The sequence below is a fragment of the Macaca nemestrina genome, chromosome 6 (genome assembly GCF_043159975.1).
Source record: "Macaca nemestrina isolate mMacNem1 chromosome 6, mMacNem.hap1, whole genome shotgun sequence".
Lineage (NCBI taxonomy): Eukaryota > Metazoa > Chordata > Mammalia > Primates > Cercopithecidae > Macaca > Macaca nemestrina.
In genome coordinates this window covers 134,496,960-134,569,048 of record NC_092130.1, presented here as the reverse complement: position 1 = coordinate 134,569,048, position 72,089 = coordinate 134,496,960, and positions in this window count along the sequence as shown.

Sequence of the window (72,089 nt, the reverse complement as noted above, 5' to 3'; positions counted from 1 at the left end):
GCCTCAAGAAGCCTTTCGATAAGATTGTTTTTGTGGAATTTGCAATGTGATATTTGAAATCCCTTGAAGGGCTACGGTGAAAAAGAAAATATCCTCAGATAAAAACTGGAAAGAACCTTTCTGGGAAACTGCTTTGTTTTCTGTAAATTCATCACAGAGTGTTACATCTTTCCCCTCAAGAAGCCGATCGCTAAGACTCCTCTTGTGGAATTTAAAAACTGATATTTGGTAGCCCATAGAGGGCTATGGTGTAAAAGAAAATATCCTCAGATAAAAACTGGAAAGAAATTTTCTGAGAAATTGCTTTTTGATGTGTGACTTTCACTCACGGAGTTATAGCAGTGTTTCTTGGAGCTGTTTGCTAGTCTTATTTCTATGGAAACTGAGAACTGATATTTCGGATCCTTTTGAAGACTCTAGGGCCAAAGGAAATATCCTCTGAAAAATGAGAAAGAAGCTTTCTGAGAAACTTCTTTGCGATCTGTGAATTGATCTCACAGAGTTACAGCTTTCCCTCAAGAAGACATTCCCTAAGACTGTTCTTGTGGAATTTACAATGTGATATTTAGAAGCCCATGAAGGGCTATGGTGAAAAAGAAAATATCCTCAGATGAAAACTGGAAAGAAGCTTTCTGAGAAACTACTTTGTGATGTGTGACATGCACTCACTAAGTTACAGCAGTATTTCGTGGAGCTGTTGGCTAGTCTTATTTCTGTGGAATCTGAGAACTGATATTCTGGATCCCATTGAAGACTCTAGTGCCAAAGGAAATATCCTTAGGGAAAAATGAGAAAGATATTTTCTGAAAAACTTCTTTGTGATCTGTAAATTCATCTCACAGAGTTACAGCTTTAACCCTCAAGAAGCCTTTCGATAAGACTGTTCTTGTGGAATTTGCAAAGTGATATTTGGAAGCCCATGCAGTTCTATAGAGAAAAAGAAAATATCCTCAGATAAAAACTGGAAAGAAGCTTTCTGAGAAACTGATTTGTGTTCTGTGGATTCATCTCACAGAGTTATAGCTTTCCCCTCAAGACAACATTCGCTAAGACTGTTCTTGTGGAATTTGCAAAGTGATATTTGGAAGCTCATAGAAGACTATGGTGAAAAAGAAAATATCCTCAGATAAAAACTGGAAAGAAGCTTTCTGAGAAACTGCCTTGTGATGTGTGACTTCCACTCACTGAGTTACAGCTGTGTTTCGTGGAGCTGTTTGCTAGCCTTATTTCTGTGGAATCTGAGAACTGATATTTCGGATCCCTTTGAAGACTACAGGGCCAAAGGAAATGTTCTCCAAGAAAAATGAGAAAGAAGCTTTCTGAGAAACTTATTTATGATCTGTGAATCCATCTCACAGAGTTACACCTTTTCCCTCAACAAGGCGATCGCTAAGACTGATATTGTGGAATTTAAAAAGTGATATTTGGAAACCCTTAGGGGGCTCTGGTGAAAAAGAAAATATGCTCAGATAAAAACTGGAAAGAAGTTTTCTGAGAAACTGCTTTGTGTTCTGTGAATTCATCTCAGAGAGTTACAGCTTTCCCCTCAAGAAGCCATTCACTAAGACTATTCTTGTGGAATATGCAAAGAGATATAAGGAAGCCGATAGAGGGCTATGGTCAAAAAGAAAATATCCTCAGATAAAAAAAGGAAAGAAGTTTTCTGAGAACCTTTTTTGTGTTCTGTGAATTCATCTAATAAAGTTACAACTTTCCCCTCAAGAAGTCGTTCGCTAAGACCGTTCTTGTGTAATTTGCAAAGTGATATTTGGAAGCCCGTAGAGGGCTATGAGGATAAAGAAAATACCTCAGATAAAAACAGAAAAGAAGCTTTCTGAGAAACTGCTTTGTGATGTGTGATTTCCACTCACTGAGTTACAGCTATATTTCGTGGAGCTGATTGATAGCCTCATTTCTGTGGAATCTGAGAACTGATATCTCGAATGCCTTTGAAGACTATAGGGCCAAAGGAAATATCCTCTGAGAAAAAGGAGAAAGAAACACTCTGAGAAACTTCTTTGTGATCTGTGAATTCCTCTCACAGAGTAACAGCTTTCCCCTCAAGAAGCCGTTCACTAAGACTGTTGTTGTGGAATATGGAAAGATATATTTGGATGCCACTAGAGGGATATGGTGAAAAAGAAAATATCCTCAGATAAAACTGGAAAGAAGTTTTCTGAGAAAATGCTTTGTGATGGGTGATTTCCACTCACTGAGTTACAGCAGTGTTTCGTGGAGCGGTTTGCTAGCCTTATGTCTTTGGAATCTCAGAAACTAATATTTCGGATCCCTTTGAAGAATCTAGGGCCAAAGAAAGAATCCTCCTAGAAAAATGAGACAGAAGCTTTCTGAGAAACTTCACTGTGATCTGTGAATTCATTTCAGAGAGTTGCAGGTTACCCCTCAAGGAGCCTTTGGCTAAGACTGTTCTTGTGGAATTTGCAAAGTTATATTTGGAAGCCAAAGGAGGGCTAAGCAGAAAAAGAAAATGTCTTAAGATAAAAATTGAAAAGAAGCTTTCTGAGAAACTTCTTTGTGTTCTGTTAATTCATCTCACAGAGTTACAGCTTTCCCCTCAAGAAACCATTCGCTAGGACTGTTCTTCTGGAATTTACAAAGTGATATTTGGAAAACCATAGAGGGCTATGGTGAAAAAGAAAATATCTTCAGATTAAAACTAGAAAGAAGCTTTCTGAGAAACTGCTTTGCGATGTGTGACTTCCACTCACTGAGTTACAGCAGTATTTCGGGGAGCTGTTTGCTAGTCTTAATTCTGTGGATCTGAGAACTGATATTTCGGATCCCTTTGAAGGCTACAGGGCCAAAGGAAATATCCCCCGAGAAAAATGAGAAAGAAGCTTTCTGAGAAACTTCTTTGTGATCTCTGAATTCATCCCACAGAGTTACTGCTTTCCCCTCAAGAAGTCGTTCCCGATGACTGTTCTTGTGGAATTTAAAAAGTGAAATTTGGAAGCCCATGAAGCTCTACGGTGAAAAAGAAAATATCCTCAGAGAAAAACTTGCAAGAAGCTTTCTGAGAAAGTACTTTGTGTTCTGTACAGCTTTCCCCTCAAGAAGCCATTCGCTAAAACTGTTCTTGTGGAGTTTAAAAATTGATATTGGGAAGCTCATAAGGGGCTATGTTGAAAAAGAAAACACCTCAGATAAAAACAGGAAAGAAGCTTTCTCAGAAACTGCTTTGTGATGTGTTACTTCCACTCACTGAGTTTCGTGGAGCTCTTCGCTAGCCTTATTTCTGTGGAATCTGAGAACTGATATTTCGGATCCCTTTGAAGACTATAGGGCCAAAGGAAATATCCTCCGATAAAAAGGAGAAAGAAGCTTTCTAGGCCGGGCGCGGCGGCTCAAGCCTGTAATCCCAGCACTTTGGGAGGCCGAGGTGGGCGGATCACAAGGTCAGGTGATCGAGACCACAGTGAAACCCCGTCTCTACTAAAAATACAAAAAATTAGCCGGGCGCAGTGGCGGGCACCTGTAGTCCCAGCTACTCAGGAGGCTGAGGCAGGAGAATGGCGGGAACCCGGGAGGCGGAGCTTGCAGTGAGCCGAGATCGCGACACTGCACTCCAGCCTGGGCAACAGCGTGACACTCCGACTCAAAAAAAAAAAAAAAAAAAAAGAAGCTTTCTGAGAAACTTCTTTGTGTTCTGTGAAATCATCTCACAGATTCACAGCTTTTCCCTCAAGAAGCCGTTCGCTAAGCCTGTTCTTGTGGAATTGGCAAAGTGATATTTGGAAGCCCATGGAGGGTTATCGTGAAAAAGGAAATATCCTCAGATGAACACTGGAAAGAAACTTTCTGAGAAACTGCTTAGTGTTCTGTTAATTCATCTCACAGCATTACAGCTTTCCCCTCAAGAAGCCGTTCGCTAAGACTGTTCCTGTGGAATCTGCAAAGTGATATTTGAAACCCATAGAGGGCTATGGTGAAGAAGAAAATATCCTCAGAGAAAAACTGGAAAGAAGCTTTCTGAGAAACTGCTTTGTGATGTGTGACTTCCACTCAGAGAGTTACAGCCGTATTTCATGGAGCTCTATGCTAGCCTTATTTCTGTGGTATCTGAGAACTGATATTTCAGATCCCTTGAAGACTATAGTGCCAAAGGAAATATCCTCCGATAACAAAGAGAAAGAAGCTTTCTGAGAAACTTCTTTGTGTTCTGTGAAATCATCTCACAGAGTTACAGCTATTCCCTGCGGAAGCCTTTCAGTAAGCCTGTTCTTGTGGAATTTGCAAAGTGATATTTGGAAGGCCATGGAGGGCTATATTGAAAAAGAAAATATCCTCAGATAAAAACTGGAAAGAAGCTTTCTGAGAAACTGCTTAGTGTTCTGTTAATTCATCTCACTGAGTTACAGCTTTCGCCTCAAGAAGCCCTTCGCTAAGAGTGTTCTTTTGGAATTGGCCAAGTGATATTTGAAAGCCCATAGTGGGGTTTGGTGAACAAGAAAATATCCTCAGAGCAAAACTGGAAAGAAGCTCTCTGAGAAACTGCTTTGTGATGTGTGACTTACCCTCACAGAGTTACAGCTGTATTTCGTGGAACTGTTTGCTAGCCTTATTTCTGTGGAATCTGTGGACTGATATTTCAGATCCCTTTGAAGACTATAGGGTCAAAGGAAATATCCTCCGATAAAAAAAAGAAAGAAACTTTCTGAGAAATTTCTTTGTGTTCTGTGAAATCGTGTCACTGAGTTACAGCTTTCCCCTCAAGAAGCCATTCGAAAGACAGATCTTGGGGAATTTGCAAAGTGATATTTGTAAGCCCCCAGAGGTCTATGATGAAAAAGAAAATATTCTAAGAGAACCACTGGAAAGAAGTTTTCTGAGCAACTGCTTTGTGATGTGTGACTTCCACTCACAGAGTTACAACTGTATTTCGCGGCGCTGTTTGCCAGCCTTATTTATGTGGAATCTGAGAACTGATATTTCGGATCCCTTTGAGGACTCTAGGTTCAAAGCAATTATCCTCTGATAGAAAAGAGAAAGAAGCTTTCTGAGAAACTTCTTCGTGTTCTGTGAAATCATCTCACAGGGTTACAGCTTTCCCCTCAAGAAGCCGTTTGCTAAGACTGTTCTTGTGGAATTTGAAAAGTGATATTTTGAAGCCATTAGAGGGCTATGGTGAAAAAGAGAATATGCTCCGAGAAATACTGTAAAGAAGCTTTCTCAGAAACTTCTTTGTGTTCTGTGAAATCATCTCACAGATTTACAGATTTCCAATCAAGAAGCCTTTCGCTAAGACTGTTCTTGTGGAATTGGCAAAGTGATATTTGGAGGCCCATGGAGGGCTACGGTGAAAAAGAAATTATCCTCAGATAAAAACTGGAAAGAAGCTTCTGAGAAACTGCTCAGTGTTCTGTTGATTCATCTCACAGAGTTACAGCTTTTCCCTCAAGAAGCCGTTTGCTAAGACTGTTCTTGTGGAATTGGCAAAGTGATATTTGGAAGCCCATAGAGACCTATGGTGAAAAAGAAAATATCCTCAGAGAAAAAGTGTAAAGAAGCTTTCTGAGAAACTGTTTTATGATGTTTGACTTCCACTAACTGAGTTACAGCTGTATTTCGTGGAGCTGTTTGCTAGCCTTATTTCTGTGGAAGATGAGAACCGATATTTTGGATAACTTTGAAGAATATAGGGTCAAAGGAAATATCCTCCGATAGAAAAGAGAAAGAAGCATTTTTAGAAACTTCTTTGTGTTCCGTGAAATCATCTCACTGAGTTACAGGTTTCCCCTCAAGAAGCCGTTCCCAAAGACTGTTCTTGTGAAGCTTTCAAAGTGATATTTGGAAGCCCCTAGAGGGCTATGGTGAAAAAGAAAGTATCCTCAGATAAAAACTGGAAAGAAGCTTTCTGAGAAACTGCTTAGTATTCTGTTAATGCATCTCACGGAGTTACAGCTTTCCCCTCAAGAAGCCGTTCTCTAAGACTGTTCCTGTGGAATCTGCAAAGTGATATTTGAAACCCATAGAGGGCTATGGTGAAGAAGAAAATATCCTCAGAGAAAAACTGGAAAGAAGCTTTCTGAGAAACTGCTTTGTGATGTGTGACTTCCACTCAGAGAGTTACAGCCGTATTTCATGGAGCTCTATGCTAGCCTTATTTCTGTGGAAGCTTAGAAGTGATATTTCGGATCCCTTTGAAGACTGTAGGGCCAAAGGAAATATCCTCCGACAAAAAAGAGAAAGAAGCTTTATGAGAAACTTCTTTGTGTTCTGTGAAATAATCACGCAGAGTTACAGCTTTCCCATCAAGAAGGCTTTTGCTAAGACTGTTCTTGTGGCATTTGCAAAGTGATATTTGGAAGGCCATGGAGGGCTTAGATGAAAAACAAGCTATCCTCAGATAAAAACTGGAAAGAAGCTTTCTGAGAAACTGCTTAGTGTTATTTTAATTCATCTCATAGAGTTACAGCTTTCCGCTCCAGAAATGGTTCGCTAAGACAGTTCTTGTGGAATTGGCAAAGTGATATTTGGAAGCCCTTAGAGAGCTATGGTGAAAGGGAAAATATCCTCTGAGAAAAACTGGAAAGAAGCTTTCTGAGAAACTGCTTTTTGATGTGTGACTTCCACTCACAGAGTTACAGCTGTATTACGTGGAGCTGTTTGTTAGCCTTATTTCTGTGAAATCTGAGAACTGATAATTCGGTTCCCTTTGAAGGCTGTAGAGCCTAAGGAAATATCCTCAATGGAAAAGAGAAAAAAGCCTTCTGAGAAACTTCCTTGTGTTCTCTGAAATGATCTCACAGAGTTACAGCTATTCTCTGCGGAAGCCTTTCGCTAAGACTATTCTTGTGGAATTTGCAATGTGATATTTGGAAGCCCACAGAGGGCTATATTGAAAAAGAAAATATCCTCAGAGAAAACCTGGAAAGAAGCTTTCTGAGAAACTGCTTAGTGTTCTGTTAATTCATCTCACTGAGTTACAGCTTTCCCGTTAAGAAGCCATTCGATAAGACTGTTCTTGTGGAATCTGCAAAGTGATATTTGAAAGCCCATAGAGGGGTTTGGTGAAAAAGAAAATATCTTCAGAGAAAAACTGGAAAGAAGTTTCTGAGAAACTGCTCAGTGTTCCCTTAATTCATCTCACAGAGTTACAGCTTTTCCCTCAAGGAGCCGTTCGGTAAAACTATTCTCGTGGAATTGGCAAAGTGATATTTGGAAACACATAGATGGCTATGGTGAAAAACAAAATATCCTCAGAGAAAAACTGGAAAGAAGCTTTCTCAGAAACTGCTTTGTGATGTGTGACTTCCACTCAAAGAGTTAAAGCTGTATTTCGTGGAGCTCTTTGCTAGCCTTATTTCTGTGGAATCTTAGAAGTGATATTTCGGATCCCTTTGAAGTCTATAGGGCCAAAGGAAATAACTTCCGATAGAAAAGAGAAAGAAGATTTCTGAGAAACATCTCTGTGTTCTGTGAAATCATCTCACAGAGTTACGGCTTTCCCCTCAAGAAGACTTTAGCTAAGACTGTTTTTGTGGAATTTGCAAAGTGATATTGGGAAGCCCACGGAGGGCTTTGATGAAAAACAAGCTATCCTCAGATAAAAACTGGAAAGAAGCTTCTGAGAAACTGCTTAGTGTTCTGTTAATTCAACTCACAGAGTTACAGCTTCCCAATCAAGAAGCCGTTTCCTGAGACTGATCTTGTGGAATTTGCAAAGTAATATTTGGACGCCCATAGAGGTCTATGGTGAAAAAGAAAATATCCTCAGAGAAAAACTGGAAAGAAGCTTTCTGAGAAAACGAAATGCTTTGTTATGTGTGACTTCCACTCACAGAATTACAGCTGTATTTCGTGGCGCTGTTTGCTAGTCTTGTTTCCGTGGAATCTGAGAACTGATATTTCTGATCCCTTTGAAAACTATAAGGCCAAGGAAATATCATCCGATAAAAAAGAGGAAGAAGCTTTCTGAGAAACTGCTTAGTGTTCTGCTAATTCATCTCACAGGGTTACAGCTTTCCGCTCAAGAACCCGTTCGCTAAGACTTTTCTTGTGCAATTTGCAAAGTGATATTTGGAAGCCCTTAGAGGGCTACGGTGAAAAAGAAATTATCCTCAGATAAAAATTGGAAAGAACATTCTGAGAAACTGGTTAGTCTTCTGTTAATTCATCTCACAGATTTACGCTTTCCCCTCAAGAAGCCATTTGCTAAGACTGTTCTTGTCGAATTTTCAAAGTGATATTTGGAAGCCCATGGTGCTCTATGGTGAAAAAGAAAATATCCTCAGGTAAAAACTGGAAAGAAGCTTTCTGAGAAACTGCTTAGCGTTCTGTTAATTCTTCTCACAGAGTTACAGGTTTCCCCTCAAGAAGCCGTTCGCTAAGACTGTTCTTGTGAAATTTGCAAAGTGATATTTGGAAGCCCATAGAGGGCTATGATGAATAAGAAAATATCCTCAGAGCAAAACTGGAAAGAAGCTTTCTGAGAAACTGTTTTGTAATGTGTGACTTAAACTCACAGAGTTACAGCTGTATTTCGTGGAGTTGTTTGCTAGCCTTATTTCTTTGGAATCTGAGAACTGATATTTCGGATACCTTTGAAGACCATAAGACCAAAGGAAATATCCTCCCGTAGAAGAGAGAAAGAAGCATTCTGAGAACTTCTTTGTGTTCTGTGAAATCGTCTCACAGAGTTACAGCTTTTCTCCAGGAAGCCATTCGCTAAGACTCTTCTTGTGGAATTTGCAAAGTGATTTGGAATCCCATAGAGAGCTATGGTGAAAAAGACAATATACTCAGACATAAAGTGGAAAGAAGCTTTCTGAGAAACTGCTTAGTGTTCTGTTAATTCATATCACAGAGTTACAGCTTTCCCCTCAAGAAGCCGTTCTCTAAGACGGTTCCTGTGGAATTTGCAAAGTGATATTTGGAAACCCACAGAGGGCTATCGTGAAGAAGAAAATACCCTCTGAGAAAAACTGGAAAGAAGCTTTCTGAGAAACTGCTTTGTGATGATTGACCTCCACTCACAGAGTTATAACTGTATTTCGTGTAGCTACTTGGTAGCCTTACTTGTGTGGAATATGAGAACTGATATTTCGGAACCCTTTCAAGACTATGGAGCCAAAGGAAATATATCCTCCGACAGAAAAGAGAAAGAAGCTTTCTGAGAAACTTCTTTGTGTTCGGTGAAATCATCTCACAGAGTTAGACCTTTCCCCTCTAGAAGCCTTTCGCTAAGTCCGTTCTTGTGGAATTTCAAAAGTGATACTTGGAAACCCATGGAGGGCTATGGTGAAAAAGGAAATATCCTCAGTTAAAAACTGGAAAGAAGCTTTCTGAGAAACTGCTTAGTGTCTGTTAATTCATTTCACAGAGTTACTGCTTTCCCCTCAAGAAACCGTTTGCTAAGACTGCTCTTGTGGAATTTGCAAAGTGATATTTGGAAGCCCATAGAGGGCTATGGTGAAAAAGAAAATAACCGCAGAGAAAAACTGGAAAGAATCTTTCTGAGAAACTGCTTTGTGATGTGTGATTTCCACTAACAGAAATACAGCTGTATTGCGTGGATCTGTTTGCTAGCCTTATTTTTGTGGAATCTGAGAACTGATATTTCGGATCCCTTTGAAGACTATAGGGTCAAAGGAAATATCCTCAGTTAAAAATTGGAAAGAAGCTTTCTGAGAAACTGCTTTGTGTCCTTTGAAATCATCTCACAGAGTTATAGCTTTCCCCTCAAGAAGCCATTCTCTAAGACTGTTCCTGTGGAATTTGCAAAGTGATATTTGAAACCCACAGAGGGCTATGGTGAAGAAGAAAATATCCTCTGAGAAAAAATGGAAAGAAGCTTTCTGATAAATCGCTTTGTGATGTGTGACCTCCACTCACAGAGTTATAGCTGTATTTCATGGAGCTGTTTGCTAGCCTTACTTGTGTGGAATACGAGAACTGATATTTCGGAACTCTTTCAAGACTATGGGGCCAAAGGAAATATATCCTCCGACAGAAAAGAGAAAGAAGCCTTTTGAGAAACTTCTTTGTGTTTGGTGAAATCATCTCACAGAGTTAGAGTTTTCCCCTCAAGAAACCTTTTGCAAAATCCGTTCTTGTGGAATTTGGAAAGTGATAATTGGAAGCCCATGGAGGGCTACAGGAAAAATAAAATATCCTCAGTTAAAAACTGGCAAGAAGCTTTCTGAGAATCTGATTAGTGTTCTGTTAATTCATTTCACAGAGTTACTGACTTCCCCTCAAGAAACGGTTCGCTAAGACTGTTCTCGTGGAATTTGCAAAGTGATATTTGGAAGCCCATAGAGGGCTACGGCGAAAAAGAAAATATCCTCAGAGAAAATCTGTAAAGAAGCTTTCCGAGAAACTGCTTTGTGATGTGTGACTTCCACTCACAGAGTTACAGCTGTATCTCATGGAGCTGTTTGTTACCCTTATTTCTGTGGAATCTGAGAACCGATATTTCGGATCCCTTTGAAGACTATAGGGCCAAAGGAAATATCCTCCGAAAAAAAAGAGAAAGAATCTTTCTGAGAAACATCTTTGAGTCCTTTGAAATCATCTCACAGAGTTACAGCTTTCCCCTCAATAAGACTTTCTCTAAGGCTGTTCTTGTGAAATTTGCAAGGTGATATTTGGAACCCCATGGACGGCTATGGAGAAAAAGAAATTATCCTCAGATAAAAACTGGAAAGGAGCTTTCTGAGAAACTGCTTAGTGTTCTGTTAATTCATCTCACAGACCTACAGCTCTCCCCTCAAGAAGCCGTTTGCTAAGACTGTTCTTGTGGAATTGGCAAAGTGATATTTGAAAGCCCATAGAGGATTTCGGTGAAAAAGAAAATATCAGGTTTCTGAGAAACTGCTTTGTGATGTATGTCTTCCACTCACAGAGTTACAGCTGTATTTTGTGGAGCTGTTTGCTAGCCTTATTTCTATGGAATATGAGAACTGATATTTCGGATCCCTTTGAAGACTATAGGGCCAAAGGAAATATCCTCCAACAGAAAAGAGAAGGAAGCTTTTGGAGAAACTTCTTTGTGTTCTCTTGAAATCATCTCACAGCGTTACAGCTTTTCCCTCAAGAAGCCTTTCGCTAAGACTGTTCTTGTGTAGTTTGCAAAGTGTTGTTTGGAAGCCTAAAGAGTGCTACGGGGAAAGAGAAAATATCCTCAGGGAAAAGCTGGAAAGAAGCTTTCTCAGAAACTGCTTACTGTTCTGTTAATTCATCTCACTGAGTTACAACTTTCTCCTCAAGAAGCCGTTCGCTAAGACTGTTCTTGTGGAACTTGCAAAGTGATATTTACAAGCCCATAGAGGGCTATGGTGAAAAAGAATATAACCTCAGACAAAAACTGGAAAGAAGCTTTCTGTGAAACTACTTTGTGATGTGTGACTTCAACTAACAGATTTACAGCTGTATTTCATGGAGCTGTTTGCTAGCCTTATTTCTGTGGAATTTGAGAACTGATATTTCGTTTCCCTTTGAAGACAAAAGGCTAAGGGAAATATCCTCGGACAAAAAAAAGAAAGAAGCTTTCTGAGAAACTTGTTTGTGTTCTGTGAAATCATCTCACAGTGTTACAGCTTTCCCGTCAAGAAGCCTTTCGCTAAGACAGTTCTTATGGAATTTGCAATGTGATATTTGGAAGCCCATAGAGGGCTACGGTGAAAAAGAAAATATCCTGAAAGAAAAACTCTAAACAAGCTTTCTGAGAAACTCCTTTATAATATGGGACTCCCACTCACAGAGTTACAGCTGTATTTCGTGGAGCTGTTTGCTAGCCTTATTTCTGTGGATACTGAGAACTGATATTTTGGATTCTTTTGAAGACTATAGGGCCAAAGGGAATATCCTCCGATAGAAGAGAGAAAGAAGCTTTCTGAGAAACTTCTTTGCGTTCCTTGAAGTCATCTCATAGACTTACAGCTTTCCTTTCAAGATGCCTTTCACTAAGACTGTTATTGTGGAATTTGCAAGTGATATTTGGAAGCCCAAGGAGTGCTACCGTGAAAAAGAAAACATCCTCAGATATAAACTGGAAAGAAGATTCTGAGAAACTGCTTAGTGTTCGGTTAATTCATCTCTAAGAGTACAGCTTTCCCCTCAAGAAGCCATTCACTAAGCCTGTTCTTGTGGAATTTGCAAAGTGATATTTGGAAGCCCATAGAGGGCTACGGTGAAAAACAAAATATCCTCAGAGAAAACCTGGAAAGAAGCTTTCTAAGAATCTGCATTGTGATGTGTGACTTCCAATCAAAGAATTACAGCTGTATTTCGTGGAGCTGTTTGCTAGCTTTATTTCTGTGGAATCTGAGAACTGATATTTCGGATTCCTTTGAAGACTATAGGGCCAAAGGAAATATCCTCCAATAGAAAAGAGAAAGAGGCTTTCTGAGAAACTTCTTTGTGTTCTGTGAAATCATCTCACAGAGTTACAGCTTTCCCCTGAAGAAGCCGTTCGCAAAGACTGTTCTTGTGGAATGTGCAAAGTGATATTTGGAAGCCCCTAGAGGGCTATGATGAAAAAGACAATATCCTCAAAGAAAAACTGGAAAGAAGCTTTCTGAGAAACTGCTTAGTGTTCTGTTAATTCATCTCACTGAGTTACAGCTTTCCCCTCAAGAAGCCGTTCTCTAAGACTGTTCTTGTGGAATTTGCAAAGTGATATTTGGACATCTCACAGAGTTACAGCTTTCCCATGAAGAAGCCTTTCGCTAATAGTGTTATTATGGAATTTGCAAAGTGATATATGGAAACGCTTGGTAGGCTATGGAGAAAAAGAAAATATCATCAGAGAAAAACTGAAAGAAGATTTCTGAGAAACTACTTTGTGTTCTTTTAATTCAACTCACAGAGATACAGCTTTCCCCTCAGAAGCCGTTCGCTAAGTCTGTTCTTGTGTAATTTGCAAAGTGATATTTGGAAACCCATAGAGGGCTTGGTAAAAAAGAAAATATCTTCATACAAATACAGGAAAGAAGCTTTCTGAGAAACTGCTTTGTGATGTGTGACTTCCAATCACAGAGTTACAGCTGTATTTCATGGAGCTGTTTGCTAGCCTTATTTCTGTGGAATCTGAGAACTGATATTTCAGATCCCTTTAAAGAATAAAGGGCAAAGGGAAATATCCTCGGACAAAAAACAGAAAGAAGCTTTCTGAGAAACTGGTTTGTGTTCTGTGAAATCATCTCACATAGTTACAGCTTTCCCATCAAGAAGGCATTCGCTAAGACTGTTCTTGTGGAAATTGCAAAGTGATATTTGAAAGCCCATGGAGGGCTACGATATAAAAGAAAATATCCTCAGATAAAAACTGGAAAGAAGCTTTCTGAGAAACTGCTTAGTGTTCTGTTAATTCATTTCACAGAGTTATAGCTTTCCCCTCAAGAAGCCGTTCGCTAAGACTGTTCTTGTGGAATATGTAAAGTGATATTTGGAAGCCCATAGAAGGCTATGGTGAAAATGAAAATATCCTCAGAGAAATACTCTAAACAAGCTTTCTGAGAAACTGCTTTATGATATGTGACTTCCACTCACAGAGTTACAGCTGTATTTCTTGGAGCTGTTTGCTAGCCTTATTTCTGTGGAATCTGAGAGCTGATATTTCGGAACCCTTTGAACACTATAGGGACAAAGGTAATATCCTCCTATAGAAAAGAGAAAGAAGCTTTCTGAGAAACTTCTTCGTGTTTTGTGAAATCATCTCACAGTGTTACACCTTTCCCCTCAAGAAGCCTTTCGCTAAGACTTTTCTTGTGGAATTTCCAAAGTGATATTTGGAAGCCCATGGATGGCTACGGTGAAAACGAAAATATCCTCAGATAAAAACTGGAAAGAAGCTTTCTGAGAAACTGTTTAGTGTTCTGTTAATTCATTTACAGTGTTAGAGCTTTATCCTCAAGAAGCCGTTCGTTAAGACTGTTCCTGTGGAATTTGCAAAGAGATATTTCGAAGGTCATAGACGGCTATGGTGAAAAAGACAATATCCTCAGAGAAAAACTTGAAAGAAGCTTTCTGAGAAACTGCTTTGTGATGTGTGACTTCCACGCACAGAGTTATAGCTGTATTTCGTGGAGCTGTTTGCTAGTCTTATTTCTGTCGATTCTGAGAACTGATATTTTGGATCCCTTTGAAATCTATAGAGCCAAAGGGAATATCCTCCGATAGAAGAGAAAAAGAAGCTTTTTGAGAAACTTCTTTGTGTTATGTGAAATCATCTCACAGAGTTACAGCTTTCCTTTCAAGATGCCTTTCGCTAAGACTGTTCTTGTGGAATTTTCACAGTGATATTTGGAAGCCCATGGAGGGCTATGGTGAAAAAGAAATTATCCTCTGATATAAACTGGAAAGAAGATTCTGAGAAACTGCTAAGTGTTCGGTTAATTCATCTCTAAGAGTTACAGCTTTCCCCTCAAGAAGCCATTCACTCAGACTGTTCTTGTGGAATTCCCATAGTGATATTTGGAAGCCCATACAGGGCGATGTTGAAAAAGAAAATATCCTCAGAGAAAAAATGGTAAGAAGTTTTCTGAGAAATCACTTTGTAATGTGTGACATCCACTCACAGAGTTACAGCTGTATTTCGTGGAGCTGTTTGTTACCCTTATTTCTGTGGAATCTGAGAACCAATATTTCGGATCCCTTTGAAGACTATAGGGCGAAAGGAAATATACTTCGATAGAAAAGAGAAAGAGGCCTTCTGAGAAACTTCTTTGTGTTCTTTGAAATCATCTCACAGAGTTCCAGCTTTCCCCTCAAGAAGCCTTCGCTAAGACTTTTCTTGTGGAATTTGCAAAGTGATATTTGGAATCCGATAGAGGGCTATGGTGAAAAACAAAATAACATCAGATAAAAACTGGAAAGAATCTTTCCGAGAAACTGCTTAGTGTTTTGTTAATTGATCTCACTGAGTTAAAGCTTTCCCCTCAAGAAGCCGTTTGCTTAGACTGTTCTTGTGGAATTGGCAAAGTGATATTTGAAGCCCATAGTGGGCTATAGTGAAAAAGAAAATATCCTCAGAGAAAAACTGGAAAGAAGCTTACTGAGAATCCGCTTTGTGATGTGTGACTTCCACTCACAGAGTTAGAGCTGTATTTCGTGCAGCTGCTTGCTAGACTGACTTGTGTGGAATATGAGAACTGATATTTCGGAACCCCTTCAAATGTATAAGGCCAAAGGAAATATCCTCCAACAGAAAAGGGAAAGAAGCTTTCTGAGAAATTTCTTTGTGTTCTGTGAAACCATCTCACAGAGTTACAGCTTTCCCCTCAGGAAGCCTTTTGCTAAGACTGTTATTGTGGAATTTGCCAAGTGATATCTGGAAGCCCATGGAGGGCTATGAAGAAAAAGAAAATATCATCAGAGAAAAAATGAAAAGAAGCTTTCTGAGAATCTTCTTAGTGTTGTGTTAATTCATCTCACAGAGTTACAGCTTGTCCCTCAAGAAGTCGTTAGCTAGGACTGTTCTTGTCTAATTTTCAATCGATATTTGGAAGCCCATAGACGGCTATGGTGAAAAAGAAAATATCCTCAGAGAAAAACTGGAAAGAAGCTTTCTGAGAAACTACTTTGTGATGTGTGACTTCCACTCACAGAGATACAGCTGTATTTCGTGGAGCTGTTTGCTACCCTTATTTCTGTGGAATTTGAGAACTGATATTTCGTATCCCTTTGAAGACTATAGGGCCAAAGGAAATATTATCCGATAGAAAAGTGAAAGAAGCTTTCTGAGAAACTTCTCTGTGTTCTGTGAAATCATCTCACAGAGTTACCACTTTCCGCTCAAGAAGCCTTTCACTATGACTCTTCTTGTGGAATTTGCAAAGTGATATTTGGAAGCCCTTGGAGGGCTATGGTGAAAAAGAATTTATCCTCAGATAAAAAATGGAAAGAAGCTTTCTGAGAAACTGCTTTGTGATGTGGGACTTCCACTCATGGAGTTACAGCTGTATTTCGTGGAGCTGTTTGCTAGACTTTTATCTGTGGAATCTGAGAACTGAGATTTCGAATCCCTTGGAAGACTATGGGGCCAAAGGAAATATTCTCCGATAAAAAAGAGAAAGAAGCTTTCTGAAAAACTTCTTTGTGTTCTGTGAAATCATTTCACAGAGTTACAGCTTTCCCCTCAAGAGGCCTTTCGCGAAGACTGTTCTTGTGGAATTTGCAGTGTGATATTTGGACGCCCATGGAGGGCTATGGAGAAAAAGAAAATATCCTCAGAGAAATACGGGAAAGAAGCTTTCTGAGAGGCTTCTTTGTGTTCTGTTAATTCATCTCACAGAGTTACAGCTTTCCCATGAAGAAGCCTTTCGCTAAGACTTTATTGTTGTATTTGCAAAGTGATATCTGGAAACCCATGGAGGGCTATGGAGAAAAAGAAAATATCATCAGAGAAAAACTGAAAGAAGCTTTCTGAGAATCTTCTTAGTGTTGTGTTAATTCGTCTCACAGAGTTACAGCTTGTCCCTCAAGAAGACGTTAGCTAGGACAGTTCTTGTTTAATTGGCAATCTGATATTTGGAAACCCATAGAAGGCTATGGTGAAAAAGAAAATATCCTCAGAGAAAAACTGGAAAGAAGCTTTCTGAGAAACTGCTTAGTGTTCTGTTAATTCATCTCACAGAATTACAGCTTTCCCCTCAAGAAGCTGTTCTCTAAGACTGTTCCCGTGGAATTTGCAAAGTGATATTTGAAAGCCCATATAGGGTTATAGTGAAGTGGAAAATATCCTCAGAGAAAAACTGGAAAGAAGCTTTCTGAGAAACCGCTTTGTGATGTGTGACTTCCACTCACAGAGTTACAGCTGTATTTCGTGGAGCTGCTTGGTAGACTTTCTTGTGTGGAATATGAGAAGTGATATTTTGGAACCCTTTCAAGAGAATAGGGCCAAAGGAAATATCCTCCGGCTGAAAAGGGAAAGAAGATCTCTGAGAGACTTCTTTGTGTTCGGTGAAAGCATCTCACATAGTTACAGCTTTCCCATCAAGAAGGAATTCGCTAAGTCTGTTCTTGTGGAAATTGCAAAGTGATATTTGAAAGCCCATGGAAGGCTACGATGAAAAAGAAAATATCCTCAGATGAAATCTGGAAAGAAGCTTTCTGAGAAACTGCTTAGTGTTCTGTTAATTCATTTCACAGAGTTATAGCTTTCCCCTCAAGAAGCCGTTCGCTAAGACTGTTCTTGTGGAATTTGTAAAGTGATATTTGGAAGCCCATAGAAGGCTATGGTGAAAATGAAAATATCCCCAGAGAAATACTCTAAACAAGCTTTCTGAGAAACTGCTTTATGATATGTGACTTCCACTCACAGAGTTACAGCTGTATTTCGTGGAGCTGTTTGCTAGTCTAATTTCTGTGGAATCTGAGAACTGATATTTTGGATCCTTTTGAAGGCTATAGGGCCAAAGGAAATATCCTCCGATAGAAAAGAGAAAGAAGCTTTCTGAGAAACTTCTTTGTGTTTTGTGAAATCATCTCACAGAGTTACACCTTTCCCCTCAAGAAGCCTTTCGCTAAGACTTTTCTTGTGGAATTTCCAAAGTGATATTTGGAAGCCCATGGATGGCTACGGTGAAAACGAAAATATCCTCAGATAAAAACTGGAAAGAAGCTTTCTGAGAAACTGTTTAGTGTTCTGTTAATTCATTTACAGATTTAAAGCTTTATCCTCAAGAAGCCGTTCGTTAAGACTGTTCCTGTGGAATTTGCAAAGTGATATTTCGAAGCTCATAGAGGGCTATGGTGAAAAAGACAATATCCTCAGAGAAAAACTTGAAAGAAGTTTTCTGATAAACTTCTTTGTGATGTGTGACTTCCACTCACAGAGTTACAGCTGTATATCGTGGAGCTGTTTGCTAGTCTTATTACTGTGGATTCTGAGAACTGATATTTTGGATCCCTTTGAAGACTATACGGCCAAAGGGAATATCCTCCGATAGAAGAGAAAAAGAAGCTTTCTGAGAAACTTCTTTGTGTTCCGTGAAATCATCTCACAGAGTTACAGCTTTCCTTTCAAGATGCCTTTCGCTAAGACTGTTCCTCTGGAATTTTCACAGTGATATTTGCAAGCCCATGGAGGGCAATGGTGAAAAAGAAAATATCCTCTGATATAAACTGGAAAGAAGATTCTGAGAAACTACTTAGTGTTCGGTTAATTCATCTCTAAGAGTTACAGCTTTCCCCTCAAGAAGCTATTCTCTCAGACTGTTCTTGTGGAATTCCCATAGTGATATTTGGAAGCCCATACAGGGCGATGTTGAAAAAGAAAATATCCTCAGAGAAAAACTCGTAAGAAGTTTTCTGAAAAACCGCTTTGTGATGTGTGACATCCACTCACAGAGTTACAGCTGTATTTCATGGAGCTGTTTGTTACCCTTATTTCTGTGGAATCTGAGAACGGATATTTCGGATCCCTTTGAAGACTATAGGGCCAAAGGAAATATCCTCCCATAACATAAAAAAAGAAATTTTCGGAGAAACTTCTTTGTGATCTGTGATATCATCTCACAGAGTTCCAGCTTTCCCCTCAAGAAGCCTTTCGCTAAGACTGTTCTTGTGAAATTTGCAAAGTGATATTTGGAAGCCCATAGAGGGCTATGGTGAAAAACAAAATAACATCAGATAAAACTGGAAAGAAGCTTTCCGAGAAACTACTTAGTGTTTTGTTAATTCATCTCACTGAGTTACAGCTTTCCCCTCAAGAAGCTGTTCGCTAAAACTGTTCTTGTGGAATTGGCAAAGTGATATTTGGAAGCCCATAGAGGGCTATGGTGAAAAAGAAAATATCCTGGCAGAAAAACTGGAAAGAAGCTTTCTGAGAAACCCCTTTGTGATGTGTGACTTCCACTCACAGAATTATAGCTGCATTTTGCGGAGCTGCTGGCTAGCCTTACTTGTGTGGAATATGAGAACTGATATTTCAGAACCCCTTCAAATGAATAGGGCCAAAGGAAATATCCTCTGACAGAAAAGGGAAAGAAGCTTTCTGAGAAATTTCTTTGTGTTCTGTGAAATCATCTCACAGAGTTACAGCTTTCCCATGAAGAAGCCTTTCACTAAGACTGTTATTGTGGAATTTGCCAAGTGATATCTGGAAGCCCATGGAGGGCTATGAAGAAAAAGAAAATATCATCAGAGAAAAAATGAAAAGAAGCTTTCTGAGAATCTTCTTAGTGTTGTGTTAATTCATCTCACAGAGTTACAGCTTGTCCCTCAAGAAGTCGTTAGCTAGGACTGTTCTTGTTTAATTGGCAATCTGATATTTGGAAGCCCATAGACGGCTATGGTGAAAAAGAAAATATCCTCAGAGAAAAACTGGTAAGAAGGTTTCTGAGAAACTGCTTAGTGTTCTGTTAATTCATCTCACAGACTTACTGCTTTCCCCTCAAGAAATCGTTTGCTAAGACTGTTCCTGTGGAATTGGAAAGTGATATTTGGAAGCCCATAGAGGGCTATGGTGAAAAAGAAAATATCCTCAGAGAAAAACTGGAAAGAATCTTTCTGAGAAACTGTTTTGTGATGTGTGACTTCCACTCACAGATTTACAGCTGTATTTCGAGGAGCTGTTTGCTAGCCTTATTTAGTGGAATCTGAGAACTGATATTTCGGATCCCTTTGAAGACTATAGGGCCAAAGGAAATATCCTTCGATAAATACGAGAAAGAAGCTTTCTGAGAAACTTCTTCATGTTCTGTGATATCATGTCACAGAGTTACAGCTTTCCCATGAAGAACCCTTTCGTTAAGACTCTTATTGTGGAATTTGCAAAGTGATATCTGGAAGCCCAAGGAGGGCTATGGAGAAAAAGAAAATATCGTCAGATAAAAACTGGAAAGAAGCTTTCAGAGAATCTTCTTAGTGTTGTGTTAATTCATCTCACAGAGTTACAGCTTTTCCCTGAAGAAGCCGTTCGCTAAGACTGTTCTTGTGGAATTGGCAATGTGATATTTGTAAGCCCTTAGACGGCTAGGGTGAAAAAGAAAATATCCTCAGAGAAAAACCGGAAAGAAGTTTTCTGAGAAAGTCCTTTGTGTGTGTTACTTACACTCACAGAGTTACAGCTGTATTTCGTGGAGCTGCTTGCTCGCCTTACTTCTGTGGAATGTGAGAACTGACCTTTCAGATCCCTTTGAAGACTATAGAGCCAAAGGAAATATATTCCGATAAAAAAGAAAGAAAGTTTCTGAGAAACTTCGTTGTGTTGTGTGAAATCATCTCACAGAGTTACAGCTTGCCCCTCAAGAAGACGTCCGCTAAGACTGTTCTTGTGGATATTGCAAAGTGATATTTGGAAGACCTTGGAGGACTATGGTGAAAAAGAAATTATACTCAGACAAAAACTGTAAAGAAGCTTCGTGAGAAACTGATTAGTGTTCTGTTAATTCATCTCAAAGAGTTACAGCTTTACTTTCAAGAAGTCGTTCGTTAAGACTCTTTTTGTGGAACTGGCAAAGCGATATTCGGAAGCCCGTAGAGGACTATGGTGAAAAGGAAAATATCCTCAGAGAAAAACTGGAAAGAAGCTTTCTGAGAAGCTTCTTTGTGATGTGTGACTTACACTCACAGAGTTACAGCTGTATTTCGTGGAGCTGTCTTCTGTCCTTATTTCTGTGGATTCTGAAAACTGATTTTTTGGATCCCTTTTGAAACTATAGGGCCAAAGGAAATATCCTCCAATAGAAAAGAGAAAGAAGCTTTCTGAGAAACTTCTTTGTGTTCTGTGAAATCATCTCACAGAGTTACAGCTTTCTTTGCAAGAAGCCTTTCGCTAAGACTGTTCTTGTGGAAATTGAAAAGTGATATTTGGAAACCCATGGAGGGCTAGGGTGAAAAAGAAAATGTTGTGACATAAAACCTGGAAAGAAGCTTCTGAGAAACTGCTTAGTGTTCTGTTAATTCATCTCACAGAGTTACAGCTTTCCCCTCAAGAAGCCGTTCTTTAAGACTGTTCTTGTGGAATTGGCAAAGTGATATTTGGAAGTGCATAGACGGCTATGGTGAAAAAGAAAATATACTCAGAGAAAAATTGGAAAGAAGTTTCTGTGAAATTGCTTTTTAATGTGTGACTTCCACTCACAGAGTTAAAGCTGTATTTCATGGAGATGTTTCTTAGCCTTATTTCTATGGAATCTGAGAACTGGTATTTCGGATCCCTTTGAAGACTATAGGGCCAAAGGAAATATCCTCCAATAACAAACAGTAAGAAGCTTTCTGAGAAACTTCTTTGTGTTCTGTGAAATCATCTCACAGAGTTACAACTTTTCCCTCAAGAAGCCTTTCACTTAGACTGTTCTTGGGGAATTCGGAAAGTGATATTTGGACGCCCATCTGGGGCTACGATGAAGAAGAAAATATCTTCAGATAAAAACTGGAAAGAAGTTTTCTGAGAAACTGTTTGGTGTTTTGTTCATTCATCTCACAGAGTTACAGCTTTCCCCACAAGAAGCTCTTCGCTAAGACTGTTCTTGTGTAATTTGCAAAGTGATATTTGGAAGCCCTTAGAGGGGTATGGTGAAAAAGAAAATATCATCAGAGAAAAACTGGAAAGAAGCTTTCTGAGAAACAGCTTTGTGATATGTGACTTCCACTCACAGACTTACAGCTGTATTTCATGGAGCTGTTTGCTATCCTTATTTCTGTGGAATCTGAGAACTGATATTTCGGATCCCATTGAACACTCTAAGGCCAAAGGAAATATCCTCCAATAGAAAAGAAAAGGAAGCTTTATGAGAAACTTTTTGTGTTCTGTGAAATCATCTCACAGAGTTACAGCTTTCCCATCAAGAAGCCTATCACTGAGACTGTTTTTGTGGAATTTGCAAGGTGATATTTGGAAGCCCATGGAGGGTTATGGTGAAAAAGGAATTATCCTCAGATAAAAACTGGAAAGGAGCTGTCTGAGAAACTGCTTAGTGTTCTGTTAATTCATCTAACAGACATACAGCTTTCCCCTGAAGAAGCCGTTCACTAAGACTGTTCTTGTGGAATTGGCAGTCATATTTGGAAGCCCACAGACGGCTATGGTGAAAAAGAAAATATCCTCAGAGAAAAACTGGAAAGAAGCTTTCTGAGAAACTGATTTATGATGAGTGACTCCCACTCACAGAGTTACAGCTGTATTTCGTGAAGCTGTTTGCTAGCCTTATTTCTGTGGAATCTGAGAACTGATATTTCGGATCCCTTTGAAGACTCTAGGGCCAAAGAAATATCCTGTGGTAGAAAAGAGAAAGAAGCTTTCTGATTAACTTCTTTGGGTTCTGTGAAATCATCTCACAGAGTTACAGCTTTCCCCTGAAGAAGCCTTTCGCTAAGACTGTTCTTGTGGAATTTGCAAAGTGATACTTGGAAGCCCATGGAGGGCCATGGTGAAAAAGGGATTATCCTCAGATAAAAACTGGAAAGAATCTTCTGAGAAACTCCTTAGTGTTCTGTTACTTCATCTCACTGAGTTACAGCTTTCCCCTCAAGATTCTGTTCGCTAAGAGTGTTCCTGTGGAATTGGCAAAGTGATATTTGGAAGCCCTTAGACGGCAAAGGTGAAAAAGAAAATATCCTCAGAGAAAAATTGGAAAAAAAGCTTCCTGAGAAACTGCATTATGATGTGTGACTTCCACTCACAGAGTTACAGCTGTATTTCATGGAGCTGTTTTCTAGCCTTATATCTATGGAATCTGAGAACTGATATTTTGGATCCCTTTGAAGTCTATAGGGCCAAAGGAAATATCCTCCTATAGAAAAGAGAAAGAAGCTTACTGAAAAACTTTATGTTCTGGGAAATCATTTTCCAGAGTTACAGCTTTCCCCTCAAGAAGCCTTTCGCTAAGACTGTTCTTGTGGAATTTGCAAAGTGATACTTGGAAGCTCATGGAGGGCCATGGTGAAAAAGGGATTATCTTCAGATAAAAACTGGAAAGAATCTTCTGAGAAACTCCTTAGTGTTCTGTTACTTCATCTCACTGAGTTCCAGCTTTCCCCTCAAGATTCCGTTCATTAAGAGTGTTCTTGTGGAATTGGCAAAGTGATATTTGGAAGTCCATAGACGGCAATGGTGAAAAAGAAAATATCCTCAGAGAAAAATTGGAAAAAAAGCTTCCTGAGAAACTGCATTATGATGTGTGACTTCCACTCACAGAGTTACAGCTGTATTTCATAGAGCTGTTTGCTACCCTTATATCTATGGAATCTGAGAACTGATATTTCGGATCCCTTTGAAGTCTATAGGGCCACAGGAAATATCCTCCGATAGAAAAGAGAAAGAAGCTTACTGAAAAACTTCTTTATGTTCTGGGAAATCATTTTCCAGAGTTACAGCTTTCCCCTCAAGAAGCCTTTCGCTAAGACTGTTCTTGTAGAATTTGCAAAGAGATATTTGGAAACCCATGGAAGGCTATGGTGAAAAAGATAATATCCTCAGAGAAAAACTGGAAGGAAGATTTCTGAGAAACTTCTTTGTGATGTGTAACTTCCACTCACAGAGTTACAGCTGTAATTCATGGAGCTGTTTGTTAGCCTTATTTCTGTGGAATCTGATAACTGATGTATCGGATCCCTTTGAAGACTATAAGGCCAAAGGAATTATCCTCCGATAAAAAGAGTAAGAAGCTTTCTGAGAAACTTCTTTGAGTCCTGTGAAGTCGTCTCACCGAGTTACAGCTTTCCCCTCAAGAAGCCTTTTCTAAGACTGTTTTGTGGAATTTGAAAGGTGATATTTGGAAGCCCATGAGGGCTATGCTGAAAAAGGAATTATCCTCAGATAAAAACAGGAAAGGAGCTGTCTGATAAACTGCTTAGTGTTCTGTAAATTCATCTCTCAGAGCTACAACTTTCCCCTAAAGAAGTCGTTCGCTAAGCCTGTTCTTGTGGAATTTGCAAAGTGATATTTGGAAGCCCCGAGAGTGCTATGATGAAAAACAAAATATTCTCAGAGAAAAACTGGTAAGAAGCTTACTGAGAAACCGCTTGGTGATGTGTGACTTTCACTCAAAGAGTTACAGCTGTATTTCATGGAGCTGATTGTCAGCCTTATCTCTGTGAAATCTGAGAACTGATAATTCGGATCCCTTTGAAGACTGTAGAGCCTAGGGAAATATCCTCCAATGGAAACGAGAAAAAAGCATTCTGAGAAACTTCTTTGTGTTCTGTGAAATCATCTCACAGAGTTACAGCTCTTCCCTGCGGTAGCCTTTCACTAAGACTGTTCTTGTGGAATTTGCAATGTGATATTTGGAAGCCAATGGAGGGCTACTGTGAAAAAGAAAATATGCTCTGAGAAATACTGGAAAGAAGCTTTCTTAGAAACTTCTTTGTGATCTGTGAAATCATCTCACAGAGCTACAGCTTTCCTATCAAGAAGCCTTTCGCTAAGACTGTTGTTGTGAAATTTGCAAAGTGATATTTGGAGGCCCATGGAGGGCTACAGTGAAAAAGAAAATATCCTCAGATAAAAACTGGAAACAAGCTTCTGAGAAACTGCTCAGTGTTCTGTTAATTCATCTCTAAGAGTTACAGCTTTTTCCTCAAAAAGCCGTTCGCTAAGACTGTTCTTGTGGAATTGGCAAAGTGATTTTTTGGAAGCCCATTGAGGGCTATGGTGAAAAAGAAATTATCCTCAGAGAAAAAGTCTAAACAAGCTTTCTGAGAAACTACTTTATGATAGGTGATTTCCACTCACAGAGTTACAGCTGTATTTCGTGGAGCTGTTGCTAGCCTTATTTCTGTGGATTCTGAGAACGGATATTTTGGATCCCTTTGAAGACTCTAGGGCCAAAGGGAATATCCTCCGATAGAAGAGAGAAAGAAGCTTTCTGAGAAACTTCTTTGTGTTCTGTGAAATCATCTCACAGAATTACAGCTTTCCTTTCAAGATACCTTTCGCTAACACTGTTCTTGTGGAATTTGCATGGTGATATTTGGAAGCCCATGGAGGGCTATGATGAAAAAGAAAATATACTCAGATATAAACTGGAAAGATTCTGAGAAACTGCTTAGTGTTCGGTTAATTCATCTCTAAGAGTTTCAGCTTTGCCCTCAGGAAGGCTTTTGCTCGGACTGTTCTTGTGGAATTCCCAAAGTGATATTTGGAAGCCCATACAGGGCTATGGTGAAAAAGAAAATATTCTCAGAGAAAAACTGCAAAGAAACTTTATGAGAAACCGCTTTGTGATGTGTGACTTCCACTCACAGAGTTACAGCTGTAATTCGTGGAGTTGTTTGTCACCCTTATTTCTGTGGAATGCGAGAACTGATATTTCGGAACCCTTTGAAGATATAGGGCCAAAGGAAATATCCTTCGATAGGAAAGAGAAAGAAGCTTTCTGAGAAACTTCTTTGTGTTCCTTGAAATCATCTCACAGAGTTCCATAATTCCCATCAAGAAGCCTTTCGCTAAGCCTGTTCCTGTGGAATTTGCAAAGTGATATTTGGAAGCATATAGAGGGCTATGGTGAAAAAGAAAATATCCTCAGAGAAAAATTGGAACGAAGCTTTCTGAGAAACTACTTAGTGTTCTGTTAATTCATCTCACTGAGTTAGAGCTTTCCCCTTAAGTAGCCGTTCGCTAAGTCTGTTCTTGTGGAATTTGCAAAGTGATATTTGGAAGCCCATGGAGGGCTGTGGTGAAACAGAAAATATCTTCAGAGAAAAATTGGAAAGAAGCTTTCTGAGAAACTGCTTTATAATGTGTGACTTCCACTCACTGAGTTACAGGTGTATTTCGTGGAGCTGTTTGCTAGCCTTATTTCTGAGGAATCTGAGAACTGATATTTCGGATCCCTTTGAAGACTACAGTGCCAAAGGAAATATCCTCCAATAAAAAAGAGAAAGAAGCTTTCTGAGAAACTTCTTTGTGTTCTGTGAAATCATCTCACAGAGTTCCAGCTTTCCCCTGAAGATGCCATTCGCTAAGACTGTTCTTGTGGAATTTGCAAGTGATATTTGGAAACCCATGGAGGACTGTGGTGAAAAAGAAACTATCCTCAGATAAAAACTGGAAAGAAGCTTCTGAGAAACTGCTGAGTGTTCGGTTAATTCATCTCACTGAGTTACAGCTTTCCCCTCAAGAAGCCGTTCGCTAAGACTGTTCTTGTGGAATTTGCAGTGTGATATTTGGAAACCCATGGAGGGCTATGGAGAAAAAGAAAATATGTTCAGAGAAATACGGAAAGAAGCTTTCTGAGAGACTTCTTTGTGTTCTGTGAAATCATCTCACAGAGTTACAGCTTTCCCATGAAAGAGCCGTTCGCTAAGACTGTTATTGTGGAATATGCAAAGTGATATCTGGAAGCCCATGTAGGGCTATGGAGAAAAAGAAAATATCATCAGAGAAAAACTGAAAAGAAGCTTTCTGAGAATCTTCTTAGTGTTGTGTGAATTCATCTCACAGAATTACAGTTTGTCCCTCAAGAAGTCGTAGGCTAGCACTGTTCTTGTTTAATTGGCAATGATATTTGGAAGCCCATAGACGGCTATGGTGAAAAAGAAAATATACTCAGAGAAAAACTGGAAAGAAGCTTTCTGAGAAACTACATTGTGATGTGTGACTTCCACTCACAGAGTTACAGCTGTATTTCGTGGAGCTGTTTGGTACCCTTATTTCTGTGGAATTTGAGAACTGTAATTTCGTATGCCTTTAAAGACTATAGGGCCAAAGGAAATATTCTCCGATAGAAAAGAGAAAGAAGCTTTCTGAGAAACTTCTCTGTGTTCTCTGAAATCATCTCAGAGAGTTACAGATTTCCGCTCAAGAAGCCTTTCGCTAAGACTGTTTTTGTGGAATTTGCAAAGTGATATTTGGAAGCCCATGGAGGGCTATGGTGAAAAAGAAATTATCCTTAGATAAAAAATGGAAAGAAGCTTTCTGAGAAATTGCTTTGTGATGTGGGACTTCCACTCATGGAGTTACAGCTGTATTTCGTGGAGCTGTTTGTTGGCCTTATTTCTCTGGAATCTGAGAACTGATATTTCGGATCCCTTGGAAGACTATAAGGCCAAAGGAAATATCCTCCATTAAAAAAGAGAAAGAAGCTTTCTGAGAAACTTCTTTGTGTTCTGTGAAATCATCTCACAGAGTTACAGCTTTCCCATGAAGAAGCCTTTCGCTAAGACTGTTCTTGTGGAATTTGCAGTGTGATATTTGGAAGCCCATGGAGGGCTATGGTGAAAAAGGAAATATCCTCAGATAAAAACTGGAAAGAAACTTTGTGAGAAAGTTCTCTGTGTTCTGTGAAATCATCTCACACAGTTACAGCTTTCCCCTCAAGCAGCCGTTCGCAAAGACTGTTCTTGTGGAATATGCAAAGTGATATTTGGAAGCCCCTAGAGGGCTGTGATGAAAAAGAAAATATTCGCAGAGGAAAAACTGGAAAGAAACTTTGTGAGAAACTGCTTAGTGTTCTGTTAATTCATCTGACAGACTTACAGCTTTCCCCTCAAGAAGCCGTTCTCTAAGAATGTTCCTGTGGAATTAGCAAACTGATATTTGGAAACCCATTGAGGGCTATGGTGAAGAGGAAAATATCCTCAGAGAAAAACTGGAAAGAAGCTTTCTGAGAAATCGCTTCACGATGTGTGACTTCCACTCACAGAGTTTCAGCTGTATTTCGTGGAACCGCTTGCTAGCCTTAATTGTGTGGAATATGAGAACTGATATTTCGGAACCCTTTCAAGACTATAGGGCCAAGGGAAATATCCTCCGACAGAAAAGGGAAAGAAGTTTTCTCAGAAATTTCTTTGTGTTCTGTGAAATCATCTCACAGACATACACTTTCCCCTCAGGAAGCCTTTCAATAAGACTGTTCTTGTGAAATTTGGAAAGTGATATTTGGACGCCCATGGAGGGCTACGGTGAAAAAGAAAATATCCTCAGTTAAAAACTGGAAGGAAGGTTTCTGAGAAACTGGTTTGTGATGTGTGACTTCCAATCAAAGAGTTACTGCTGAATTTCGTGGAGCTGTTTGCTTGCCTTATTTCTGTGGAATCTGAGAACTGATATTTCCAATCCCTTTGAAGACTATAGGGCCAAAGAAAATATCCTCTGGTAAATAATAAGAAGAAGCTTTCTGAGAAACTTCTTCGTGTTCTGTGAAATCATTTCACAGAATAACAGCTTTCCACTGAAGAAGCTTTCGCTAAGATTGTTGTTCTGGAACTTGCAATGTGATATTTGGAAGCCCATGGAGGGCTGTGGAGAAAAAGAAAATATCCTCAGAGAAAAACTGGAAAGAAGCTTTCTGAAAAACTGCTTCGTGTTCTTTTAATTCATTACACAGAGTTACAGCTTTCCCGTCAAGAAGCCGTTGGCTAAGCCTGTTCTTGTGGAATTTGCAAAGTGATGTCTGGAAACCCTTAGAGGGCTATGGTGAAGAGGAAAATATCCTCAGAGAAAAACTGAAAAGAAGCTTTCTGAGTAACTGCTTTATGATATGTGACTTCCACTTACAGAGTTACAGCTGTATTTCGTGGAGCTTTTGATAGCCTTATATCTGTGGAAACTGAGAACTCATGTTTCGTTTCCCTCTGAAGACTACAGGGCCAAAGGAAATATCCTCAGATAGAAAAGAGAAAGAAGCTTTCTGAGAAACTTCTTTGTGTTTTGTTAAATCATCTCACAGAGTTACACCTTTCCCCTAAAGAAGCCTTTAGCTAAAACTTTTCTTGTGGAATTTCCAAAGTGATATTTGGAAGACCATGGATGGCTATGGTGAAAACGAAAATTTCCTCAGAAAAAAAACTGGAAAGAAGCTTTCTGAGAAACTGTTTAGTGATCTGTTAATTCATTTACAGTGTTAGAGCTTTATCCTCAGGAAGCCGTTCATTAAGACTGTTCCTGTGGAATTTGCAAAGTGATATTTGGAAGCCCATAGAGGGCTATGGTCAAAAAGAAAATATCCTCAGAGAAAAACTGGAAAGAAGTTTTCTTAGAAAGTGCTTGGTAATGTGTGACTTCCACTCACTGAGTTACAGCTGTATTTCAAGGAACTGTTTGCTAGCCTTATTTCTGTGGAATCTGAGAACTGATATTTCGGATTCATTTAAGATTATAGGGCCAAAGGAAATATCCTGCGATAGAAAATAGAAAGAAGATTTCTGAGAAACTTCTTTGTGTTCTGTGAACTCATCTCACAGAGTTACAGCTTTCCCCTCAAGCAGCCGTTCGCAAAGACTGTTCTTGTGAAATTTGCAAAGTGATATTTGGAAGCCCCTAGAGGGCTATGATGAAAATTAAAATATTCTCAGAGAAAAACTCAAAGAAGCTTTGTGAAAAACTGCCTAGTGTTCTCTTAATTGATCTCGCAGAGTTACAGCTTTCCCCTAAAGAAGCCGTTATCTAAGATTGTTCCTGTGGAATTTGCAAAGTGATATTTGGAAACCCATAGAAAGCTATGGTGAAGAGGAAAATATCCTCAGAGAAAAACTGGAAAGAAGCTTTCTGAGAAACCACTTTGTGATGTGTGACTTCCACTCACAGAGTTACAGCTGTATTTCGTTTAGCTGCTTGCTAGCCTTACTTGTTTGGAATATGAAAACTGATATTTCGGAATCCCTTCAAAAGTATAGGGCCAAAGGAAATATCCTCCGACAGTAAAGGGAAAGAAGATTTCTGAGTAATTTATTTGTGTTCTGTGATATCATCTCACAGAATTACAGCTTTCCCCTCAGGAAGCCTTTCGCTAAGACTGTTCTTGTGGAATTTGGAAAGTGATATTTGGACGCCCATTGTTGGCTGCGGTAAAAAAGAAAATATCCTCAGTTAAAAACTGGAAAGAAGCTTTCTGAGAAAGTGCTTAGTGTTCTGTTAATTCATCTCACAGAGTTACTGCTTTCCCCTCAAGAAACCGTTCACTAAGACTGTTCTTGTGGATTTGGCGAAGTGATATTTGGAAGCCCATAGAGGGCTATGGTTAAAAAGAAAATATCCTCAGAGAAAAACTGGAAAAAATCTTTCTGAGAAACTGTTTTGTGATATGTGACTTCCACTCACAGATTTACAGCTGTATTTCGAGGAGCTCTTTGCTAGCCTTATTTCTGTGGAATCTGAGAATTGATATTTCGGATCCCTTAGAAGACTACAGGGTCAAGAAAAATATCTTACGATAGAAAAGAGAGAAGCTTTCTGAGAAACTGCTTTGTGTTTCGTGAAATCATCTCAAAGTGTTGCAGCTTTCCCCTCAAGAAGCCTTTCGCTAAGACTGTTCTTGTGGAATTTGCAAAGTTATATTTGGAAGCCCATGGACGTCTATGGTGAAAAAGAAAATATCCTCCGATAAAAAGGGAAAGAAGCTTTCTGAGAAACTTGTTTGTTTTGTGTGAAATCATATCACAGAGTTACACCTTTACCCTCAAGAAGTCTTTCGCTAAGACTGTTCTTGTGGTATTTGCAAAGTGATATTTGGAAGCCCATGGAGGGCTACAGTGAAAAAGAAAATGTCCTCGGATTAAAACTGGAAAGAAGCTTTCTGAGAAACTGCTTTGTTTTCTGTTAATTCATATAACAGAGTTACAGCTTTCTGATCCAGAAGCCTTTCACTAAGACTGTTCTTGTGGAATTTGCAAAGTGATATTTGGAAACCCATAGTTGGCTATGGTGAGAAAGAAAATATCCTCAGAGAAAAACTGGAAAGAAGATTGCTGAAAAACTGCTTTGTCATGTGAGACTTCCACTCACAGAGTTACAGCTGTATTTCGTGGAACACTTTGCTAGCCTTATTTCTGTGGAATCTGAGAACTGATATTTCGGAACCCTTTAAAGACTATAGGGCCAAAGGAAATATCCTCCGATAGAAAAGAGAAAGAAGCTTTCTGAGAAACTTCTTTGTGTTCTGTGAAATCATCTCACAGAGTTACAGCTTTTCCCTCCAGAAGCCCATTGCTACGACGGTTCTTTTGGAATTGGCAATGTGATATTTGGATGCCCATAGATGACTATGGAGAAAAAGGAAATAACCACAGATAGAAACTGGAAAGAAACTTTCTGAGAAACTGCTTTGTGTTCTGTGAATTCATCTCACAGTGTCACAGCTTTACCCTCAAGAAGCCGTTCGCTAAGACCGTTCTTGTTTAATTTGCGAAGAGTTATAGGGCAGCCCTAGAGGGCTACAGTGTAAAAGAAATTATCCTCAGATAAAATTTTAAAGAAGCTTTCTGAGAAACTGTTTTGTGTTCTGTCTATTCGTCTCACAGAGTTACAGCTTTCGCCTCAAAAAGTCTTTCGCTAAGACTATTCAGGTGGAATTTGCAAAGTGATATTTGGAAGCCCATGGATTGCTATGGTGAAAAAGAAAATATCATCAGATAAAAATTGGAAAGAAGCTATATGAGAAACTGCTGTGTTTCCTGTTAATTCATCTCACACAGTTACAGCTTTCTCCTCAAGAAGCCGATTGCTAAGACTGTTCTTGTGGACTTTAAAAAGTGACATTTGGAAGCCCATGGAGGGCTATGGAGAAAAAGAAAATATCCTCAGATAAAAACTGGAAAGAAGTTTTCTGAGAAACTGCTTTTTGATGTGTGACTTCCACTCACTGAGTTACAGCAGGGTTTCTTGGAGCTGTTTTCCCGTGTTATTTCTGTTGGATCTGAGAACTGATATTTGGATCCCTTTAAAGACTATAGGGACAATGGAAATAACCTCTGAGAAAAATGAGAGAGAAGCTTTCTGATATACTTTTCTCTGATCTGTGAATTCATCTCACAGAGTTACAACTTTCCCCTCAAGAAGCCTCTCGCTTAGACCCTTCTTGTGGAATTTCGAAAGTTATTTTAGAAAGCCCATGGAGGGTGTTTAGAAAAAGAAAATATCCTCAGAGAAAAACTGGAAAGAAGCTTTCTGAGAAACTGCTTTCTGTTCTTTGAGATCGTCTCACAGAGTTACAGGTTTCCCCTCAAGAGGACGTTCACTAAGACAGTTTTTGTGTAATTTAAAAAGTGATATTTTCAAGCCCATAGAGGGCTATGGTGAAAAAGAAAATATCCTCAGAGAAAAACTGGAAAGAAGCTTTATGAGAAACTGCTTTGTGATGTGGGACTTCCACTCATGGAGTTACAGCTGTATTTCGTGGAGCTGTTATCTAGCCTTATTTCTGTAGAATCTCAGAACGGATATTTCGGATCCCTTTGAAGACTGTAGGGCCAAACGAAATATCCTCCGAGAAAAATGAGAAAGACGCTTTCTGAGAAACCTCTTTGTGATCTCTGAATTCATCTCACAGAGTTACAGCTTTCGCCTCCAGAAGCTTTTGTTAAGACTGTTCTTGTGGAATTTGCAAAGTGATATTTCGAAGCCCATGGAGGACTATGGTGAAAAAGAAAATATCCTCAGATAAAAACTGGAAAGAAGCTTTCTGAAAAACTGCTTTGTGATGTGTGACTTCCACTCACAGAGTTACAGCTCTATTTCGTGGAGTTATTTGCTAGCCTTATTTCTGTGGAATCTGAGAGCTGATATTTCGGATCCCTTTGAAGACTGTAGGGCCAAAGGAAATATCCTCTGATAAAAAAGAGAAAGAAGGTTTTTGAGAAACTTATTTCTGTTCTGTGAAATCATCTCACAGAGTTACAGCTTTCAACTCAAGAAGCCTTTCCCTGAGATTGTTCTTCTGAAATTTGCAAAGTAATATTTGGAAGCCAAAGGAGGGCTATGGTGAAAAAGAAGTTATCCTCAGTTAAAAAATGGAAAGAAGCTTTCTGAGAAACTCTTCAGTGTTCTGATAATTCATTTCACAGAGTTACAGCTTTGCCTTCAAGAAGCTGTTCGCTACTACTGTTCTTGTGGAATTTGCAAAGCGATATTTGGAGGCCCATAGAGAGCCATGTTGAAAAAGAAAATATCTTTAGAGAAAAACTGTAAAGAAGGTTTCTGAGAAACTGCTTTGTGATGTGTGACTTCTACTCTCAGAATTACAGCTGTATTTCCTGCACCTGTTTGCTAGCCTTATTTCTGTGGAATCTGAGAACTGATATTTCGGATCCCATTGAAGAATATAGGGAAATATGAAGTATCCTCCGATAAAAAAGAGAAAGAAGCTTTCTGAGAAACTTCTTTGTGTTCTGTGAAATCATCTCACAGAGTTACAGCTTTCCGCTTAAGAAGCCTTTCGCTAAGACTGTTCTTGTGGAATATGCAAAGTGATATTTCGAAGTCCCTGTTGGTCTATGGTGAAAAAGAAAATATCCTCAGAGAAAAATTGGAAAGAAGCTTTCTGAGAAACTGCTTAGTGTTCTGTTAATTCATCTCACAGAGTTACAGCTTTCCTCTCAGGAAGCCATTCGCTAAGACTGTTCTTGTGGAATTGGCAAAGTGATATTTGGAAGCCCATAGAGAGCTATGCTGAAAAAGAAAATATCCTCAGAGAAAAACTGGAAAGAAGATTTCTGAGAAACTGCTTTGTGATGTGTGACTTCCACTCACAGAGTTACAGCTGTATTTTGTGGAGTTGTTTGCTAGAACTATTTCTGTGTAAGCTGAGAACTGATATTTCGGATCCCTTTGAAGACTATAGGGCCAAAGGAAATATCCTTCGATAGAAAAGAGAAAGAAACTTTCTGAGAAACTTCTTTGTGTTCTGTGAAATCATCTCACAGAGTTACAGCTTTCCCCTCAAGAAGCCTTTCCCTAAGATTGTTCTTGTGGAATTTGCAAAGTGATATTTGGAAGCCCATGGAGGGCTATGGTGAAAAAGAAAATATCCTCAGATAAAAACAGGAAAGAAGCTTCTGAGAAACTGCTTAGTGTTCTGTTAATTCATCCCACAGAGTTACAGCTTTCTCCTCAAGACGCCGTTCGCTAAGACTGTTCTTGTGTGAATTGGCAAAGTGATATATGGAAGCCCATAGAGGGCTATGGTGAAAAAGAAAATATATTCAGAGAAAAACTGGAAAGAAGCTTTCTGAGCAACTGCTGTCATGTGTGGCTTATACTCACAGAGTTACAGCTGTATTTCGTGGATCTGTGCTACCTGCTTTCTGTGGAATCTGAGAACTGATATTTCGGATCCCTTTGAAGACTATTGGCCCAAAGGAAATATCCACCGATATAAAAGAGAAAGAAGATTTCTGAGAAACTTCTTTGTATTCTGTGAAATCATCACACAAAGTAACGGGTTTCCTCTCCAGAAGCCTTTCACTAAGAATGTTCTTGTGGAATTTGCAAAGTGATATTTGGAAGCCCATGGAAGGCTATGGTGAAAAGAAAATATCCTCTGAAAAAAACTGGAAAGACTTTCTGAGAAACTGCTTAATGATCTACTGATTCATCTCACAGAGCTACAGCTTTAACCTCAGGAAGCCATTTGCTAAGAGTGTTCTTTTGGAATTTCGAAATTGATATTTGGAAGCCCATGGAGACCTACGGTGAAAAAGAAAATATCCTCAGATAGAAACTGGAAAGAAGCTTTCAGAGAAACTGCCTAGTGTTCTGTTAATTCATCTCACAGAGATACAGCTTTCCTCTCAAGAAGCCGTTCGCTAAGAATGTTCTTGTGGAATTTGCAAAGTGATATTTGGAAGCCCATAGAGGGCTATGCTGATATGGAAAGTGTCCCCAGAAAAAAAACTGGAAAGAAGATTTCTGGGAAACTGCTCTGTGATGTGTGACTTCCACTCACAGAATTATAGCTGTATTTCATGCAGCTGTTTGCTAGCCTTATTTCTGTGGAATGTGAGAACTGAGATTTCGGATCCCTTTGAAGACTACAGGGCCGAAGGAAATATCCTACGATAAAAAAGAGAAAGAAGCTTTCTGAGAAACTTCTTTTTGTTCTGTGAAATCATCTCACAGAGTTACAGGTTTCCCCTGAAGAAGCCTTTGGCTAAGACTGTCTTGTGGAATTTGCAAAGTGATATTTGGAAGCCCATGGAGGGCTATGGTGAAAAAGGAATATATCCTCAGATGGAAACTGGAAATAAGCTTTTTGAGAAACTGCTAAGTGTTCTGTTAATTCATCTCACATAGTTACAGCTTTCCCCTCAAGAAGCCGTTCGCTAAGACTGTTCTTGTGGAATTTGCAATGTGATATTTGGAACCCCGTACGGGACTATGGTGAAAAAGAAATTATCCTCAGACAATAACTGGAATGTAGCTTTCTGAGAAACTGCTTTGTGATGGGTCACTTCTACTCAGAGAGTTACAGCTGTATTTCATGGAGCTGTTTGCTAGCCTTATTTCTGTGGAATCTGAGAACTGAGATTTCGGATCCCTTTGAAGACTACAGGGTCAAAGGAAATATCCTACGATAAAAAAGAGAAAGAAGATTTCTGAGAAACTTCTTTTTGTTCTGTGAAATCATCTCACAGAGTTATAGGTTTCCCCTGAAGAAGCCTTTTGCTAAGACTGTTCTTGTGGAATTTGAAAAGTGATATTTGGAAGCCCATGGAGGGCTATGGTGAAAAAGGAATATATCCTCAGATGGAAACTGGAAATAAGCTTTCTGAGAAACTGCTAAGTGTTCTGTTAATTCATCTCACATAGTTACAGCTTTCCCCTCAAGAAGCCGTTCGCTAAGACTGTTCTTGTGGAATTTGCAATGTGATATTTGGAACCCCGTACGGGTCTATGGTGAAAAAGAAATTATCCTCAGACAATAACTGGAATGTAGCTTTCTGAGTAACTGCTTTGTGATGTGTCACTTCTACTCACAGAGTTACAGCTGTATTTCGTGGAGCTGTTTGCCAGCCTTCTTTTTGTTGAATCTGAGAACTGATATTTCGGATCCCTTTGAAGACTACAGGGCCAAAGGACATATCCTCTGATAAAAAAGAGAAAGAAGCTTTCTGAGAAACTTCTTTGTTTTTAGTGAAATCATCTCACAGATATAGAGCTTTCACCTCAAGAAGCCTTTCGATAAGACTGTTCTGGTGGAATTTGCAAAGTGATATTTGGAAGCCCATGGAGGGCTACGGTGAAAAAGAAAAATACCTCAGATAAAAACTGGAAAGAAGCTTTCTGAGAAACTGCGTAGTGTTCTGTTAATTCATCTCACAGAGTTACAGCTTTCCCTTCAAGAATCTGTTCGCTAAGAATGCTCTTATGTAATTTACAAAGTGATATTTGGAAACCCATGGAGGGCTATGGTGAAAAAGAAAATATTCTGAGATAAAAAGTGGAAGGAAGCTTTCTGAGAAACTGCTTAGTGTTCTGTTAATACATCTCACAGAGCTACAGCTTTATCCTCAAGAAGCTGTATGCTAAGAGAGTTATTGTAGAATTTGCAAAGTAATATTTGGATGCCCATGGGGGGCTAGGGTGAAAAAGGAAATATTCTCAGAGAAAAACTGGAAAGAAGCTTTCTGACAAACTTCTTAGTGTTCTGTTAATTCATTTCACCGAGTTACAGATTTCCCCTCAAGAAGCCGTTCGCTAAGACTGTTCTTGTGGAATTGGCAAAGTGATATTTGGAAGGCCCTAGAGGGCTATGGTGAAAAAGAAAATATCTTCAGAAAACAAATGGCAGGAAGCTTTCTGAGAAAGTCCTCTGTGATGTGTGACTTCTATTCACAGTATTACAGCTGTATATCATGGAGCTGTTTGCTCGCCTTATTTCTGTGAAATCTGAGTATGGATATTTCGGATCGCTTTGAACACTATACGGCAAAAGGAAATATCCTCCGATAGAAAAGAGAAAGAAACTTTCCTAGAAACTTCTTTGTGTTCTGTGAAATCATCTCACAGAGTTACAGCTTTCCCCTCAAGAAGCCTTTCGCTAAGTCTGTTCTTGTGGAATTTGCGAAGTGATAGTTGGAAGTCCATGAAGGGCTATGGTGAAAAAGAAAAATACCACACATAAAAACTGGAAAGAAGCTTTCTGAGAAATTGCTTAGTGTTCTGTTCATTTATCTCACAGAGTTACAGATTTCCCTTAAAGAATCTGTTGGCTAAGACTGTTCTTGTGGAATTTGCAAATTGATATTTGGAAGCACATGGAGAGCTATGGTGAAATAGGAAATATCCTCATATAAAAACTGGAAGGAAGGTTTCTGAGAAACTGCTTAGTGTTCTGTTAATTCATCTCACAGAGTTACAGCTTTCCCTTCAAAAATCTGTTCGTTAAGACTGTTCTTGTGTAATTTTCAAAGTTTTTTTTGGAAGCCCATGGAGGACTACGGTGAAAAAGAAAATATCCTCAGATAAAAACTGGAAAGAAGCTTTCTGAGAAACTGCTGAGTGTTCTATTAATTCATCTCACAGAGTTACAGCTTTAACCTCAAGAAGCCTTTCGCTAAGACTGTGTGTGTGATTTGCAAACTGATATTTGGAATCCCACGGAGGGCTATGGTGAAAATGAAAGTATCCTCAGATTGAAACTGGAAAGAAGCTTTCTGAGAAACTGCTTAGTGTTCTGTTAATTCATCTCACAGAGTTACAGCTTTCCAATAAAGAAGCCGTTCGCTACGACTGTTTTTGTGGAATTTGCAAAGCGTTATTTGGAAGTCCTTCGAGGGCTACGGTGAAAAAGAAAATATCCTCAGAGTAAAACTGGTAATAAATTTTCTGAGAAATTGCTTTGTGATGTTTGACTTCTACTCACAGAGTTACAGCTGTATTTCGGGGAGCTGTTTGCTAGCCTTATTTCTGTGTAAACTGAGAACTGATATTTCGGATCCCCTTGAAGACTATATGACCAAAGGAAATATCCTCTGATAAAAAAAGAGAAAGAAGCTTTCTGAGAAACTTCTTTGTGTTCTGTGAAATCATCTCACAGAGTTACAGCTTTCCCCTCAAGAAACCTTTCACTAAGTCTCTTCTTCTGGAATTTACAAAGTGATATTTGGAAGCCCATGGAGAGCTATGGTGAAAAAGAAAATATCCTCGGATAAAAACAGGAAAAAAGGTTTCTGAGAAACTGTTTAGTGTTCTGTTAATTCATCCCACAGAGTTACAGCTTTAACCTCAAGAAGCTGTACGCTAAGACTGTGCTTGTGGAAATGGCAAAGTGATATTTGGAAGCCCATTGAGGGCTGTGGTGAAAAAGAAAATATCCTCAGAGAGAAACTGGAAAGAAACTTTCTGAGAAACTGCTTTGTAATGTGTAACTTCCACTCTCAGAGATACAGCTGTATTTCGTGGAGCTGCTTGCTAGCCTTCTTTCTGTGGAATATGAGAAATGATATTTCGTTTCCCTTTGAAGACTATAAGGCCAAAGGAAATATCGTCCAATAAAAAAGAGAAAGAAGCTTTCTGTGAAACTTCTTTGTTTTCTGTGAAATCATCTCACAGAGTTACAGCTTTCCACTCAAGAAGCCCTTCGCTAAGACTGTTCTTGTAGAATTTGCAAAGTGATATTTGGAAGCCCATGCATGGCTATGGAGAAAAAGAAAAATACCTCAGATAGAAACTGGAAAGAAGCTTTCTGAGAAACTTGTTTGTGTTCTGTTAATTAATCTCACAGAGTTACAGCTTTCCCTTCAAGTATCTGTTCCTTATGACTGTTCTTGTGTAATTTGCAAAGTGATATTTGGAAGCCTATGGAGGGCTATGCTGAAAAAGTAAATATCCTCAGAGAAAAATTGGAAAGAAGCTTTCTGAGAAACTGTTTTGTGATGTGTGACTTCCATTCAAAGAGTTACAGCTGTATTTCGTGGAGCTGTTTGTTATCCTTACTTCTGTTTAAACTGAGAACTGATATTTCACATCCCTTTGAAGACTATGTGGCCAAAGGAAATATCCTCCGATAGAAAAGAGAAAGAAGCTTTCTGAGAAACTGCTTATGTTCTGTTAATTCGTCTCACGGAGATACAGCTTTCCCCTCAAGTAGTCTTTCTCTAAGACTGTTCTTGTGGAATTGGCAAAGTGATATCTGGAAGCCCACAGAGGGCTATGGTGAAAAAGAAAGTATCCTCCGAGAGAAACTGGAAAGAAGCTTTCTGAGAAACTGCTTTGTGATGTGTCACTTCCACTCACAGATTTACAGCTGTATCTTGTGGAATTGTTTGCTAGCATTATTTCTGTGGTATCTGAGAACTATATTTCGGATCCCTTTGAAGACTATAGGGCCAAGGGAAATATACTCCGATAAAAAAGTGAAAGAAGCTTTCTGAGAAACTTCTTTGTTTTCTGTGAAATCATCTCACAGAGTTAAAACATTGCTGTCAAGAACCCTTTCTCTAAGACAGTACTTGTGGAATTTGCAAAGTGATATTTGGAAGCCCATGGAGGGCTAAGGTGAAAAAGAAAATATCCTCAGATAAAAGCTGAAAAGAAGCTTTCTGAGAAACTGCTAAGTGTTCTGTTTATTCATCTCACAGAGTTACAGCTTTCCCCTGAAGAAGCCGTTGGCTGATCTTGTGGAATTTGCAAAGTGATATTTGGAAGCCACTAGAGGTCTATGGTGAAAAAGAAAATATCCTCAGAGAAAAACTGGAAAGAAGCTTTCTGAGGAACTGCTTTGTGGCCTGTAAATTCATCTTACAGATTTACACCTTTCTCCTGAAGAAGCCATTCGCTAAGACTGTTCTTGTGGAATTTGCAAAGTGATATTTGGAAGCCCATAATGGGCTATGGTGAAAAAGAACATATCCTCAGATAAATCTGAAAAGAACGTTTCTGAGAAACTGCTTTGTGATATGTAACTTTCACTCACTGAGTTACAGCAGTATTTCATGCAGCTGTTTCCTGGCCTTATTTCTGTGGAATCTGAGAACTGATATTTCTGATCCCTTTGAAGACTATAGGGCCAAAGGAAATATACTCTGTGAAAAATGAGAATGAAGCTTTCAGAGAAACTTCTTTGTGTTCTGTGAATTCATCTAACAGAGTTACATCTTTCCCCTAAAAAGGTGCCATTCGCTAAGACTGTTCTTGCGGAATTTGCAATGTGATATTTGGAAGCCAATGGAGGGCTATTTAGAAAAAGAAAATATCCTCAGATAAAAATTGGAGGGAAGCTTTCTCTGAAACTGCTTTGTGTTCTCTTAATTCATCTCACAGAGTTACAGCTTTCCCCTCAAGAAGCTTTTCGCAAAGACTGTTCTTGAGGAATTTGCAAAGTGATATTTCGAAGTCCATAGAGGGCTATAATGAAAAAGAAAATATCCTCAGAGAAAAACTGGAAAGAAGCTTTCTGAGAAAATGCTTTGTGTTCTGTGAATTCATCTCACAGATTTACAGCTATCCCCTCAAGAAGCCTTTTGCTAGGACTGTTCTTGTGGAATTTGCAATGTGATATTTGGAAGCCCCTGGAGGGTTATGGTGAAAAAGAAATATCCTCAGATAAAAACTGGAAAGAAGCTTTCTGAGAAACGTCTTTGTGGTCTGTGAATTCATCTTACTGAGTTACACCTTTCCCCTTAAGAAGCCATTCGCTAAGACATTTCATGTGGAATTTGGAAAGTGGTATTTGGAAGCCCATAATGGGCTATGGTGAAAAAGAAAATATCCTCAGATAAATCTGAAAAGAACCTTTCTGATAAACTGCTTTGTGACGTGTGACCTCCACTCACTGAGTTACAGCAGTATTTCGTGGAGCTGTTTGCTGGCCTTATTTTTGTGGATTCTGAGAACTGATACTCCGGATCCCTTTGAAGACTATGGGGCCAAAGGAAATATCCACCGAGAAAAATGAGAAAGAAGCTTTCTGGGAAACTTCTTTGTAATCTGTGAATTCATCTCACAGAGTTACAGCTTGCACCTCAATAAGCCTTTCGCTAAGACTGATTTGTGGAATTTGCAATGTGATATTTGGAAGCCCATGGAGGGCTATTTAGAAAAAGAAAATATCCTCAGATAAAAACTGCAAGGAAGCTTTCTGTGAAACTGCTTTGTGTTCTCTGAATTCATCTTACAGAGTTACAGCTTTCCCCTGAAGAAGCCGATCGCTAAGACTGTTCTTGTGGAATTTGTAAAGAGATATTTGGAAGCCAATAGAGGGCTATGTTGAAAAAGAAAATATCCTCAGATAAAAACTGGAGAGAACTTTTCAGAGAAAATGCTTTGTGTTCTGTGAAATCATCTCGCAGAGTTACAGCTTTCCCCTCAAGAAGCCATTCGCTAAGACTGTTCTTGGGGAATTTGCAAAATGATATATGGAAGCCCCTAGAGGGCTATGTTGAAAAAGAAAATATCCACAGTTAAAAACTGAAAAGAAGCATTCTGAGAAAATGCTTTGTGATATGTGACTTCCACTCACTGAGTTACAGCAGTATTTCGTGGAGCTATTTGCTAGCCTTATTTCTGTGGAATCTGAGAACTGTTATTCCGGATCCCCCTGAACACTATAGGGCCATAGCCCTCCATTGGGCTTCCAAATATCACTTTGCAAATTCTACAAGAACAGTCTTAGCGAAAGGCTTCTTGAGGGGAAAGCGGTAACTCTGTGAGATGATTTCACAGAACAAAAAGAACTTTCTCAGAAAGCTTCTTCCTTTTTGTTATGGGAGGATATTTACTTTGGCCCTATAGTCTTCAAAGGGATCCGAAATATCTGTTCTCAGATTCCACAGAAATCAGGCTAGCAAACTGATCCACGAAATACAGTTGTAACTCTGTGAGTGGAATTCACACATCACAAAGCAGTTTCTCAAAAAGCTTCTTTCCAGTTTTTCTCTGAGGATATTTTCTTTTTCACCATAGCCCTCTAGGGGCCTCCAATTATCTCTTTGCAAATTCCACAAGAACAGGCTTAACGAACAGCTTCTTCAGGGGAAAGCTGCAACTCTGTGAGATGATTTCACAGAATAAAAAGAAGTTTCTCAGAAAGCGTCTTTACAGTTTTCATCTGCGGATATTTCCTTTTTCACCATAGCCCTCCCTGGGCTTCCACATATCACTGAGCAAATTCCACAAGAACAGGCGTAGAGAACGGCTCCTTGAGGGGAAAGCTGCAACTCTATTAAATGAATTAACAGAACACTAAGCAGCTTCTCAGAAAGCTTCTTTCCACTTTTCATCTGAGGATATTTCCCTTTTCACCATAACCCTCCATGGGCTTCCAAATATCAATTTGCAAATTCCACAAGAACAGGCTTAGCGAAAGGCTTGTTGAGATTAAAGCTGTAACTCTGTGACATGATTTCACAGAACACAAAGAAGTTCCTCAGAAAGCTTCTTTCTCTTTGTTATCGGAGGATATTTCCTTTGGCCCTATAGTCTTCAAAGGGATCCGAAATATCAGTTCTAAGATTCCACAGAAATAAGGCTAGCAAAGGGTTCCACAAAATACAGCTGAAACTCTGTGAGTGGAAGTTACACATCACAAAGCAGTTTCTCAGAAAGCTTCTTTCCAGATTTACTCTGAGGATATTTCCTTTTTCTACCTAGCCCTCTAAGGGCTTCCAAATATCGGTTTGCCAATTCCACAAGAACAGGCTTAGCGAACGGCGTCCTTAGGAGAAAGCTATAAGTCTGTGAGATGAGTTAACAGAACAGTAAGCAGTTTCTCACAAAGCTTCTTTCCAGTTTTCATCTGAGGATATTGCCTTTTGCACCACAGCCCTCTATTGGCTTCCAAATATCACTTTGCAAATTCCAAAAAAACATTCTTAGCGAAATGCTTCTTCAGGGAACGCTGTAACGCTGTGAGATGATTTCACAGAACACAAAGAACTTTCTGAGAAAGTTTCTTTCCAGATTTCATTTGAGGATATTTCCTTTTTCACCATAGCCCCCCAAGGGCTTCAAAATATCACTTTGCAAATTCCACAAGAACAGGCTTAGTGAAAGGCTTCTTGAGGGGAAAGCTGTAACTCTAGGAGATGAATTAGGAGAACACTAAGGAGTTTCTCAGAAAGCTTCTTTCCAGTTTTCGTCTGAGGGTATTTCCCTTTTCACCATAGCCTCCCATGGGCTTCAAAATATCACTTTGCAAATTCCACAAGAAGAGTCTTAACGAAAGGCTTCTTGCGGGAAAACCTGCAACTCTGTGAGATGATTTCTCATAAGACGAAGAAGTTTCTCAGAAAGCTTCTTTCCAGTTTTTCTCTCAGGATATTTTCTTTTTCACCATAGCCCTCTATAGGCTTCCAAATATAAATTTGCAAATTACACAAGAACAGGCTTAACGAACGGCTTATTGATGGGAAAGCTGTAACTCTGTGAGATGAATTAACAGAACACTACGCAGTTTCTCAGAAAGCTTCTTTCCAGTTTTCATCTGAGGATATTTCCGTTTTCACCATAGCCCTCCATGGGCTTCCAAATATCTCGTTGCAAATTCCACAAGAACAGTCTTAGCGAAAGGCTTCTTGCGGGGAAACCTGTAACTCTGAGAGATGATTTCAGAGAACACAAAGAAGTTTCTCTGAAAACTTCTTTCCAGTTTTCTTCAGAAGATATTTCCTTTTCACCATAGCCCTCCATGGGGTTCCAAATATCACTTTGCAATTTCTACAAGAGCAGTCTTAGCGAAAGGCTTCTTGAGGGGAAAGCTGTAACTCTGTGAGATGATTTCACAGAACACAAAGCAGTTTCGCAGAAAGCTTCTTTCTTTTTGTTATTGGAGGATATTTTCTTTGGCCCTATAGTCTTCAAAGGGATCCAAAATATCCGTTCTCGGATTCCACAGAAATCAGGCAAGCAAACAGATCCACGAAATATAGCTGTAACTCTGTGAGTGGAATTCACACTTCACAAAGCCTTTTCTCAGCAAGCTTATTTCCAGTTTCTCTCTGAGGATATTTTCTTTTTCACCATAGTCCTCTACGGGCTTCCAAATATCACGTTGCAAATTAAGCAAGAACAGGCTTAGCGTACGGCTTCTTGAGGGGAAAGGTCTAACACTGTGAGATGAATTAAGAGAACACTAAGCAGTTTCTCAGGAAGCTTCTTTCCAGTTTTCATCTGAGGATATGTCCTTTTTCACCATAGCCCTCCATGGGCTTCCAAATATCACTATGAAAATTCCACAATAACAGTATTGGCAAAAGGCTTCTTGAGGGGAAAGATGTAACTCTGTGAGAGGATTTCACAGAACACCAAGAACTTTCTCCGAAAGCTTCTTTCTCTTTGTTATGGAAGGATGTTTCCTTTGGCCCTATAGTCTTCAAAGGGGTCCGAAATATCAGTTCTCAGATTCCTCAGAAATAAGGCCAGCAAACAGCTCCACGAAATACAGCTGTAACGCTGTGAGTGGAAGTCAAACATCACAAAGCAGTTTCTCAGAGAGCTTATTTCCAGTTTTTCTCTGAGGATATTTTCTTTTTCACCATATCCCTCTATGGGCTTCGAAATATCATTTTGCAAATTCTACAAGAATAGGCTTAGCGAATGGCATCTTGAGGGGAAAGCTGTAACTCTGTGAGATGAATTAACAGAACACTAAACAGTTTCTCAGAAAGCTTCTTTCCATTTTTCATCTGCGAATATTTTTTTTTCACCATATCCCTCCATGGGGTTCCAAATATCACTTTGCAAATTCTACAAGAACCGTCTTAGCGAAAGGCTTCTTGAGGGGAACGCTGTAACTGTGTGAGATGATTTCACAGAACACAAAGAAGTTTCTCAGAAATTATTCTTTCTCTTTGTTATTGGAGGATATTTCCTTCTGCCCTACAGTCTTCAAAGGAATCCGAAATATCAGTTCTCAGATTCCAGAGAAATAAGGATAGCTAACAGATCCATGAAATACAGCTGTAACTATGTGATTGGAAGTCAAACATCACAAAGCAGTTTCTCAGAAAGCTGCTTCCCAGTTTTTCCCTGAGTATATTTTCTTTTTCACCATAGAATTCTATGTGCTTCCAAATATCACTTGGCAAATTCCACATGAAGAGGCTTTGCGAACGGCTTCTTAGGGTGAAAGTTGTAACAGTCTGGGATGAATTAGGAGAACACTAAGTAGTTTCTCATAAAGCTTCTTTCCAGGGTTCATCTGAGAATATTTCCTTTTTCACCATAGCCCTACATGGGCTTAAAAATACCAGTTTGCAAATTCCACAAGAACAGTCTTAGCTAAAGGCTTCTTGGGGGGAAAGCTGTAACAGTCTGGGATGAATTAGGAGAACACTAAGTAGTTGCTCATAAAGCTTCTTTCCAGGGTTCATCTGAGAATATTTCCTTATTCACCATAGCCCTCCAAGGGCTTCCAAATATCGCAATGCAAATTCCACAAGAACAGTCTTAACCAAAGGCTTCTTGAGGAGAAAGCTGTGACTCCGTGAGATGATTTCACAGAATACAAAGAAGTTTCTCAGAAAGCTTCTTGCTATTTGTTATCAGAGGACATTTCTTCTGGCCCTATAGTCTTCAAAGGGTTCCGAAATATCAGTTCTCAGATACCACAGAAAATAAGTCTAGCAAAGAGATTCACGAAATACAGCTGTAACTCTGTGAGTGGAAATCAGACATCAAACACAGTATCTCACAAAGCTTCTTTCCAGTTTTTCTCTGAGGTTATTTTATTTTCACCGTCGCCCTCTAGGGGTTCCAATTATCACTATGCAAGTTCCACAAGAACAGGCTTGGGGAATGGCTTCTTCAGGGGAAAGCTGTAACTCTGTGAAATGAATTAGGAGAACACTAAGCAGTTTCTCAGAAAGTTTCTTTCCAGTTTTCATCTGAGGATATTTCCTTTTTCACCGTAGCCCTCCATGGGGTTCCAAATCTCACTTTGCAAATTCTCCAAGAACATTCTTAGCAAAAGGCTTCTTGAGGGGAAAGCTGTAACTCTGTGAGATGATTTCACAGAACAAAAAGAACTTTCTCAGAAAGATTATTTCTCTTTGTTATCGGAGGATAGTTCCTTTGGCCCTATAGACTGGAAAGGGATCCGAAATATCGGTTCTCAGATTCCAGAGAAATCAGGCTAGCAAACAGATCCACGAAATACAGCTGTAACTCTGCGATTGGAAGTCACACATAAAAAAAGCAGTTTCTCATAAAGCTTCTTTCCAGTTTTTCTCTGAATATATTTTCTTTTTCACCATAGCCCTCTATGGGCTTCCAATTATCACTTTGCAAATTCCACAAGAACAGGCTTAGCGAAAGGCTTCTTGAGACGAAAGCTGTGACTCTGTGAGATGAATTAGGAGAACACAAAGAAGTTTCTCAAAAAGCGTCTTTCCAGTTTTCCTCTGAGGAAACTTTCTTTTTCACCATAGCCCTCTATCGGCTTCCAAATATCACTTTGCAAATTCCACAAGAACAAGCTTAGCGAATGGATTCTTGAGGGGAATGCTGTAACTCTGTGAGATGAATTAACAGAACACAAAGCAGTTTCTCAGAAAGCTTTTTCCAGATTTCATCTGCGGATATTTCCTTTTTCACCATAGCCTTCCATGGGCTTCCAAACATCACTATGCAAATTCCTCAAGAACAGTCTTAGCGAAAGGCTTATTGAGGGGAAAGCTGTAACTCTGAGAGATGATTTCACAGACACGAAGAAATTTCTCCGAAAACTTCTTTCTCTTTTTTATTGGAGGATATTTCCTTTCACCCTATAGTCTTCAAAGGGATTCGAAATATCAGTTCTCAGATTCCACAGAAATAACGCTAGTAAACAGATCCACGAAATACAGCTGTAACTCTGTGAGTGGCGGTCACACATCACAAAGCATCTTCTCAGAAAGCTGCTTTGCAGTTTTTCTCTGAGGATATTTTCTTTTCCACCATAGACGTCTAAGGGTTTCCAAATATCACTTTTCAAATTCCACAAGAACAGGCTTAGCAAATGGCTTCTAAAGGGGAAAGCTGTAACACTGTGAGATGAATTAGGAGAATACTAAACAATTTCTCAGAAAGCTTCTTTCCAGTTTTCATCAGAGGATATTTCCTTTTTCACCATAGCCTTCCATGGGCTTCCAAATATCAGCTTGCAAATTACACAAGAACAGTCTCAGCCAAAGGCTTCTTGAAGGCAAAGCAGTAACTCTCTGAGATGATTTCACAGAACACAAAGAAGTTTCTCAGAAAGTTTCTTTCTCTTTCTTATCGGAGGAGATTTCCTTTGGCACTACAGTCTTCAAAGGGATCCGAATTATCAGTTCTCAGATTCCACAGGAATAAGGCTAGCAAACAGTTACACGAAATACAGATGTAACTCTGTGAGTGGAAGTCACACATCACAAAGCAGTTTCTCAGAAAGCTTTTTCCAGATTTCATCTGCGGATATTTCCTTTTTCACCATAGCCCTCCTTGGGCTTCCAAATATCACTTTGCAAATTACTCAAGAACAGTCTTAGTGAAAGACCCCTTGAGGGGAAAGCTGTAATTCTGTGAGATGATTTCACAGACACGAGGAAATTTCTCCAAAAGCTTTTTCTTTTTGTTAACGGAGGATATTTCCTTTGGCCCTATAGTCTTCATAGGGAATCGAAATATCAGTTCTCAGATTCCACAGAAATAACGCTAGCAAACAGATCCACGAAATACAGCTGTAACTCTGTGAGTGGAAGTCACACATCACAAAACATCTTCTCCGAAAGCTGCTTTGCAGTTTTCTCTGAGGATATTTTCTTTTTCACCATAGCCCTCTATGGGCTTCCAAATATCACCTTGGAAATTCCACAAGAACAGGCTTAGCGAACGGCTTCTTGAGTGGAAAGCTGTAACTCTGTGAGATGAATTAGGAGAACTCTAAGCAGTTTCTCAGAAAGCTTCTTTCCAGTTTTTATCTGAGGGTATTTCCTTTTTCCCCATAGCCCCCCATGGGCTTCCAAATATCACTTTGCAAATTCCACAAGAACAGTCTTAGCGAAAGGCTTCTTGAGGGGAAAGCTGAAACTCTGTGAAATGATTTCACAGAACACAAAGAAATTTCTCAGAAACCTTCTTCCTCTTTGTTATTGGAGGACAAGTCCTTTGGCCCTATAGTCTTCAAAGGGATCCGAAATATCCGTTCTCAGATTCCACAGTAATAAGTCTAGCAAAGAGATCCACGAAATACAGCTGTGACTCTGTGAGTGGAAGTCACACATCACAAACAGTTTCTCGCAAACCTTCTATCTAGTTTTTCTCTGAGGTTAGTTTCTTTTTCACCATAGCTCTCTATGGGCTTCAAAATATCACTATGCAAATTCCACAAGAACAGGCTTAGCGAAAGTTTTCCTGAGGGGAAAGCTGTAACTCTGTGAGATGAATTAGGAGAACACTAAGCAGTTTCTCAGAAAGCTTCTTTCCAGTTTTCATCTGAGGGTATTTCCCTTATCACCATAGCCCCCCATAAGCTTCAAAATATCACCTTGCAAATTCCACAAGAACAGTCTTAGCGAAACGCTTCTTTAGGGGAAAGCTGTAACTCTGTGAGATGTTTTCACAGAATACAAAGAACTTTCTCAGAAAGCTTCTTTCTCTTTCTTATTGGAGTATATTTCCTTTGGCCCTATAGTCCTCAAAGGGAATCGAAATATCAGTTCTCAGATTCCACAGAAATAAGGGTAGCAAACAGAACCACGAAATACAGCTGTAACTCTGTGAGTGGAAGTCACACATCACAAAGCAGTTTCTCTGAAAGCTTCTTTCCAGGTTTTCTCTGAGTATGTTTTCTTTTTCACCAAAGCCCTCTAGGGGCTTCCAAATATCACTTTGCAAATTCCACAAGAACAGGCTTAGCGAACGGCTTCTTGAGGGGAAAGTTTTAACTCTGTGAGATGATTTCACACAACACAAAGAACTTTCCCTGAAAGCTTCTTTCCAGTTTTCATCTGAGGGTATTTCCTTTTTCACCGTATCCCTTCATGGGCTTCCAAATATAACTTTGGAAATTCCACAAGAACAGTCTTAGTGAAAGGCTTCTTGAGCGGAAAGCTGTAACTCTGTGACATGATTTCACAGAACACAAAGAAGTTAATCAGAAAGCTTCTTTCTCTTTGTTATAGGATATTTCCTTTGGCCCTATAGTCTTCAAAGGGATCCGAAATAGCAGTTCTCAGGTTCCACGGAAAAAAGGCTAGCAAATAGATCCACGAAATACAGCTATAACTCTGTGAGTGGAAGTCACACATCACAAAGCAGTTTCTCAGAAAGCTTCTTTCCAGATTTACTCTGAGGATATTTTCTTCTTCTCCCTAGCCCTCTAAGGGCTTCCAAATATCACTTTGCCAATTCCACAAGAACAGGCTTAGCGAACGGCTTCTTGAAGGGGAAAGCTGTAACTCTGTGAGATGAATTAACAGAACACTAAGCAGTTTCTCAGAAAGCTTCTTTCCAATTTTCATCTGAGGATATTTCCTTTTTCACCGTAGCCCTCCATTGGCTTCCAAATATCAATTTGCAAATTCCACAAGAACAGTCTTAGCGAAAGGCTTCTTGAGGGGAAAGCTTTAACTCTGTGACATGATTTCATAGAACACAAAGAAGTTTCTCAGAAAGCTTCTTTCTCTTTGTTATCGGAGGATATTTCCTTCGGCCCTATAGATTTCAAAGGGATCCGAAATATCAGTTCTCTGATTCCACAGAAATAAGTCTAGCAAAGTCATCCACGGATTACAGCGTAACTCTGTGAGTGGAAGTCACACATCACAAACAGTTTCTCACAAAGCTTCTTTCCAGTTTTTCTCTGAGGTTATTTTCTTTTTCACCATAGCCCTCTATGGGCTTCCAATTATCACTTTGCAAATTCCACAAGAACAGGCTTAGCTAACGGCTTCTTCAGGGGAAAGCTGTAACTCTGTGAGATGAATTAGGAGAACACTAAGCAGTTTCTCAGAAAGCTTCTTTCCAGTTTTCATCTGAGGATATTTCCTTTTTCATGATAGCCCTCTATTGGCTTCTAAATATCACTTTGCAAATTCCAAAAGAACAGCCTTAGCGAAATGCTTCTTCAGGGAAAGCTGTAACTCTGTGAGATGATTTCACAGAACCCAAAGAACTTTCTCAGAAAGCTTCTTTCCAGATTTCATTTGAGGATATTTCCTTTTTCACCATAGCACCCCATGGATTTTCAAATATCACTTTGCAAATTCTACAAAAGCAGTCTAAGCAAAAGGCTCCTTGAGGGGAAAGCTGTAACTCTGTGAGATGATTTCACAAAACACGAAGAAGTTTCTCAGAAAGATTTTTTCTCTTTTTTTTCGGAGGATATTTCCTTTGGCCCTCTAGATTTCAAAGGGATCCGATATACCATTTCTCAGTTTCCACAGAAATCAGGCTAGCAAACACATCCACGAAATACAGATGTAACTGTGTGAGTGGAAGTCACACATCACAAAGCAGTTTTTCAGAAGGCTTCTTTCCTGGTTTTCTCTGAGGATATGTTCTTTTTCACCATAGCCCTCTATGGGCTTCCAAATATCACTTTGCAAATTCCACAAGAACAGGCTTAGCGAACGGCTTCTTGAGGGGAAAGCTGTACCTCTGTGAGATGAATTAGGAGAACACTAAGCAGTTTCTCAGAAAGCTTCTTTCCAGTTTTCATCTGAGGGTATTTCCTTTTTCACCATAGCCCCCCATGGGCTACAAAGTATCACTTTGCAATTTCCACAAGAACAGTCTTAGCGAAAGGCTTCTTGAGGGGAATGCTGAAACTCTGTGAAATGATTTCACAGAACACAAAGAAATTTCTCAGAAAGCTTCTTTCTCTTTGTTATTGGAGGACATGTCCTTTGGCCCTATAGTCTTCAAAGGGATCCGAAATATCAGTTCTCAGATTCAGGAGAAATAAGTCTAGCAAAGAGATCCACAAAATACAGCTGTGACTCTGTGAGTGGATATCACACATAACAAACAGTTTCTCACAAACCTTCTTTCTAGTTCTTCTCTGAGGTTATTTAATTTTTCACCATAGCTCTCTATGGGCTTCCACATCTCACTATGCAAATTCCACAAGAACAGGCTTAGCGAACGGCTTCTTGAGGGGAAAGCTGTAACTCTGTGAGATGAATTAGGAGAACACTAAGCAGTTTCTCAGAAAGCTTCTTTCCAGTTTTCATCTGAGGGTATTTCTTTTTTCACAATAGCCCCCCATTGGCTTCAAAATATCACTTTGCAAATTCCACAAGAACAGTCTTAGCGAAAGGTTTCTTGAGGCGAAAAATGTAACACTCTGAGATGATTTCACAGAACACAAAGAACTTTCACAGAACGCTTCTTTCCAGTTTTCATCTGAGGATATTTCCTTTTTCACCATATCCCTCCATGGGCTTCCAAATATCACTTTGCAAATTCCACAAGGACAGTCTTAGCAAAAGGCTTCTTGAGGGGAAAGCTGTAACTCTGTGAGATGTTTTCACAGAATACAAAGATGATTCTCAGAAAGCTTCTTTCTCTTTGTTATCGGAGGATATTTCCTTTGGCCCTATACTCCGCAGGGGAATCGAAATATCAGTTCTCAGATTCCACAGAAATCAGGCTAGCAAACAGCTCTACGAAATACATCTGTAACTCTGTGAGTGGAAGTCACACATCACAAAGCAGTTTCTCCCAAAGCTTCTTTCCAGATTTTCTCTGAAGATGTTTTCTTTTTCACCATAGCCCTCTATGGTCTTCCAAATATCACTTTGCAAATTCCACAAGAACAGGCTTAGCGAACGGCTTCTTGAGGGGAAAGTTTAACTCTGTGAGATAAATTAACAGAACAATAAGCAGTTTCTCAGAAAGCTTCTTTCCAGTTTTCATCTGAGGATATTTCCTTTTTCACCATAGCCCTCCATGGGCTTCCGAATATCAATTTGCCAATTCCACAAGAACAGTCTTAGCAAAAGGCTTCTTGAGGGGAAAGCTGAAACTCAGTTAGATGATTTCACAGAAGATAAAGAAGTTTTTCAGAAATCTTCTTTCTCTTTGTGATTGGAGGACATTTCCTTTGGCCCTATAGTCTTCAGAGGGATCCGAAATATCAGTTCTCAGATTCCACAGAAATAAGTCTAGCAAAGAGATCCACAAAATACAGCTGTAACTCTGTGACTGGAAGTCACACATCACAAACAGTTTCTCACAAAGCTTCTTTCTAGTTTTTCTGTGAGGTTATTTTCTTTTTCACTATAGCTCTCTATAGGCTTCCAAATATAACTATGCAAATTCCACAAGAACAGGCTTAGTGAACGGCTTCTTGAGGGGAAAGCTGTAACTCTGTGAGATGAATTAGGAGAATACTAAGCAGTTTCTCAGAAAGCTTCTTTCCCGATTTACTCTGAGGATATTTTTTTTTTCTCCCTAGCCCTCTAAGGGCTTCCAAATATCACTTTGCAAATTCCACAAGAACAGGCTTAGCGAACGGCTTCTTTAGGGGAAAGCTATAAGTCTGTGAGATGAGTTAACAGAACACTAAGGAGTTTCTCAGAAAGCTTCTTTCCAGTTTTCATCTGAGGATATTTCCTTTTGCACCACAGCCCTCTATTGGCTTCCAAATATCATTTTGCAAATTCCAAAAGAACATCCTTAGAGAAAGGCTTCTTCAGGGAAACCTGTAACTGTCTGAGATGATTTCACACAACACAAAGTAGTTTCTCAGAAAGTTTCTTTCAGTTTGTTTTCGGAGGATTTTTCCTTTTGCCCTATACTCTTCAAAGGGGACAGAAATATCAGTTCTCAGATTCCACAGAAATAAGGCTAGCAAACAGCTCCACGAAATACAGCTGTAACTCTGTGAGTGGAAGTCATACATGACAAAGCAGTTTCTCAAAAAGCTTCTTCCAGTTTTTCTCTGAGGATATTTTCTTTATCACCATAGCCCTCTATGGGTTTCCAAATATCACTTTTCAAATTCCACAAGAACAGGCTTAGCGAACGGCTTCTTGAGGGGAAAGCTGTAACTCTGTGAGATGAATTAAAAGAACAATAAGCAGTTTCACACAAAGCTTCTTTCCAGGTTTTATCTGAGGATATTACCTTTTTCACCGTAGCCCTCCATGGACCTCCAAATATCCCTTTGCAAATTCCACAAGAACAGTCTTAGCGAAAGGCTTCTTAGGGGAATGTTTTAACTCTATAAGATGATTTCAGAGAACGCAAAGAAGTTTCTCAGAAAGCTTCTTTCTCTTTCTTATCGGAGGAGAGTTCCATTGGCCCTAGAGTCTTCTAAGGGATCCGAAATATCAGTTCTCAGATTCCACAGAAATAAGGCTAGCAATCAACTCCATGAAATACAGCTGTAACTCTGTGAGTGGAAGCCACACATTACAAAGCCGTTTCTCAGAAATCTTCTTTCCCTGTTTTCTCTGAGGATATTTTCTTTTTCACCATAGCCCTCCATGGGCTTCCAAATATCACTTTGCAAATTCCACAAGAACAGGCTTAGCAAACATCTTCTTGAGGGGAAAGCTGTAACTCTGTGAGATGAATTAACAGAACACTAAGCAGTTTCTCAGAAAGCTTCTTTACAGTTTTCATCTGAGGATATTTCCTTTTTCACTATAGCCCCCAGGGGGCTTGAAAATATCACTTTGCAAATTCCAGAAGAACAGTCTTATGAAAGGCTTCTGAGGGGAAACCTGAAACTCTGTGAGATCATTTCACAGAACACAAAGAAATTTCTCAGAAAACTTCTTTCTCTTTGCTATTGGAAGACATATCCTTGGCCCTTAGTCTTCAAAGTGATTCGAAATATCAGTTCTCAGATTCCACAGAAATAAGGCTAGCAAAGTGATCCACGAAATACAGCTTTAACTCTGTGAGTGGCAGTCACACATCACAAACTGTTTGTCACAAAACTTCTTTCTAGTTTTTCTCTGAGGTTATTTTCTTTTTCACCATAGCTCTCTAAGGGCTCCCAAACATCACTATGCAAATTCCACAAGAACAGGCTAAGCGAACGGCTTCTTGAGGGAAAAGCTGTAACTCTGTGAGACGAATTAGGAGAACACTAAGCAGTTTCTCAGAAAGCTTCTTTCTAGTTTTCATCTGAGGGTATTTCCTTTTTCACCATAGCCCCCCATGGGCTTCAAAATATCACTTTGCAAATTCCACAAGAACAGTCTTCGTGAAAGGCTTCTTGAGGGGAAAGCTGTAACTTTGTGAGATAATTACACAGAACACAAAGAACTTTCACAGAAAGTTTCTTTCCAGTTTTCATCTGAGAGTATTTCCTTTTTCACCATATCCCTCCATGGGCTTCCCAATATCACTTTGCAAATTACACAAGAACAGTCTTAGCGAAAGGCTTCTTGAGGGGAAACTGTAACTCTGTGAGATGTTTTCACAGAATACAAAGAACTTTCTCAGAAAGCTTCTTTCTCTTTGTTATCGGAGGATATTTCCTTTGGCCCTATAGTCTTCAAAGGGAACCGAAATATCACTTCTCAGATTCCTCAGAAATAAGGCCAGCAAACAGCTCCATGAAATACAGCTGTAACTCAGTGAGTGGAAGTCACACATCACAGAGCAGTTTCTCAGAAAGCTTCTTTCCAGGTTTTCTCTGAGGATGTTTTCTTTTTCACCGTAGCCCTCCATGGGCTTCCACATATCACTTTGTAAATTCCACAAGAACAGGCTTAGCGAACGGCTTCTTGAGGGGAAAGCTGTAACTATGTGAGATGAATTAAGAGAAGTCGAAGCAATTTCTCAGAAAGCTTCTTTGCAGTTTTCATCTGCGGATAATTCCTTTTTCACCATATCCCACAATGGGCTTCCAAATATCAATTTGCAAATTCCACAAGAACAGTCTTAGCGAAAGGCTTCTTGAGGGGAGAGTTGTAACTCTATGACCTGATTTCACAGAACACAAAGAAGTTTCTCAGAAAGCTTCTTTCTCTTTGGTATCCGAGGATATTTCCTTTGGCCCTATAGTCTTCAAAGGGATCCGAAATATCAGTTCTAAGATTCCACAGAAATAAGGCTAGCAAAGTGATCCACCAAATACAGCCGTAACTCTGTGAATGGAAGTAACACATCACAAAGCAGTTTCTCAGAAATCCTCTTTCCAGATTTACTCTGAGGATATTTTCTTTATCTCCCTAGGCCTGTAAGGGCTTCCAAATATCACTTTACAAATTCCACAAGAACAGCCTTAGCGAACGGCTTTTTGAAGGAAAGCTGTAACGGTGGGAGATGATTTCACAGAACACAAAGAAGTTTCTCAGAAAGCTTCTTTCCCTTTGTTATCAGAGGATATTTCCTTTGGCCCTATCATCTTCAAAGGGATCCGAAATATCAGTTCTCAGATTCCAAAGAAATAAGGCTAGCAAACCGTTCCACTAAATGAAGCTGTAACTCTGTGAGTGGAAGTCACACATCACAAAGCAGTTTTTCACAAAGCTTCTTTCCAGGTTTTCTCTGAGGATATTTTCTTTTTCACCATAGCCCTCTATGCGCTTCCAAATATCACTTGGCAAATTCCACAAAAACAGGCTTAGTGAACGGGGGAAAGCTGTAAATCTGTGAGATGAATTAACAGAACACTAAGCAGTTTCTCAGAAAGCTTCTTTCCAGTTCTCATCTTAGGATATTTCCTTTTTCACCATAGCCCTCCATGGGATTCCAGATATCAATTTGCAAATTCCACAGGACCAGTCTTAGCGAAAGGCTTTTTGAGGGGAAAGCTGTAACTCTGTTAGATGAATTAACAAAACACTAAACAGTTTCTCAGAAAGCTTCTTTCTCTTTGTTATCAGAGGATATTTCCTTTGGCCCTATAGTCTTCAAAGGGATCCGAAATATCCATTCTCAGATTCCACAGAAATAAGGCTAGCAAACAGCTCTACGAAATACAGCTGTAACTCTGTGAGTGAAGTCACACATCACAAAGTAGTTAATCAGAAAAGTGCTTTCCAGTTTTCCTTGAGGATATTTTCTTTTCACCATAGCCCTCTATGGGATTTCTGAATATCACTATGCAATTTCCACAAGTACAGGCTTAGCGAACGGCTTCTTTAGGGGAAAGCTATAAGTCTGTGAGATGAGTTAACAGAACACTAAGGAGTTTCTCAGAAAGCTTCTTTCTCTTTGTTATCGGAGGATATTTCCTTTGGAACTCTGCTCTTCTAAGGGATCCGAAATCTCCGTTCTCAGATTCCACAGAAATAAGGCTAGAAAACAACTTCACGAAATACAGCTGTAACTCTGTGAGTGGAAGTCACACATTACAAAGCAGTTTCTGAGAAAGCTTCTTTCCAGTGTTTCTCTGAGGATAATTTCTTTTTCCCCATAGACCTCTAAGGGCTTCCAAATATCACTTTGCAAATTCCACAAGAAGAGGCTTAGCAATCGGCTTCTTGAGGGGAAAGCTGTAACTCTGTGAGATGATATCACAGATCTCAAAGAAGTTTCTCAGAAAGCTTCTTTCCGGTTTTCATCTGAGGATATTTCATTTTTGACCTTAGCCCTCCATGGGCTTCCAAATATCAATTTGCAAAATCCACAAGAACAGTCTTAGCGAAAGGCTTCTTGAGCGGAAAGCTGTAACTCTGTGAGTTGATATCACAGATCACAAAGAAGTTTCTCCGTAAGCTTCTTTTTCTTTCTTATGGAAGGATATTTCCTTTGGCCCTATAATCTTCAAAGGGATCCGAAATATCAGTTCTCAGATTCCACAAAAATAAGTCTAGCAAATAGATCTACGAAATACTGCTGTAACTCTGTGAGTGGAAGTTCCACATAACAAAGCAGATACTCAGAAAGCTTCTTTTCAGTTTTTCTCTGATGATATTTTCTGTTTCACCATAGCCCTCTATGGGCTTCCAAATGTCACTTTGCACATTCCACGAAAACAGGCTTAGCGAAAGGCTTCTTTTGGGAAATGTGTAATTCTGTGAGGTGATTTCAAAGAACACAAAGGAGTTTCTCAGAAAGCTTCTTTCTCTTTGTTATCGGAGGATATTTCCTTTGGCCCTGTAGTCTTCAAATGGATAAGAAATATCAGTTTTCAGATTCCACAGAAATAAGGCTAGCAAACAGCTCCACGAAATACAGCTGTAACTTTGTGAGTGGAAGTCACATATCACAAAGCAGTTTTTCAGAAATCTTCTTTCCAGTTTTCATCTGCGGATATTTCCTTTCTCACCATAGCCCTGCATGGGCTTTCAAATATCACTTTGCAAATTCCCTAAGAACAGTCTTAGCGAAAGGCTTCTTGAGGGTAAATCTGTAACTCTGTGAGATGATTTCAAAGGACACAAAGAAGTTTCTCAGAGAGCTTATTTTCAGTTTTCATCTGAGGATATTTCCTTTTTTACCGTAGCCCTCCCAGGGGTTCCAAATATCACTTTGCAAATTCTCGAAGAACATTCTTAGCTAACGGCTTCTTGAAGGGAAAGCTGTAACTCTTTGAGATGATTTCACAGAACACAAAGAAGATTCTCAGAAAGCTTCTTTCTCTTTGTTATAGGAGGATATTTCTTTTGGAACTGTTGTCTTCGAAGGTATCCGAAATTTCAGTCCTCAGATCCACAGAAAAAAGGCTAGCAAACAGCTCCTCGCAATTCAGCTGTAACTCTATGAGTGGAATTCACACAAAACAAAGCAGTTTCTGAGAAAGCTTCTTTCCAGTTTTTCTCTGAGGATATTTTCTTTTTCACCGTAACCCCCTATGGGCTTCCAAATATCACTTTATAAATTCCACAACAACAGGCTTAGCGAACGGCTTCTTGAGGGGAAAGCTGTAACTCTGTGAGAGGAATTAACAGAACACTAAGCAGTTTCTCAGAAAGCTTCTTTCCGGTTTTCATTTGAGGGTATTTCTTTTTCACCATAGCCCTCCATGGGCTTCCAAATATCACTTTTCAAATTCCACAAGAACAGTCTTAGCGAAAGGCTTCTTGAGGGTATAGCTGTAACTCTGTGAGATGATTTCACAGAATACAAAGAAGTTTCCCAGAGAGCTTCTTTCTCTTTGTTATCGGAGGATATTTCCTTTGGCACTATAGTCCTCAAAAGGATCTGAAATATCAGTTCTCAGATTCCACAGAAAAAAAACGAGAAAAAAGCTCCATGAAATACAGCTGTAACTCTGTGAATGAAAGTCAAACATCTCAAAGCAGTTTTTCAGAAAACTTCTTTCCAGTTTTTCTCTGATGATATTTTCTTTTGCTCTGTAGACTCTAAGGGCTTCCAAATATCACTTTGCAACTTTCCCAAGAAGAGGCTTAGCGAACGGCTTCTTGATGGGGAAGCTGTAACTCTGTGAGATGAATTAACAGAACACTAAGCAGTTTCTCAGAAAGCTTCTTTCCAGTTTTCATCTGAGGATATTTCCTTTTTCACCATAGCTCTCTAAGGGCTTCCAAATATGACTTTGCAATTTCCACAACCACAGTCTTAACGAAAGTCTTTTTGAGGGGAAAGATGTAACTCTGTGAGATGCTTTCACAGAACACTAAGAATTTTTTCAGAGAGCTTCTTTCCAGTATTCATCTGAGGATGTTTCCTTTTTCACCATAGCCCTCCATGGGGTTCCAAATATCACTTTGCAAATTCCACAAGAACAGTCTTAGCGAAAGGCTTCTTGAGGGGAAAGCTATAACTCTGTGAGATGTTTTCAGAGAATACAAAGAACTTTCTCAGAAAGCTTCTTTCTCTTTGTTATCGGAGGATATTTCCTTTGGCCCTATAGTCTTCAAAGGGATCCGAAATATCAGTTCTCATATTCCACAGAAATAAGGCTAGCAAACAGAACCATGAAATACAGCTGTAACTTTGTGAGTGGAAGTCACACATCACAAAGCTGTTTCTCAGAAAGTTTCTTTCCAGTTTTTCTCTGAGGATATTTTCTTTTTCACCATTGCCCTCTATGGGCTTCCAAATATCAGTTTGCAAATTCCACAAGAACAGGCTTAGCGAACGGCTTCTTGAAGGGAAAGCTGTATCTCTTTGGGATGAATTAACAGAACACTAAGCAGTTTCTCAGAAAGCTTCTTTCCGGTTTTCATCTGCGGATATTTCCTTTTTCATCATAGCCCTCCATGGACTTCCAAATATCAATTTGCAAATTCCACAGGAACAGTCTTAGCGAAAGTATTTTTAGGGGAAAGCTGTAACTCTGTGAGATGATTTCACAGAACACAAAGAAGTTTCTCAGAAAGCTTCTTTCTCTTAGTAATTGGAGGATATTTCCTTTGGACCTATAGTCTTCACAGGGACCCGAAATATCAGTTCGCAAATTCCACAGAAATAAGGCGCGAAAACAGATACACGAAAAAATGCTGTCACTCTGGGAGTGGAAGTCACACATGGCAAAGCAGTTTCTCAGAAAGCTTCTTTTCAGTTTTTCTCTGAGGATATTTTCTTTTTCACAAGCCCTCTATGACTTCCAAATATCACTTTGCAAATTCCACAAGAACCGGCTTAGGGAACGACTTCTTAAGGTGAAAGCTGTAACACTGAGAGATGAATTACAAGAACACTAAGCAGTTTCTCAGAAAACTTCTTTCCAGTTTTCATCTGAGGATATTTCTTTTTTCAACGTAGCCCTCCATGGGCTTCCAAATATCAGTTTGGAAATTCCAAAAGAACAGTCTTAGTGAAAGGCTTTTTGAAGGAAAAGCTGTAACTCTGTGAGATGATTTCACAGAACACAAAGAAGTTTCTTAGAAAGCTTCTTTCTCTTTGTTATCGGAGGGTATATTCTTTGGCCCTATAGTCTTCAAAGGGATCCGAAGTATCCGTTCTCAGATTCCACAGAAATAAGGCTAGCAAACAGATCCACGAAATACACCTGTAACTCTGTGAGTGTAATTCACACATCACAAAGCATTTTCTCAGAACCTTCCTTCCAGTTTTTCTCTGAGGATATTTTCTTTTTCACCATAGCCCTCTATGGGCTTCCAAATATCACTTTGCAAACTCCACAAGAACAGTCTTAGAGAAAGGCTTCTTGAGAGGAAAGCTGTAATTCTGTGAGATGATTTCACAGAACACAAAGGAGTTTCTCAGAAAGCTTATTTCTCTTTGTTATCCGAGGATATTTCCTTTGGCCTTATATTCTTCTAAGGGATCCGAAATATCAGTTCTCAGATTCCACAGAAATAAGGCTAGCAAACAGATCCACGAAATACAGCTGTAAATCTATGAGTGCAAGTCTCATATCACAAAGCAGTTTCTCACAGAGCTTCTGTCCATTTTTTCTCTGAAAATATTTTCCTTTACACCATAGCCCTCTATGGGCTTCCAAATATCACTTTGCGAATTCCACAAGAACAGGTCTAGTGAACGGCTTCTTGAGGGGAAAGCTGTAGTTATGTGAGATGAATTAACAGAACGCTAAGCAGTTTCTCAGAAAGCTTCTTTCCAGATTTCATCGAAGGATATTTCCTTTTTCACCGTAGTCCTCCATGGGCTTCCAAATATCACTTTGCTAATTCCACAACAACTGTCTTAGCGAAAGGCTTCATGAGGTGAAAGCAGTAACTTTTTGAGATGATTTCACAGAACACAAAGAAGTTTCTCAGAAAGCTTCTTTCTCCTTGTTAAAGGGAGGATATTTCCTTTGGCTCTATAGTCCTCAAAGGGATTCGAGGTATCCATTCTCAGATTCCACAGAAATAAGGCTAGCAAACATCTCCACAAAGTAAAGCTCTATCTCTGTGAGTGGAAGTCACACATCACAAAGCATTATCTCAGAAAGCTACTTTCCAGTTTTTTGTGAGGATATTTTCTTTTTCACCATAGCCCTCTATGGGCTTCCAAATTTCACTTTGCTAATTCCACAAGAATAGGCTTAGCGAACGCGTTCTTGAGGGGAAAGCTGTAACATTGTGAGATGAATTATCAGAACACTAAGCAGTTTTTCAGAAAGCTTCTTTCCAGTTTTCATCTGAGGGTATTTCCTTTTTCAACATAGCCCCCCATGGGCTTCTAAATATCACTTTCAAATTCCACAAGAACAGTCTTAGCGAAAGGCTTCTTGAGGGGAAAACTGTAATTCTGTGAGATCATTTCACAGAACACAAAGAAGATTCTCAGAAAGCTTCTTTCTCTTTGTTATGGGAGGATATTTCCTTTGGCCCTATATTCTTCAAACAGATCAGAAATATCTGTTCTCAGATTCCACAGAAATAAGGCTAGCAGAAAGATCCACGAAACACTGCTGTAACTCTGTGAGTGGAAGTCACACATCACAAAGCAGTTTCTCAGAAAGCTTCTTTCTCTTTGTTATTGGAGGATATTTCCGTTGGCCCTATAGGCTTCAAAGGGATCAGAATTATCCGTTCTCAGATTCCACAGAAATAAGACTAGCAAACAACTCCAGGAAACACAGCTGTAACCCTTTGAGTGGAAGGCACACATCACAAAGCAGTTTCTCAGAAAGCTTCTTTCAGGTTATTCTCTGAGGATATTTTCTTTTTCACCATAGCCCACTATGGGCTTCCAAATATCACTTTAAAAAATTCCACAAGAACAGGTTTAGCGAACGGCTTCTTGAGGAGAAAGCTGTAACTGAGTGAGATGATTTCACAGAACACAAAGAAGTTTCTGAGAAAGCTTCTTTCCAGTTTTATTCTGAGGATATTTTCTTTTTCACCATAGCGCTCTATGGGCTTCCAAATATGACTTTGGAAATTCCACAAGAACAGGCTTAGCGAACGGCTTCTTGAGGGGATAGCTGTAACTCTGTGAGATGAATTATCAGAACACTAAGCAGTTTCTCAGAAAGCTTCATTTCAGTTTTCATCTGAGGATATTTTCTTTTTCACCATAGCCCTCCATGGGCTTCTAACTATCACTTTGCAAATTACACAAGAACAGTCTTAGCGAAAGGATTCTTGAGGGGAAAGCTCTAACTCTGTGAGATGATTTCACAGAACACAAACAAGTTTCTCAGAAAGCTTCTTTCTCTTTGTTATCGGAGGATATTTCCTTTGGCCCTATAGTCTTAAAAAGGGATCCGAACTATGCATTCTAAGATTTCATAGAAATAAGGCTAGCAAACATTTCCACGAAATACAGCTGTAACTCTGTATGTGGAAGTCACACATCACATAGCAGTTTCTCAGAAGGCTTCTTTCTCTTTGTTATCGGAAGATATTTCCTTTGACGCTATAGTCTTCAAAGGGATCCGACATATCAGTTCTCAGGTTCCACAGAAAAAAGCTACCAAAGAGTTCCACGAAATACAGCTGTAACTCTATGAGTGGAAGTCACACATCACAAAGCAGTTTCTTAGAAAGCTTCTTTCCAGATTTACTCTGAGGATATTTTCTTTTTCTCCCTAGCCCTCTAAGGGCTTCCAAATATCACTTTGCAAATTCCACAAGAACAGGCTTAGTGAACGGCTTCTTGAAAGGAAAGCTGTAATGGTGGGAGATGATTTCACAGAACACAAAGAAGTTTCTCAGAAAGCTTCTTTCCCTTTGTTATCAGAGGATATTTCCTTTGGCCCTATAATTTTCAAAGGGATCCGAAATATCAGTTCTCAGATTCCACAGAAATAAGGCTAGCAAACAGCTCCACGAAATGCATTTGTAACTCTGTGAGTGGAAGTCACACATCACAAAGCAGTTTTTCACAAAGCTTCTTTCCAGGTTTTCTCTGAGGATATTTTCTTTTTCACCATAGCCCTCTATGGTCTTCCAAATATCACTTTGCAAATTCCACAAGAACAGGCTTAGTGAACGGCTTCTTGAGGGGAAAGCTGTAAATCTGTGAGATGAATCAACAGAACACTAAGCAATTTCTCAGAAAGCTTCTTTCCAGTTCTCATCTTAGGATATTTCCTTTTTCCCTATAGGCCTCCATGGGATTCCAAATATCAACTTGCAGATTCCACAGGAACAGTCTTAGCGAAAGGCTTTTTGAGGGGAAAGCTGTAAGTCTGTGAGATGATTTCACAGAACACAAAGAAGTTTCTCAGAAAGCTTCTTTCTCTTTGTTATCAGAGGATATTTCCTTTGGCCCTATAGTCTTCAAAGGGATCCGAAATATCCATTCTCAGATTCCACAGAAATAAGGCTAGCAAACAGCTCCACGAAATACAGCTGTAACTCTGTGAGTGGAAGTCACACATCACAAAGCAGTTTCTCAAATAGCTTCTTTCCAGTGTTTCTCTGAGGATATTTTCTTTTTCACCATAGACCACTAAGGGCTTCCAAATATCACTTTGCCAATTCCACAAGAAGAGGCTTAGCAATCGGCTTCTTCAGGGGAAAGCTGTAACTCTGTGAGATGATATCACAGATCTCAAAGAAGCTTCTCAGAAAGCTTCTTTCCGATTTTCATCTGAGGATATTTCCATTTTCACCATACCCTCCATGGGCTTCCATATATCACTTTGCAAAATCCACAAGAACAGTCTTAGCTAAAGGCTTCTTGAGAGGAAAGCTGTAACTCTGTGAGATGATTTCACAGAACACAAAGAAGTTACTCAGAAACCTTCTTTCTCTTTGTTATCGGAGTATATTTCCTTTCGCCCTATAGTCTTAAAAAGGGATCCGAAGTATCCGTTCTAAGATTTCACAGAAATAAGGCTTCCAAACAGCTCTACGAAATACAGCTGTAACTCTGTATGTGGAAGTCACAAATCACATAGCAGTTTCTCAGAAAGCTTCTTTCCAGTTTTTCTCTGAGGATATTTTCTTATTCCCCAAAGCCCTCTATGGGCTTCCAAATATCACTTTGAAAATTCCACAAGAACAGGTTTAGCGAACGGCTTCTTGAGAGGAAAGCTGTAATTGTGTGAGATGAATTAACAGAACAGTAAACGGTTTCTCAGAAAGCTTCTTTCCAGTTTTCATCCGAGGATATTTCCTTTTTCACCATAGCCCTCCATAGTCTTCCAAATATCACTTTGGAAACTCCACAAGAATAGGCTGAGCGAAAGGCATCTTGAGGAGAAAGCTGTAACTCTGTGAGATGATTTCACAGAACACAAAGAAGTCTCTCAGAAGGCTTCTTTCTCTTTGTTATCGGAGGTTATTTCCTTTGGCCCTATAGTCTTCAATGGAAATCGAAATATGCGTTCTCAGATTCCACAGAAATAAGGCTAACAAACATATCCACGAAATATATCTGTAACGTTGTCAGTGGAACTCACACATCACAAAGCAGTTTCTCAGAAAGCTTCTTTCCAGTTTTTCTCTGAGTTTATTTTCTTCTTCACCATAGCCCTCTATGGGTTTCCAAATATCACTTTGAAAATTAAACAAGAACAGGCTTAGCGAAAGGTTTCTTGAGGGGAAATCTGAAATTCTGAGAGATGGTTTCACAGAACCCAAGGAAGTTTCTCTGAAAGCTTCTTTCTCTTTGTTATCGGAGGATATTTCCTTTGGCCCTATAGGCTTCAAAGAGATCCGAATTATCCGTTCTCAGATTCCACAGAAATAAGACTAGCAAACAACTCCATGAAACACAGCTGTCACCCTTTGAGTGGAAGTCACGCATCCCAAAGCAGTTTCTCAGAAAGCTTCTTTCAGGTTATTCTCTGAGGATATTTTCTTTTTCACCATAGCCCTCTATGGGCTTCCAAATATCACTTTCCAAATTCCACAAGAACAGGCTTAGCTTACGGCTTCTTGAGGAGAAAGTTGTAACTGTGTGAGATGATTTCACAGAACACAAAGAAGTTTCTGAGAAAGCTTCTTTCCAGTGTTTCTCTGAGGATATTTTCTTTTTCACAATAGCGCTCTATGGGCTTCCAAATATCACTTTGCAAATTCCACAAGAATAGGCTTAGCGAACGGCTTCTTGAGGAGAAAGCTCTAACTCTGTGAGATGAATTAAGAGAATATTAAGAATTTTCTCAGAAAGCTTCTATCCAGTTTTTCTCTGAGGATATTTTCTTTTTCACCATAACCCAATATGGGCTTCCAAACATCACTTTGCAAATTCCACAAGAACAGGCTTAGAGAACGGCTTATTGAGATGAAAGCTGTAACACTGTGTGATGAATTAACAGAACTCTAACAGTTTCTCTGAAAGCTTATTCCAGATTTCATCTGAGGATATTTCCTTTTTCACCACAGACCTCCATGGGCTTCCAAATATCACTTTGCAATTACACAAGAACAGTCTTAGTGAAAGGCTTCTTGAGGGGAAAGCTGTAACTCTGTTGGCTGATTTCACAGAACACAAAGAAGTTTCTCAGAAAGATTCTTTCTCTTTGTTATCGGAGGATATTTCCTTTGGCCCTATAGTCTTAAAAAGGAATCCGAACTATGCGTTCTAACATTTCATAGAAATAAGGCAAGAACTCAGCTCCACGAAATACAGCTGTAACTCTGTATGAGGAAGTCACACATCACATAGCAGTTTCTCAGAAAGCTTGTTTCCAGTTTTTCTCTGAGGATATTTTCTTATTCTCCATAGCCCTCTATGGGCTTCCAAATATCACTTTGCAAATTCCACAAGAACAGTCTTAGCAAAAGACTTCTTGAGGGGAAAGCTGTAACTCTGTGAGATGATTTCACAGAACACAAAGAAGTTTCTCAGAAACCTTCTTTCCAGTTTTTGTCTGAGGATATTTTCTTTTTCACCATAGCCCTCTATGGGCTTCCAAATATCACTTTGCGAATTCCACAAGAACAGGCTTTGCGAGTCGCTTCTTGAAGGGAAAGCTGTATCTCTGTGAGATGAATTAACAAAACACTAAGCAGTTTCTCAGAAAGCTTCTTTCCAGATTTCATCTGAGGATATTTCCCTTTTCACCATAGCCCTCCATGGGCTCCCAAATATCACTTTGCCAATTCCACAAGAACAATCTTAGCGAAAGGCTTCTTGAGGGGAAAGCTGTAACCTTGTAAGATGATTTCACAGATCACAAAGAAGTTTCTCAGAAAGCTTCTTTCTCATTTTGATCGGAGGATGTTTTCTTTGGCCATATAGTCTTCAAAGGGATCCAAAATATCAGTTATTATATTCCTCAGAAAAAAGGCTAGCAAACAGCTACATGAAATACAGCTATAACTGAGTAAGTGGAAGTCGCACATCACAAAGCAGTTGCTCTGAAAGCTTCTTTCCAGTTTTCATCTGAAGATATTCCCTTTTTAACTATAGGCCTCTATGGGCTTCCGTATATCCCTTGGCAAATTTCACAAGAACAGTCTTTTCGAATGGCTTCTGTAGGGGAAAGCTGTAACTCTGTGAGATGAATTCACAGAACACAGAGCAGTTTCTCAGAAAGCTTCTTTCCAGTTTTTATCTGAGGATATTTCCCTTTTAACCATAGCCCTCGATGGGCTTCCAAACATCACTTTGCCAATTCCACAAGAACAGTCTTAGTGAAAGGTTTCTTGAGGGGAAAGCTGTAACTCTGTGAGATGACTTCACAGATCACAAAAAGTTTCTCAGAATGCTTCTTTCTCATTTTGATTGGAGGATATTTCCTTCGTCCGTATAGTCTACAAAGGGATCATAAATATCAGTTCTCAGACTCCACAGAAATAAGGCTAGCAAACAGTTCCACGAAATACAGCTGTAACTCAGTGAGTGGAAGTCACGCATCACAAAGCAGTTGCTCAGAAAGCTTCTCTCCAGTTTTCATCTGAGGATATTTTCTTTTTCACCATAGGCCTCTATGGGCTTCCAAATATCCCTTTGCAAATTCCACAAGAAGAGTCTTAGCGAACGGCTTCTACAGGAGAATGCTGTAACTCTGTGAGATGAATTCACAGAACGCAGATCAGTTTCTCAGAATGTTCTTTCCAGTTTTTATCTGAGGATATTTCCCTTTTCACCAAAGCCCTCCATGAGATTCCAAATATCACTCTGAAAATTCCACAAGAACTGTCTTAGCGAACGGTTTCTGGAGGGGAAAGCTGTAACTCTGTGAGATGAATTCACAGATCACAAAGAAGTTTCTTAAAAAGTTTCTTCTCGTTTTGATCAGAGGATATTTCCTCTGGCCCTACAGTCTTCAAAGGGATCCGAAATATCAGTTCTCAGATTCCACAGAAATAAGGCTAGCAAACAGCTCCACGAAATACAGCTGTAACTCACGCAGTGGAAGTCACACATCACAAAGCAGTGTCTCAAAAATCTTATTTCCAGTTTTCATCTGACGATATTTTCTTTTTCACCTTAGGCCTCTATGGGCTTCCAAATATCCCTTTGCAAATTCCACAAGAGCAGTCTTAGCGAAAGGCTTATTGAGGGGAAAGCTGTAACTCTGTGAGATGAATTCACAGATCACAAAGAAGTTTTTCAGAAACCTGCTTTCTCATTTTGATTGGAGGATATTTCCTTTCGCCCTATAGTCTTCAAAGGGATCCGAAATATCAGTTCTCAGATCCACAGAAATAAGGCTAGCAAACAGCTCCACGAAATACAGCTGTAACTCAGTGAATGGAAGTCACACATCACAAAGCAGTTGCTCGGAAAGCTTCTTTCCACTTTTCATCTGAGGATATTCTCTTTTTCAACATAGACTTTTATGGGCTTCCAAATATCCCTTTGCAAATTCCACAAGAACAGTCTTAGCGAACGGCTTCTAGAGGGAATGCTGTAACTCAGTGAGTGGAAGTCACACGTCACAAAGGAGTTGCTAAGAAAGTTCTTTTCAGTTTTCATCTTACGATGTTTTCTTTATCACCATAGGCCTGTATGGGCTTCGAAATATCCCGTTGCAAATTCCACAAGAACAGTCTTAGCGAACGGCTTCTAGAGGGGAAACCTGTTATTCTGTGAGATCAATTCACAGAACAAAGAGCAGTTTCTCAGAAAGCTTCTTTCCAGTTTTTATCTGAGGATATTTCCCTTTTCACCATAGCCCTCCATGGGCTTCCAAATATCACTTTTCAAATTCCACAAGAATAGTCTTAGCAAAAACATTCTTGAGAGAAAGCTGTGACTTTGTGAGATGAATTCACAGATCACAAAGAAGTTTCTCAGAAAGCTTCTTTCCAGTTTTCATCTCACGATATTTTCTTTTTCACCATAGGCCTCTATGGGCTTCCAAATATCCCTTTGCAAATTCCACAAGAACAGTCTTAGCGAATGGCTTCTGGAGGGGAAAGCTGTAACTCTGAGAGATGAATTCAGAGAACACAGAGCACGTTCTCAAAAAGCTTGTTTAGAGTTTTTATCTGAGGATATTTCCCTTGTCACCATAGCCCTCCATGGGCTTCCAAATATCACTTTGCAATTTCACAAGAACAGTCTTAGCAAAAGTCTTCTTGAGCTGTAACTCTGTGGGATGAATTCACAGTTCACAAAGAAGTTTCCCAGAATGCGTCTTTCTCACTTTGATCAGAGCATATTTCCTTTGGCCCTATTGTCTTCAAAGGGATCCGAAATATCTGTTCTAAAACTCCACAGAAATAAGGCTAGCAAACAGCTCCACGAAATACAGCTGTGCCTCATAGACTGAAAGTCACACATCTCAAAGCATGTGGTCAGAAAGCTTCTTTTCAGTTTTCTTCTGAGGACATTTTCTTTTTCAACATGGACCTCTATGGGCTTCCAAATATCCCTTTGCAAATTCCACAAGAACAGTCTTAGTGAACGGCTTCTGGCGGGGAAAGCTGTAACTCTGTGAGATGAATTCACAGAACACAGAGCAGTTTCTCAGAATGCTTATTTACAGTTTTTGTCTGATTATATTTCCCGTTTCACCATAGCCCTTCATGTGCTTCCAAATATCCCTTAGCAAATTCCGCAAGAAAAGTCTTAGCGAAAGACTTCTTGAGGGGAAAGCTGCAACTCTGTGAGATGAATTCACAGATCACAAAGAAGTTTCTCAGAAAGCTTCTTTCTCATTTTGATCGGAGGATATTTCATTTGGCCCTGGAGTCTTCAAAGGGATCCGAAATATCAGTTCTCAGATTCCACAGAAATAAGGCTAGCAAAGAGATCCAGGAAATACAGATGTAACTCTGTGAGTGGAAGTCACACATCACAGAGCAGTTTCTCAGAAAGCTTCTTTCCAGATTTCATCTGAGGATATTTCCTTTTTCACCATAGCCCTCTATGGGCTTCCAAATATCACTTTGCCAATTCCACAAGAACTGTCTTATCGAAAGGCTTCTTGAATGGAAAGCTGTAAGTGTGTGAGATGATTTCACAGAACACAAAGAAGTTTCTCAGAAAGCTTCTTTCTCTTTGTTATCGGAGGATATTTCCTTTGGCCCTATTGTCTACAAAGGGATCCGAAATATCTGTTCTAAAATTCCACAGAAATAAGGCTAGCAAACAGCTCCACGAAATACAGCTGTGCCTCATAGACTGAAAGTCACACATCTCAAAGCATGTGCTCAGAAAGCTTCTTTTCAGTTTTCATCTGAGGACATTTTCTTTTTCAACATGGGCCTCTATGGGCTTCCAAATATCCCTTTGCAAATTCCACAAGAACAGTCTTAGTGAATGGCTTCTGGAGGGGAAAGCTGCAACTCTGTGAGATGAATTCACAGATCACAAAAAAGTTTCTCAGAATGCTTATTTACAGTTTTTGTCTGATTATATTTCCCGTTTCACCATAGCCCTTCATGTGCTTCCAAATATCCCTTTGCAAATTCCGCAAGAACAGTCTTAGCGAAAGACTTCTTGAGGGGAAAGCTGCAACTCTGTGAGATGAATTCACAGATCACAAAGAAGTTTCTCAGAAAGCTTCTTTCTCATTTTGATCGGAGGATATTTCATTTGGCCCTAGAGTCTTCAAAGGGATCCGAAATATCAGTTCTCAGATTCCACAAAAATAAGACTAGGAAACAGCTCCATGAAATACAGCTGTAATTCAGTGAGTGGAAGTCACACATCACAAAGCAGTTGCTCAGAAAGCTTCTTTCCAGTTTTCATCTAACGATATTTTCTTTTCACCATAGTCCTCGATGGGCTTCCAAATTTCCCTTTGCAAATTCAACAAGAACACTCTTAGCGAACGGCTTCTGGAGAGGAAAGCTGTATCTCAAAGAGATGAATTCACAGAACACAGAGCACTTTCTCAGAAAGCTGGTTTCCAGTTTTAATCTGAGGATATTTCCCTTTTCACCATAGACCTCCATGGGCTTCCAAATATCGCTTTGCAAATTTCAAAAGAACAGTCTTATCGAAAGGCTTCTTGAGGGGAAAGCTGTAACTCTGTGAGATGAATTCAGAGATCACAAAGAAGTTTCTCAAAAATCTTCTTTCTCATTTTGATCGGAGGATATTTCTTTTGGCCCTATAGTCTTCAAAGGGATCTGAAATATCAGTTCTCAGATTCCACAGAAATAAGACTAGCAAACAGCTCCATGAAATACAGGTGTAATTCAGTGAGTGTAAGTCACACATCACAAAGCAGTTCCTTAGAAAGCTTCTTTCCAATTTTCATTTGAGGATATTTCCTTTTTCACCTTAGGCCTCTAAGGGCTTCCAAATATCCCTTTGCAAATTCCACTAGAACAGTCTTAGCGAACGGCTTCTTGAGTGGAAAGCTGTAACACTGTGAGATGAATTCACAGAACACAGAGCACTTTCTCAGAAAGCTTCTTTCTCCTTTTTATCTGTGGATATTTCCCTTTTCATAATAGCCCTCCATGGGCTTCCAATTATCCCTTTGTAAATTCCACAAGAACAGTCTCAGCCAACGGGTTCGGGAGGGGAGAGCTGTAACTTTGGAAGATGAATTCACAGAACACACAGCAGTTTCTCAGAAAGCTTCTTTGCAGTTTTCATCTAAGGATATTTCCCTTTTCAACATAGCCCTCCATGGGCTTCCAAATATCACTTTGCAAATTACAGAAGAACAGTCTTAGCGAACGGCTTCTGGTGGGGAAAGCTGTAACTCTGTGAGATGAATTCACAGATGACAAAGAAGTTTCTCAGAGAGCTTCTTTCTCATTTTCATCGGAGGATATTTCCTTTGGCCCTATAGTCTTCAAAGGGATCCGAAATATCAGTTCTCAGATTCCACAGAAATAAGGCTAGCAAACAGCTCCAGGAAATACAGCTGTAACTCAGTGAGTGGAAGTCACACATCACAAAGCAGTTGCTCAGAAAGCTTCTTTCCCGTTTTTAGCAGAGGATATTTTCTTTTTCACCGTAGGCCTCTATGGGCTTCCAAATGTCCCTTTGCAAATTCCAGAAGAACAGTCTTAGCGAACGGCCTCTGGAGGGGAAAGCTGTAACTCTGTGAGATGAATTCACAGAACAAAGAGCAGTTTCTCAGAAAGCGTCTTTCCAGTTTTCATCTGAGGATATTTCCCTTTTCACCATAGCCCTCCATGGGCTTCCAAATATCACTTTGCAAATTCCACAAGAACAGTCTTAGCGAACGGCTTGTGGAGGGGAAAGCTGTAACTCTGTGAGACGAATTTATAAATCACAAAGAAGTTTCTCAAAACGTTTCTGTCTCATTTTGATGGGAGGATATTTCCTCTGGTCCAGCAGACTTCAAAGGGATCCGAAATATCACTTCTCAGATTCCACAGAAATAAGGCTAGCAAACAGCTCCACGAAATACAGCTGTAACTCAGTGAGTGGAAGTCACACATCACAAAGCAGTTGCTCAAAAGCTTCTTTGCAGTTTTCATCTCACGATATTTTCTTTTTCACCATAGGCCTCTATGGGCTTCCAAATATCCTTTTGCAAATTCCAGAAGAACAGTCTTAGCGAACGGCTTCTGGAGGGGAAAGCTGTAACTCTGAGAGATGCATTCACAGAACACAGAGCACGTTCTCAGAAAGCTTGTTTAGAGTTTTTATCTGAGGATATTTCCCTTGTCACCATAGCCCTCCATGGGCTTCCAAATATCACTTTGCAATTTCACAAGAACAGTCTTAGCAAAAGGCTTCTTGAGCTGTAACTCTGTGGGATGAATTCACAGATCACAAAGAAGTTTCCCAGAATGCGTCTTTCTCACTTTGATCAGAGCATATTTCCTTTGGCCCTATTGTCTTCAAAGGGATCCGAAATATCTGTTCTAAAACTCCACAGAAATAAGGCTAGCAAACAGCTCCACGAAATACAGCTGTGCCTCATAGACTGAAAGTCACACATCTCAAAGCATGTGGTCAGAAAGCTTCTTTTCAGTTTTCTTCTGAGGACATTTTCTTTTTCAACATGGACCTCTATGGGTTTCCAAATATCCCTTTGCAAATTCCACAAGAACAGTCTTAGTGAACGGCTTCTGGCGGGGAAAGCTGTAACTCTGTGAGATGAATTCACAGAACACAGAGCAGTTTCTCAGAAAGCTTATTTACAGTTTTTGTCTGATTATATTTCCCGTTTCACCATAGCCCTTCATGTGCTTCCAAATATCCCTTAGCAAATTCCGCAAGAAAAGTCTTAGCGAAGACGTCTTGAGGGGAAAGCTGAAACTCTGTGAGATGAATTCACAGATCACAAAGAAGTTTCTCAGAAAGCTTCTTTCTCATTTTGATCGGAGGATATTTCATTTGGCCCTGGAGTCTTCAAAGGGATCCGAAATATCAGTTCTCAGATTCCACAGAAATAAGGCTAGCAAAGAGATCCAGGAAATAC